Genomic DNA, 72,089 nt, shown 5'->3' with positions numbered 1-72,089 from the left:
AAAATGCTGTACTGATTTTGTTACTCCATGTAAAACTCTTCAATATCTTCCCATAACTTATACAATAAAATCTAAGTTCCTTTTAAGACTTTTTCTTCATATTCTTTTTCATTATTTTTTCATTTCATTTTTTCATATTCTATTTCATTATGTTTTTCATCTTATTACAGGATATTAAATAGAGTTCCCTATGCTCTACAGTAGGACCCTGCTGTGAGACCTTTTAAGATACAGTACTGCTCAATTTTTTTTTCTTTTGAATTTTTTATTTTGTGTTGGGGTATAGCTGATTAACAATGTTGTGATAGTTTCAGGTAAACAACAAAGGGACTCAGCCATACATACATAGATAGATATTCTTTCTCCCCCAGACCCCTCTCCCATCCAGGCTGCCACATAACATTGAGCAGAGCTCCATGTGCTATACAATAAGTCCTTGTTGGTTATCCGTTTTAAATAGAGCAGTGTGTACATGACCATCCCAAAGTCCCTAACTATCCCTTCCCCCCAGCAACCATAAGTTCATTTTCTGTCTGTGAGTCTGTTTCTAAGTTCATTTGTGTCATTTTTTAGATTCCACATATAAGGGATATCATACAATATTTCTCCTTCTCTGTCTGACTTACTTCACTCAGTGTGACACTCTCTAGATCCATGCATGTTGCTTCAAATGGCATTATTCCGTTTTGTTAATGGTTGAGTTATATTCCATTGTATATGCGTACAACATCCTCTATCCATTTCTCTGTCAATGGACAGTCAGGTTGTTCCCACTCTCGGCTATTGTACTCAGTGCTGCAATGAACGCTGGGCTGCATGGATCCTTGCAGATCATGTTGTTTCTAGATATATGCCCAGGAGTGGGATGGCAGGGTACTATGGCAGCTCTATTTTTAGTTTTTTCGGTACCTGAAGACTGTTCCCCATAGTACCATTGCCCAATTTTTAATATTAATTTGCTTTCTTTCTTCTCCATCTGCAATTTTTGCAATAGTAATCCTAAGCTACTTACTTTGTAAATTCACTGTTATGGACTGAATATTTATGTACATTTAAAATCAAGATGTTGAAGCCTTGGTCCCCCACGTGATAGTGTTTAGAAACCTGAATTTCCCCCCCCTGCTGTGACATGGCCAAAGCTCCGCACAGTCGCTGCCCTCGGTTCAGATTTCTCCTTGGTTTCTCAGCTCCTGGTCCAGCTTATTTTAAATATCAGCAAACGCCTCTGGGGAAATGCAGTGAAGGTCAGGTTCGACTTTCTCTTCTCTCGCTGGTCTCGGACCCTCAAGTCTAGCTGCCCTGGCTGCTTTCTGATGTCGCTGAACAGATTTTCTTTTGCAGAGGGGTGGGGAGGTAGGTGAGAAGTCTTGCTTTAGGTGTTGCTTTTCTAATTCTTTTCTGATTTCAGAAGATACAGAAGGTTTGCTTTGCTGGTCTGGTCCCTCGTAGCTGGAAACACAAGAACCTGCTGGAATGTGTTAGAGCAAGTCCCAATCACGTATCACTCTGTCTGCACACATTCCATCATGTATTACCGGTAGATATGATATGCTTAATTAGTTTAACACCAGTCTGTTATCATAAAAATAGCAATAATTACATAATATAATCTACTATGAAGTCTATATTCAAATGCCTAAAAAAAATGCCTCCTGAATTTAAATGTAAATGAGGCCCGAACTTTGTATTTTGTTGATGTCTGTTTTAATCTACAACAATCTCCTCTCTGTTTTTTTCTCATCTTCATTTATAATAAAAAAAAGTAATCATTTTTTTTCATGTAAAATTGCCCATAGTCTCAATTTTGCTGATTGCATTCTTGTCATGTAACTTATTCCTCCAATTCCTGTATATCCTGTAAATTGGAAGTTAGATATAGAGATCTGATTATGAACAAATTCCTGATGAAAATGCTTCTGAGTATTCTGGTAAGGTTTTATGAGCCTGCGCGCAATGTTATTCTGTATTGATCAGCAGATCCAGTGCTGGCAGCATAAATTGTTTTTAGGTGAAAAAAGGCACAGCCAGAGACATACAATACGTGTTGGTTTCGCAACTCCCATGTACACCGTGGCTCTTTTCTGGTGGTATTATCAGCGGCTTCATTTTACTTAAGAGTGTTTTAGTTATAATTACACTTTTATTTAGTTTTAAAGGACATATAAATTCATCTCAGAATATTCAAGCACTGTTAGAGGAACAGCACTTGGCCTGGAAGAACTCACATGGGTAGAAAGAAAAAAATAAATCACCATTGAACAAGATGGGATAAGAGAAGCACCCGCCAGAGGTCTCACCACAGAGTAAGCGTGAAGCAGAGGCTCTCCAAGGGTGGGTCCCCCCATGGTGCGTGTTGTGGACAGAAAGCCGCGTCCCCCACAAAATGCACATGCTGAGATCCCAGCCGCCACGGTATTAAGAGGTGGTCTTGGTGAATAGCTGGGTTCTCCTGAGTCCCGCTCAGCTTCTGACAGCCCTTCTCCAAGAGGACCATCATCCCACTCAACTCTGCTTCCAGCCTGGACACGAGCTGTGCTACACGTGGACAGACCTCTCACTCTGGGGGTGCCTTCATTTCCCTTCAAGCCTGGGAGTGAAAGAGCATACCTCCTGGCTTGGATGGGGGCCTGTAGAGCATTCCCGAGTGTGTTCATTTTGCCAACTGTGACCACCTGTCTACTCTCCTCATGGCCATATTTTGTAGCTGATTATTCTCTCTCCTGGACTTCCTTGGTGGCTCAGCGGTAAAGAACCTGCCTGACAATGCAGGAGCTTCAGGAGATGTGGGTTTGATCCCTGGATTGGGAAAATCCCCTGGAAGAGGCCATGGGAACCCACTCCAGTATTCTTGCCTGGAGAATCGCATGGACAGAGGAGCCTGGCAGGCTACAGTCTACAGGGTTGCAATGAGTTGGACACAACTGAGTGACTTAGCATGCACACACATTCTCTCTCCCAAATTAAAAGACAGAAAAGACTCTCTGCTTGATTTCAGCTCCTCGTTGACCCAGGGCTACTAAGAAATCCAGGTAAGAAGTGGTTGGGTCTAGCCAAGATAAGACAGGTTCCATACAGGCTGGACTTCACCCCAGTCCATTCTCCAAGACCACTTACCAATTCCTTCTGGGCACAAAGTCCGGAGTGAGGTTTTAGCAGATAAGGTTGAGGTAGGAGGGCCTTGAAGGTAAACAAAATGTGGCCTCACCTCTGAAAGGAATTCACCGTCCAGTTGGAGAAATCGCAGTGACACCAGATTGACGATGTCAGGAGAAGGCACTGCATCTCACTGCTTTAGAGTGAGAGCTGCTCTTCACCCCAGCCACTCTGACAAACCCCTACCTGTTTCTCCAACCCATGTGTTCTGCCTCTCCTCTGCTCAATGTTGACATTAGTGCAATAACCATTATTGAAAGGAGCCTGGGAGGTGGGGCTCCTCCAGGTTGGGGGAAACAAGATAAACGCACAAAAGGATAAAGTGAGGGATGGATTCAGAGGCTAGCCAGTACAAGATGGTTGGGTGGCATCATCGACTCAATGGACATGCATCTGAGCAAGCTGCAGGAGGCAGTGAAGGACAGTGAAGTCTGGCGAGCCACAGCCCATGGGGCCACAAAGAGCTGGACATGACTGAGCGACCGAACAATAGCAACGGCAAGAATGGGGTTCAGGGGAAGACGCCAGTAGATAGGACAGGAATGAACAAGACAGAAATATTCAACCAAAGGTCATGTGTAAATCTCCTTACTCTTCCTCATGTCACACCAAGGAAACAGTGTGGGCAAGCACACACATTCTGTCGCTCTGTCCTGTTCCCACATGCGGGGTTATATAACCTGGTTACGGCACAGATGGAGGTGACGCAGACCTCGTCCTGGAATGAGATGGGCTGGATGAAGCACAGGACACAGTAAGGATGGACTCCCTGGGCGATGCTCCAGACCCAGAGCCTTCTCCACGGCCCCGTGTTCCCTGTGACACATTCTGTGCCCACATGAATTTCTCCTCTTTCTCCTGCCCTCACATGCTACCTCTTTGCCCAACAGCAGGCTGCTCTGATTCATCCCATTAACTGCTGGCTCCTTGAAACCCGTTTTCTCTCCTGCTTGAATAACTTCTATTTTTATTCATTCATGTCTTTACTTCTTACTGTATCACTCCTTAATAACCTAGTAATTTCTCCATCTTTTAACAATGACCGTGGTACTAGTGGTAAAGAACTTGCTTGCCAATGCAGGAGACTTAAGAGATGGGGTTCCCTCCCTGGGTTGGGAAGATCCCCTGGAGGAGGAAATGGCCACCCACTCCAGTATTCTTGCCTGGAGAATCCCATGGACAGAGGATCCTGGTGGTTTATCATCCATAGGGTCGCAAAGAGTCAGACACGACTGAAGCGACTTCGGATCAGATCAGATCAGATCAGTCGCTCAGTCGTGTCCGACTCTTTGTGACCCCATGAATAGCAGCACGCCAGGCCTCCCTGTCCATCACCAACTCCCAGAGTTCACTGAGACTCATGTCCATCGAGTCAGTGATGCCATCCAGCCATCTCATCCTCTGTCATCCCCTTCTCCTCCTGCCCCCAATCCTTCCCAGCATCAGAGTCTTTTCCAATGAGTCAACTCTTCGCATGAGGTGGCCAAAGTACTGGAGTTTCAGCTTGAGCATCATTCCTTCCAAAGAAATCCCAGGGCTGATCTCCTTCAAAACGGACTGGTTGGATCTCCTTGCAGTCCAAGGGACTCTCTAGAGTCTTCTCCAACACCACAGTTCAAAAGCATCAATTCTTCGGTGCTCAGTCTTCTTCACAGTCCAACTCTCACATCCATACATGACCACAGGAAAAACCATAGCCTTGGCTACATGGACCTTTGCTGGAAAAGTAATGTCTCTGCTTTTGAATATGCTATCTAGGTTGGTCATAACTTTCCTTCCAAGGAGCAAGCGTCTTTTAATTTCATGGCTGCAGTCACCATCTGCAGTGATTTTGGAGCCCAGAAAAATAAAGTCTGACACTGTTTCCACTGTTTCCCCATCTATTTCCCATGAAGTGATGGGACCGGATGCCATGATGGTATTTTTCCTAATACTTAGAATTTTCATCAAGGATTGCAGATCCCACAATTAAACATGATAAAGTGGTTCAGAGACTGGATGTTAGAGCCAGACTGCCGGGTTAAATATCCTGCCTCCTTCGTTTAGCAGCTGTGAAAGCTTGGCCCTGCCTCAGTTTCCTGGTCTTTGAAATGGAGACACTAATAATAACCACAGGCAAACTGGTGTGAGTAATAAATAAAAGATACCTGTTACGGTCTTAGAATGGTGGGAAGCATAGATTTAGCCCTCAATGTATTTTAGCTGGGCTTCCCTGGTAGCTCAGCTGGTAAAGAATCCGCCTGCAATGCAGGAGAACCTAGTTTGATTTCTGGGTCAGTAAGATTCCCTGGAGAAGGAATAGGCTACCCACTCCAGTATTCTTGGGCTTCCCTGGTGGCTCAGATGGTAGAGAATCTGCCTGCAATGCGGGAGACCTGGGTCCAATCCAAGGGCTGGGAAGATCCCCTAGAGGAGGGTATGGCAACCCACTCCAGTATTCTTGCCTGGAGAATCCCATGGACAGAGGAGCCTGGTGAGTTACAGTCCACAGGGTAGCAAAGAGTCAGACACGTCAGACACGACTGAAGCAACTCAGCACAGCGGTCACATATTTTAGCTATTTTAATTATGATTATGTTTAGCATGATAAGTCACCTCCGTACGGAAAAGTTATTTTCCTTGTTAGCATGTCCAGGCATGTTCCTTTTGCATTAAAGGGAGGGGGCGGCTCAGTCGCAGGGAAAGGAGAAACAAGGGCATGTTGGTGCTTGGATTTTTTTTTGAGGCTGTTCCGCCCTTTTGCAATAATCTATGCTGCCACCTGCTGGAACTCTCAGGAACTGTTCCCCTCACCAGAGGAGGTGATGAACCTTGCCATGTTGTTTGAAAAAATTTCGCATTTACACAAAATAAAGTAAAACATATTACTCAAAGCATTCAGTCATCCGATATTCATCTGAGCAATTGCTCTCACTGGCTGGCTCTGTGACTAACTAAATGAGATCTTAAAATGCGCGGAAAGGCCATGTGGTCTGTGAAAAGACCAATGTGACTGTGAGGCTCTTCGTATTTATGATAAAACTGTAAGGCTCTCTTAGTTACAAAAATCCATGCTTCGGGGGATAGTTTAATGAAAAATAGAATGTGAGATAAACGTGACATTTAAAAGATTGCATTTTTAAATTAAGTGAATTTAAATTATTGATATCATAAAACTGTTTTCCTCATGTTATTTAGAAATACTTGAGTATCAAATGAGAAAAGGATTCAACAAATAGGAGACACTGAGATAAAACATCAATAATCTCCATTCAGAATGTTAGGGAAAATATATAACATATATATTTACATTTTTTTCCCATTGTTCCAGGAGTCATCAGACGTCTGCTTCACAGAGTTTAGGGATGTGTAATGAGAATCATATTTTTGTTTCGTGCTATGGCTAAACTTTGAGCCAAAGTGAGAGAGAAATTCATTTGGAAGCCTGGAAAATAATATTGGAGAATTTCACAAGTAACTTAGAAAACATAACTCCTAGTGTTTTAAATTTCAGTTCAGTTCAGTCGCTCAGTCGTGTTCGACTCTTTGCGACCCCATGAACTGCAGCACGCCAGGCTTCTCTGTCCATCACCAACTCCTGGAGCTTGCTCAAACTTACCGTCCATTGAGTCGGTGATGCCATCCAACCATTTCAACCTTCGTTGTCCCCTTCTCTTTAAATTTAGCTAACCCCAAGCAGAACCTTAGAACGTGTGACATCTCTCATAAGCACTTGAAGGGAATGTAGTACCTGTCTCTTGAAGTTGGAGGGTTGAGACACATTTCAAAGACTTGGTAATATTAGCACATTAGCCCGTATCCCTTAATAATCACTAAGTCATTGGCTACTGGACTCTGTCTAGAAGGAGCGGGGTTAGGGCCGAGCACTGCAGGGGACACCAGGTGGCGGCTCCATCCCTAGCTTTCCTGCTGAAGATGTCTGTGTATCTGGGCACACCTCTGCCCCTCCCAGGGCCCAGTGAAAGTTCAGTTCTATTAGAAGGATGGGAATTTATGTAAATAAATGTGAGAGGAATAATGAACAGCTTTGAAACAGGTAACCCTGTTTCTGGCTTCCCAGGTGGCGCTAGTGGTAAAGAATCCGCCTGCCAATGCAGGACATGCAAGAGACGTGGGTTCAGTCCCTGGGTGGAGAAGATCCCCTGGAGGAAGAAATGGCATCTCATTCCAGTATTCTTGCCTGGAGAATCCCATGGACAGAAGAGCCTGGTGGGGTGCAGTTCATGGCGTGGCAGAGTCAGACATTGAGCAGGCATGTGAAAACACTATTCCCACTCTCACTCCTTTTCATGGTGGAGTCAGAAAGACATTTTCTAGCAAGCCAGGCTGACGATCACTTCCCTTTTAAAATCTCTTCCTGACTTGCCATTGCCCTCAAGCGAAAGTGAAAGTGAAGTCGCTCGGTCGTGTCTGACTCTTTGTGACCCTATGGACTGTAGCCCACCAGGCTCCTCCGTCCATGGGATTCTCCAGGTGAGAATACTGGAGTGGGTTCCCATTTCCTTCTCCCAGGAATCTTCCCGACCCAGGGATTGAACGTGGGTCTCCCTCATTGCAGGCAGATGCTTTAACCTGAGTCACCAGGGAAGTCGCCATTGGCCTCGGGATAAAAGTAAAACCCTCAACAGTACCTGTTGATCCTGTTCTCTTTGCCTGCAACCCTCTGTCTCTGCCCACAAGTCCCACACCCAGTAATCACTCTTCCCCAACTTAGACACCACTTCCTCAAGGAAGCCTCTTTCCAACCCTTCTCTTCCCCCAACCCAAAAAATTTCATAATTTTTTGCATAATTTTGCAGAATCCCTCTGAATCTGCAAGAACCATGAAGGCAAGCCGTCTCACGGTCTTGATCACTATTTAATCCTCAGCCGCCACACCACTTCTGGTACACAACTGGTGCTTAATAAATATTTGTTAAAGGATATAGATGGCTCATCTTTAATAACCCGTGAAGAAAAATCTCCTTTTCAAAAATCTTTTCATGATTTACACTGAAACCACCTCTTCTGTGTGTTTTCTACAAACCATAATAGGGCTCAATCAATAGACCTATTCCTCAAATTAAACAATTTTAAAAGCACATAGATCTCCATTATTTTTCCTCCCTGAGTTTCTTTTCACGCATCACAGGCTTTCTGACACTGGGACCTTGCATTAGAACCATGTCTTTATACTTCTTTCTGAAAATTCTTCCCTGACCCTGGAAAGTGGATGAGATGTCTCTCCCAGGAGCTCATGTGTCCTCCGGTCTCCAGTCTTTCTGTTGAACGAAACCATGAACTCTTTAAGACAAGCACAGTGTCTTGTTGTAACACTAGTGTCTCGTGTCTAGCATAATTTATGTCTGCCCAATTATTTAAAGATAAACATACAAGTCGGTGGCTCGGTGGTAAAAAAAAATCCACCTGCCAATGCTGGAGACACAGGAACTGCAGGTTTGATCCCTGGGTTGGGAAGATCCCCTGGAGAACGACATGGCAACCCACTCCAGTATTCTTGCCTGGAAAGTTCCATGGACAGAGGAGCCTGGTGGGCTGCAGTCCATGGGGTGACAAAGAGTTGGACATAACTGAGCATGCACACAATGAACATACAAGTCAATGAATATCCAACAGCAAACTCAACAGAAGAAAATACATTCTTAAGCAATAGGTGGCAACAGTGGAAAATGTCAAAAGAATATCCCCTGGGATATGACCAGGAAGCCTTTGGTGTGAGATCTGCAATTGGGCTACCAGTTTTCCCAGAGGAAGTCACCTTATATATTGAGTTTATTAATATAAATTTAGCTACTCTTGTCTAGATGCCTTCCAAATTTGCTATACCTTTTCCCAGCTCCAGAAACCTGAACTGGTTTAATTATTCCATTTGTAATAATATTTTTGTTGGCTCTGTTTTCCCAGGAGCCTAACTTGTAAAATACTTATTTTCAAAGAACTGATAAAAGCTTTTATATAATTCCTTATCGAATTAAGCTATAACTTTAATACATGTATGATGCATGCCCCAGTTTGAAAGTATACTTTCCTATTTCTGAATATTTGTAGATTTGGTGAAATTCTGCCTTTAACAACAACCCAATATTGGAGGAAAATGAATAAGGAAGCAGAAAATGAAAGTGAACAACTTTCCTTTTAGGTTTAACCAGAGTCCAAACATTCTAGAAGAAAGAGCACTCTGCAATAAAATTAAGAAAGAATGTTCCTCTCACATTTATTTATACAAATTCCTGGCTGTCTAATAAAACTGTTTATATTAGTGCTTCTCAATATTTACAGTGCAAATGAATAGTTGGAGATCTTGTTAAAATCTTGCAGGGGGTTTAGAATGGAGCCAGAGGTCCTGTATTTCTGACAAGCTGCCATCAAGCTGATGGTCCTGGACTGTGAACCACAGTCTCAGCTGCTAGGGCATTTTGTTGCTGTTGTCCCATCAGTAAGTCAAGTTGGACTCTTTTTGACCTCACGGACAGCAGCACACTAGGCTCCCTGGTTCTTCACTATCTCTTAGAATTTGCCCAAAATCATGTCCATTGATTCAGTGATGCTATCCAACCATCTCATCCTCTGTCAACCCCTTCTCCTCTTGCCCTCAATCTTTCTCAGCATCAGGGTCTTTTCCAATGAGCAAACCCTTTGCATCAGGTGGCCAAAGTATTGGAGCTTCAGCTTCAGCATCAGTCCTTCCAATGAATATTCAGGGTTGATTTCCTTTAGGATTGACTGGTTTGATCTCCTTGCTGTCCAAGGGACTCTCAAGAGTCTTCTCCAACATCACAGTTTGGAAGCATCAATCCTTCGGCACTAGAGCACAATTGTTTCCAGCACTTTAAGGACAAGAAAACCTGTGCCTGTGTGTCAGGGGAATCTCATGGCCTCAGGATGAATCTTAAGGATATGAATATGTCTCAGTTATATTTGACTTATCACAACACCTTAAGCTATTATGTCAATTTATTTTTTTGCAAAAACAGTCATTCCCTGAAATTAATGTTAAATCTCTTCCTAAGTTAGTCCAACCAGAAATAGTCTAGTTATGCATTACAGCATAGCAAACTCTCCCCAAACTCAAAGGCTTTAAATAACAGCTATTTCATTGTATTTCACAATTCTGAGGGCCAGGAATTCAGGCCGGGCCCTCTCCTACTCCCCAGATTCAGGGCATCTCTAGATGGTACCTTCAGCAGAGCTGCTGGACACCGGACACAAAGGTTCAGGCCTCAGGGTCAAGGTGGGAACTTCCAGTCCTCTTAAAAGCAAGTCATGGACCACCAGGGCATCACTTTCACCCATGCCCTGTCAGCCAAGGCTATCACAGGCCAGCCAAGTTTCCAGAGAAGGAGAAGCAGGCCTTCCTCTGGCCGGGAGAGCTGTCAAGAAATGCGCACCCATCCGGAATCTCCCACAGCTGCCTGACCTCATAGAACAGACTGACATCATGGAACCAAAGCACGTCTGAGTATCTGTGTCCACCAGTAGGAAGAACTGGAATGTTTATATCAATTTTTCCTCCTTAAAATTGGTCATGTAGTCCAGTTGAATTTCTTTGCATCTCTCTTCATTTCACTTGACTGTTATAACCGTAAGATTGAACTCATTTAGGTTTCCAGACACGTTTGTTAGCGCTGAGATATGTACCTCTCTCCGTCTCAGTTTTCTTCTTATTAAATTGAGTAAGAACTATGTGATTGCTAAGCCTCCTTAGAAAGCCATGACTCCAAGATATTTAATCTATTTTGTCATCTCATGTATAATGTACTTGTAGTAGTTTAAAAAATTATTTAATATATTTAATGTCTCAAAAGTATGCCAATCCAAATTAAAAAAGCATATACATGTACTTACATATAATTTACATAATATATAACATGTACTAATTATATGTAACATATACTATGTATTAATTATATATAATATGTATTAATTATATGTAATATATAACATGCATATTTATACCCTCTCTGCCTCAGCTTTATTTCCAGCAAGTTATTCAAGAGCTTCTGCATAATTTAAGTACTGCTTACTTAAAGATTTACCACTTTAATTACAGACATTCTCCCTCTTTGAAAATCCTTTAGATGTTCAGGGAAATCTTACAGCTCACTCAAGCCCATATAATTTATTTATATAACAAAATTTTAAAAGTTAACTAAGACCTTCCTCAGTTTAGATTATGATCGACTGCTTTAAATTTTCCACCTTTTCTCATTTTGTACAAAACACTCTCTTGCAAGCATAATTTCCAAAAAGTTAAAGTATAAAAAAAAAATTGCACCCATCAACCTCAACCTCTATCTTCCTCTAAAACTGAGTGATAGTGAATCTTTGGATTGACACTCAAACCTATAAAAGGGAAAGAAAAAAGAAGGTTACATTATAACAAAAATGTCATGGAATTTTCTAGACATTTCTTTAAAACTACTGGTGTATATTAACTTTTAAAGAGAACAAAAAAAAACATGTTTGTATAATAACTTATGTCACAGAAAGAAAAGGTCTGGGATTAGAAGAACCAAACATCTTCAGATGCATAAGGTTCAGGCAAGGAATGAGACGCCTGATGAGAAGAGGATACGAAAGAAAGGAGGAAAGGGCGGGATGGGGAAAGCCCACGTACAGGAAGAAGGAAAGGACAGAACACAGGGTCTGAGCACTCATCAGGCTGATGCCAGCCAGACCCCGCCGGCACCCCTCAGGAAACACACTGCTCAGGAAGAGCAAGGACTCGGAGCCGATGTGCCCAAAGTATTGTTCATCCCGTCTGAGATGTAAAATGGAAATGTTTTAATGATAGTTCTTGAATATTTGTTGTTGTTCAGTCGCTAAGTCACATCTGATTCTTCATGACCCCACGGACTGTAGCCCACCAGGCTCCTCTGTCCATGGGATTCTCTAGGCAAGAATACTGGAGTGGGTTGCCATTTCTTCCTCCAGGGGATCTTCTCAGACCAGGGATTGAACCTACATCTCCTGCACTACAGGCAGATTCTTTACCACTGAGCCACCTGGGAAGGCCGGTTTTTAAAGATGCATAGTTTTTTCCTCACATTTGAAAAGTAAGCTATCATAGCTGAGTTGTGTTCCTGCCACCCCCATTCATGTGTTGAAGCTACTTTAGAATGTGCCTACTAGAGAAGGGAGATCCAACCAGTCCACTCTAAAGGAGATCAGTCCTGGTTGTTCTCTGGAAGGACTGATGCTAAAGCTGAAACTCCAGTACTTTGGCCACTTCATGCGAAGAGTTGACTCATTGGAAAAGACCCTGATGCTGGGAGGGCTTGGGGGCAGGAGGAGAACGGGACGACAGAGGATGAGATGGCTGGATGGCATCACTGACTCAATGGACATGAGTTTGGGCGGACTCGCGGAGTTGGTGATGGACAAGAAGGCCTGGCGTGCTGTGATTCATGGGGTTGCAAAGAGTGGGACACGACTGAGCGACTGAACTGAACTGAACTGAGAAGGGTATTAAGGGGGCTGATTATTCAAAATGAGGTCCTGATGGTGGGCTCTAATCCCATCACACTGGCGTTCTCATCAGCAGGGGACACACAGAGACAGGAAGGACACAGCCACCGAGGAAAGACCACTTGAGGCCCGCGATCACCCGGCTGAGGTAGAGTCTGCCCGGTGTCTCCGCCGTAACATTACGCTTCTCCTTCCGTCTACACCATACGGCGAGATTTCAACATCCTCGAGTCTCAGTTTCTTCCTATTGTAAAATATGGACAAAACTACGTCACAGTGCTCCGGAAGCAGTTCTGTGAAATGATGTCTTCAGTCTGATGGACGCGGGCAGCATCTGCTCTGTGTGAACCTTGAGCAGAACAGCGAAGGTGCAGGCGCGCACGGATTTCAGCCCCAGCTCCAGAGCCAAGGAGGGTCTCACAGAACACTCCTCCGACCCGTTCTCCAGACCCTGGAGCCCCCTCTGTCACAGTCCGTCCTTTCAGTGAAAGTGAAAGTGAAGGTGCTCAGTCGTGTCGGACACTTTGCGATCCCATGGACTGTAACCTACCGGGCTCCTCCGTCCGTGGGATTTTCCAGGCACGAATACTGGAGTAGGTTGCCATTTGCTTCTCCAGGAGATCTTCCCAACCCAGGGATTGAACCCAGGTCTCCCGCATTGTAGGCAGAAGCTTTACCATCTGAGCCACCTGGGAAGTTCAATATCTCTCCCCATTTTCTCAGTCGGAGAACACTGCTGACTTTTAAAAATGCACAAGGTGAGGGCTGTGAGTCAAGTTTTATTTGGGGCAAAATGAGTACTATAGCCCGGGAGATGGCACCCCAGATAGCTCCGAGAGACTGCTCTGAAGCGGTAGGGGGAAGGTCAGTGTATATGTGGTTTTGGTGACTGGGAAATGCACACAACAAAGCACATATTTTCTGCAGAATGTTGCTGCCAGTCATCAGGAGAAGATGTCACCAGGAAGGAATTCACTGCTTTTCTAGACATGAAGAAATGCAAGAACTGCACTCATAAAATCAGCCCCTGAGAATATTTAACTCGCTGAAGACCTGTTCCACTAGTTTTTCGGGAGCACAGAGTGCCTCATTTCTGCCCTCCACCCTGACCGCCTTTCGGGGGTGGTTGAAGGTCAGCAGCTGCAGTAGCATGGATTTCATCCTTCTAGAGGTAGATGTCGCGCACCCATGGCAAGTGCCAATTTGTCATTGACAACACCCAGCACTTAATACCGTCTTCAAGGGTACAAAAGTCTACCACACACTCCCCCAGCAAGTCCTGTGGCCACTTCCATTCAAAGGTCTGAAAAATAATAAGCAGTAAGGAATTTTTTTATCATCCCTTGTTTTCCTCTTACATGGCTATCTGTTTCATCAGTTGCTCATGAGCAACCTTATGGAATAATATTTAGTTAGCCCCTTTTGGGGAGAAGGCAATGGCACCCCACTCCAGTACTCTTGCCTGGAAAATCCCATGGACGGAGGAGACTGGTAGGCTTCAGTCCATGGGGTTGCTAAGAGTCGGACACGACTGAGCGACTTCACTTTCACTTTTCACTTTCATGCATTGGAGGAGGAAATGGTAACCCACTCCAGTGTTCTTGCCTGGAGAATCCCAGGGACGGTGGCGCCTGGTGGGCTGCTGTCTATGGGGTCGCACAGAGTCGGACACGACTGAAGCAACTTAGCAGCAGCAGCAGCAGCAGCCCCTTTTGGACACTCTCCCAGTTTTCCAGTCTAACACTACTAAGATAAAAATACAAATTTGAAGAGTGCAATGCTGCTGCTGCTAAGTCACTTCAGTCGTGTCCGACTCTGTGTGACCCCATAGACAGCAGCCCACCAGGCTCCCCCGTCCCTGGGATTCTCCAGGCAAGAACACTGGAGTGGGGTGCCATTTCCTTCTCCAATGCATGAAAGTGAAAAGTGAAAGTGAAGTCGCTCAGTTGTGCCCGACTCTTCGCGACCCCGTGGACCGCAGCCTACCAGACTCCTCCATCCATGGGATTTTCCAGGCAAGAGTACTGGAGTGGGGTGCCATTGCTTTCTCTGGAAGAGTGCAATAGTACATAATATTTAATCAATTAATGATAGGAGTTCACTATATAAAGAACAAGTGGAGTGGGAAAAATCTCCCCAAAATAGAGGTAAAGGATTACATTTCCCCCAAAGACCCATTAAGATTACTATGACTCTAGATAACATAGAGTACCTAAGTACCAATCTTTTTTTTTTTTTTATTGAGGCTAGAAACACAGTAGGAGTTCAGAGAAAAGAGAAGTTAGAGAAGGCCGCTGTGAGTGAAAATGTTGCCTGCCATTTGATGTGCTGCTGGCCAGTCGCTGAGTTGTGTCCTACCCTTTGCCACCCCATGGAGTGCAGCCCGCCAGGCTCCTCCATCCATGGGATTCCCCAGGCCTGAATGCTGGAGTGGGCTGCCACGCCCTCCTCCAGGGGACTTTCCTGACCCAGGGACTGAACCCTCTTCGCCTGTACTGGCAGGCTGGTTTTTTACCACTGAGCCACCAGGGAAAACCTTATTCTGATTCGCTGTACTACAAAATCAGGTCTTTGTTTAAAGAACTTTAAAAATGTGTATGCAGAGCTCATTCTCATAATATTCTACACTTTCTACTCTATTTCATAGTCAGTCACCCTCTCCCATCAGCAGAAGGGCTGGAGGGCAGGTCTACAGGCCCTATTTGCTATCAGCAAGACCACCAATGAATTAGAATCAGATTGTACCCAACAATTTACAATTAGAATGAAACATATCTCCTTTTTTCTATTAGTAAAAACTTGTGAAATACTGAAGGAATCATTAAAATGGAATCTTAAAAATTATATCAGCCAAAAGAAAAAAATGGGCATATCTTATGAATTTTGCCAGGAGAGAAAAATAAGACTTCAGATTTCAGTGTTCAGTTTCATTTTTCACTGTATCACTTTTTTTTTTCTCAAATTCATATGAATTTAATTTTCCTGGAACTTTCCCCTTGGTACAAAAGTACTAAAGATCCAGAAAAACACAAAGACAAGAAAGCACTCATAATTCTCTCATTTACATTGAATTCATATTCAAATTTTGTTATATGATCCACAGGTTATATTTTTTCAAAGCAAGTTTTTTTTTTTTTTATTTGCATACTGTTTATATCCTTTTGCAGGCTTCCCTTGTGGCTCAGCTGGTAAAGAATCCACCTGCCATGTGGGAGACCTGGGTTCGATCCCTGGGTTAGGAAGATCCCCTGGAGAAGGGAAAGGCTACCCACTCCAGTAGTCTGGTCTGGAGAATTCCATGGACTGTATACTCCATGGGGTCACAAAGAGTCGGACACGAATGAGCGACTTTCACTTCACTATACCATTTTGCACACATTGCGTGCTATGAAATCTTCTTACTCAAAAATTTAAGAGCTGTATTATGTCATTATATGAAGCTCTTTATTTGACTTAACCATTTAGATTCTTCCCCAATGTTTTCTATTGCAAACAGTATTGTGGTAAGCACCCTTGCATACATGTCTCTCCATACACAGAATTTCATTGTAAAGAGTGATGCTAACCATGAGGGCTTCACTGATGGCTCAAGCAGCAAAGAACCTGCCTGTAATGCAGGATACTTGGGTTTGATCCCTGGGTCAGGAGGATCCCCTGGAGAAGGGAATGGCTACCTACTCTAGCATTCTTGCCGGGAGAATTCATGAAAAATGTAACCCCCACATTCTTACTATGTTAAAATAAATGAATATGATTAAAATTATGCATATCATCTCCACCTCTCCCATCAGGTATTTGATGGCAACTGATGATTAGCAACTGCTCCTACAGTGATCTCATTTACACTAATTAACAAAATCAAATAAGGCTGAAATTTATTGTCCTGCTCAGTGAATCATGAGTCTGGCAGCTGCTCCTACCAAGGCTGGCATTGGAGCCTGGTTGTAACAGATTGTCTGAAAAAGTATTTTGCTGATTATCTTCTAATGAATTTATTCTTAGGAGACAATAGTATGAGAAATACATCAAGAGATTTCTCTACTGAAAAAAATTTAAGCTAATTTTACATGAGGATTTCCTATACAAAAGAGGAAGCTCCTTCAATCAATCAGCTTACACTGATGGAAGCCAGGAAGCTCTGGTTTTATGTTACTGTGGGCTGAGGTACCATCATTTATTTAATCAGACTTCTGTCATATTTAATTTATTCTCTCTTCTTCCATAGTATAATTTTACAGTACCTATGCTATGCTTATAAATGTATGTTTCTGTATATGTGTAACAACTTCTGAAAGATAAATCTCTGAAAATTCACTCACTTGGCCAGACTATAAATACATTTTAAATTTTGTTAGCTATTTTCAGTCAGAATGCCAATATATACATGATATAAATATTTGCATCAAAAAAAGCATGAGAATATCTATTTTCCTCACATTTTTAACAACAAAATACTTTCAAAGTTTTGGTTTGCAAATCAGATGGCAAGAAGAAAAATAATTTAGTTTGTCATTGTTATGGATAAGGAGGATATATTTTTATAAATTTAAAAACCCTGTGTTTTGTTAGAAGTATTTTTTTATGTTTTTGAACAGTTTTTCATATACTTCTATTTGTTATTTTTTTATCTAGTTGATTAGCCTTTCTTATCAGAGCTCTTTATGTAATAAAGGAAAGTCATTTTTCTGTTATTTTGTTACAAATACTTTTGTTACAAATGCTTGTGTCACCTCCTTTGACTTATGGCATTTACCACAGAGTGTTTTTACAAATTATATTCATTAAATTTAGCAATCTTTTCTTCTCTGGCTTCTATTTTTGTTTTTGTTTTCAGTACTTAAAACACCCTTCTCCTAAATTTGTATTATTTGCATGGCTTCCTTTTACTTTCATCTATCTGTTTGTTTGAGATGTATTTAAACAATGAGAGAGGCTTTGTTTCCTAGATGATTACACAGTTGTCTCCAAGCTACTTATTAAATCATTTGTGGTTTCCCTCATTGACATGAAGCATCACCTTTATAAGACACTGAAGTTCTCATATGCGTCCATCGGAATTCTGCAAAACCAAACAGCTCAGAATTCTTTACCCCAGTAGGTGAGGCTGAGTTAAAGAGAGCACTGTTATTTAAATCTAGAGGTTAGATTCTATCTCCTAACAATAAAATGGTCACATTAGGTAAAATTGAGAGCTATACTGAAATTTAAAGGCATTCATCCCATCAAAGGATAAAATTATATTTATGGGACATGATTTCCACTTCATATCTAGAGAAAAAACAATTGTATTATACTCTTTCTTGGTTTCTTTTAGGTTTTTGCAAATCATTTTATTGTGTTCTTTTTATCAGACCCAATCGAAATTACACAGTGACTCGTGGGCCAGAGAAAATCAGTTTATAAATGCAGACAGTAGAATTTTTCTATTTTCTTTATAATTATTAAAGTTGTACTGTGCATTCTTGCTAATCCCCTGCCCCCACACATACAGTGTTGTAAAACTGGGAGAAATGTACTCTGATTTAGCAAACATACCCCAGAGAAAAACCTATAGTTTTCTTGATCTTAATGAGCCAATTTATATACACTCATATCCCAGCCATCGAAAATTGGCTCAGGTCCTGATTCCTATCTTTTTCATTATACTTATCAAAAAGCAGGCAGTGTCTCTCAGGCCTCTGAGGCTTGGCTGGGGTCCTGAACACAGAGGGTCATGGGACGGTCTTCCAGACTGGTAATTAATAATAAATAGCATTTGCAGAGTACTTCACATCTTCAAAGGACTTCACAAACAGTAATTAACCCACATTCTAACACTTTTAAAGGAAGAACCAGGAATTAGCTTTTGGTTTATGAATGAGAAACTGGCTTCCAATGAAGCTGTGGTTATGCACGGTCTTTTGGAGTTACAAGGAATATCAGGGCTTCTTTCCTTACATTTCAGGTGAATAGTTCTCAGCCTCACCGTTATCGACATTTTGGTCTGGATCATTACCTCGGGAGGGGAGCTTTTCTGCTTCTTGTAAGATATTTAACAGCATCCTTGACCTCTGACCCCTTGAGGCCAGTCATACCACCCAAGTCCTGACAAATCAAAAGCTCTCCAAGTGTTGACAAACCCCTGGTGGGCAAAAGTCACTCCCAGCTTCTATGATTTGCAACTGCCACTTTGTAGGAGAAAGGGCCAAAAAAAGACTGGTAATGCCCATTACAGGGTTCCTGGTACAAACTAAGTTTTTTTCTCCAATTCACATTCTGTTGTTACGTGAATCACAGAACCTCTGCACCTATTGCTTTTCCTCCTCATTTATATACAAAAATAATAACTGACAAGATAGAGCCTTCTAAATATAGTTCTAATATGAACTCACATGTGTGTGGGCATACACACACACACACACACACACACACACTCCTCATAACAGCTGCATAAACCAGGTACCACCACTGCCCTACTTTACACAAGAGGAATCGTGGACACAGAAAGGTTGCAGAACTTGTCTAAGTCAGTGAAAAGTGTGTTAGTCGCTCAGTCACGTCTGACTCTTTGTGGCCCCATGGACTGTAGCCCACCAGGTTCCTCCGTCCACGGAGTTGTCCAGGCAAGATTCCCTTCTCCAGGGGATCTTCCTGACCCAGGGATCAAACTAGGGTGGCCTCCTGCATTGCAGATGGATTCTTCACCATCTGAGCTACCAGGGAAGCCCCTAGGTAGGTAAGCCTAGGTTCAACTCAGGCACTTTTCTTCCAGGGTCTGCGCTGTCGATGACTGAGCTATACCTGGATATATGTTGTATGTGCTTTTTTTTTTTCCCCAGCAATGAGTTTTGCAGAAGTGGAAACTGTTCAGTAAGTGTCAGCATAAAGTCTCTAAAAAACAACAGTGGTGATATGAATAAGGAAAACAAAGTCTCAAGAAAAGCAGTGGGGCAGCTGGGCCGATGTATATTTGTGAATAAGTATATGGTGAATCACTTGATAAACACAAGACACACTGAAGCATAAAAGACTCACAAAGCATGATTCATATCCTCAAGGAGCCAATCCAGAATATGATATCAGATAAAAGGATTACAAGGCAGAAAAATTATAAGGAATACCTCAAATTCTAAATTCCTGGGTGGTAGGGAGAAGATTTATTATGCTGAAGGCACTAGGATAGATCGTCTGGCAAAAACATCATGTGAGCTGTGACTCATACTTTGCCAACAAGGGTCCATCTAGTCAAGGCTATGGTTTTTCCAGTGGTCATGTATGGATGTGAGAGTTGGACTGTGAAGAAAGCTGAGCACCGAAGAATTGATGCTTTTGAACTGTGGTGCTGGAGAAGACTTTTGAGAGTCCCTTGGACTGCAAGGAGATCCAACCAGTCCATTCTAAAGGAGATCAGTCCTGGGTGTTCTTTGGAAGGACTGATGCTAAAGCTGAATCTCCAATACTTTGGCCACCTCATGTGAAGAGTTAACTCATTGGAAAAGACTCTGATGCTGGGAGGGATTGGGGGCAGGAGGAGAAGGAGATAACAGAGGATGAGATGGCTGGATGGCATCACTGACTTGATGGACATGAGTTTGGGTGAACTCCGGGAGTTGGTGATGGACAGGGAGGTCTGGCATGCTGTAATTCATGGGGCTGCAGAGTTGGACACAACTGAGTGACTCTGCTGAACTGAGGATTTGAAATTTGAAGAATGAGGCCCTCAGAGGACATTTCAGATGGAAAAGATGAGATAGTCATAAAGTTGAAAGGATGAAGTGTAATAAGTCAGTTTGGTTGGAACTGGCTAAGCAGAGAGAGATAAGATTGAAAAATTATCAGTCTGGTAATAGGTAATCACTATTGGATAATTTGGTAATAGATAATTAGGCAGGTAATAAATGAGCTTCCCAGGTGGTTCAGTGGTAAAGAATTCACCCACCAATACAGGAGATGCAGGTTCAACCCCTGGTCTGGGAAGATTCCCTAGAGAAGGGAATGTCTATCCACTCCAGTATTCTTGCTTGGGAAATCCCACGGACAGAGGAGCCTGGCGGGCTAATGTCCATGGGGTCACAAGAGTCAGACATGCCTGCACGACTGAGCATCCACGCACAATAAATGTACTACAGTCTGTCTGAACTTTTCCTACTACCAAGCAAAGGAATGCGAATGAGAAAGAATTTCTTCAGCGCTTCATGTGAACTAAGCACTGGTGAGCACTTTGACATACATTACCGTCTTTAATCACTGAAGGGTCTCAGAGAGAGAACAGGATGAGAAGAGCTATTGGTTTCAACTGCTGAGTTTTCAACTGGAGACTCAACTGGGAAAGCATCTGCTTCCCTGCGCTCATGGTTCAGTTTTTACAGCTATAGGATCCATCACAGCTTTTGTCTATGAAAGTCAGAAAGAAGAGAGAGAAGAGAGACAAAGAGGCTGGGGTGAGCCTGCTACTAAGATGGAGACTTCTACAGTGCGGGGTAGTTACGGAATACCACCCATCACCTCGTATTTTTCTACTGATGAAGAAGCAAATCACGGGTCCTGCCTTCCATCAAGTGGAAGGGATTCTGTTGCTGTTGTTACTGAGTTTCTAAATCCTATGAGACTCCTTTGTGACCCCATGGACTGTAGCCCGTGAGGCTTCTCTGTCTATGGGATTTCGAGGATGGAAACACAAAGAGGCAGAGACCACGGGGACCACCTTAAAGTCTGCCCACCATAGTCCATCCTCTGACCCTCAAAGATTTACTTCCCTCCCATATGCAAAGTAATTTGCACCCTGCCAAGCTGTGCAAGAGTCTCATCCCATTATAATATCAGCAAAGTACAAAACTCTTTGTCTACATCAGGATCAGGTGTGAATGAGGTCTCTAGTATAAAGCTCTCCATCTATGGATGGGCAAAACAGAAGACATAAATTATCTGCCCCCATACAGCCAGCACACCATGGTGGGAGTGACCAGGAACGAGAGCTGGACGCATTGCCCTTCGGCAGGGAGGAGAAATGCAAGACAGAGAGGAGCCTCTGTCCACAGCAGTTGTGAACTGCAGCCAGGCTTGGAGTTTCTGGATTTGTTTCCAAAGCTTGGGAATGATTCTCTGTGGCTCTTGGCTCCACTCTCTGGGCTCGTGGTTCTGCCCTCTGACTCATCCTTTTTTCATGAAAGAAAGCATATGTTTGCAATTGAGTAGTCTTCTGAGACTGCGTCCTGCCAGCAGAACTTGGGTGTTTTCCCTCGGTCTCTTTTCACTTTATACTCTCTCGGTCCCTTCCAGGCTAAGCTGGCAGTGTGTTTGCTGAGATAATTTTTTCAGGAACCCTGTGGATCTCCCGAGGGGGGTTCACAGTGGGGTTCACTCCTCCGGACAAAAGTCACACAACAGCGCAAGACGAGACCTTTTGTCCTTTGGCCTCCTTCTGAGATGGCTCAGAGACAAACACGACATCAAACCTACTCTGGGTTGTGGGTATATTAACAGGATGGTGGAGAGGACCTGAGAGAAGGTCTTCAAAGAACCACTTGGTGCACATCTGATCTTTACATATTTCTGAGGTCTCAGCAAAGTTTCCCCAGTCAGACCTTCAGTTTTTACTGTGTGTGATACTTTTGAAGCAATGTCTTCATTTCAATAGCTTTGCTATCTAGAGGCTGAGAATTTTCAAAATCATCAAACTACGTTTTCTTTCACAGGCAGAAAAATGTTTTTGTTTGAATCCTTTTGCATTTTCCTATGCTGCTGCTACTGCTGCTAAGTCGCTTCAGTCATGTCCGACTCTGTGCGACCCCATAGACGGCAGCCCATCAGGCTCCCCCGTCCCTGGGATTCTCCAGGCAAGAACACTGGAGCGGGTTGCCATTTCCTTCTCCAATGCATGAAAGTGAAAAGTGAAAGTGAAGTCGCTCAGTCATGTCCGACTCCTAGTGACCCCATGGACTGCAGCCTACCAAGCTCCTCCGTCCATGGGATTTTCCAGGCAAGAGTACTGGAGTGGGGTGCCATTGCCTTCTCCGCATTTTCCTATAAGCAGCAATAAACCAGGGGGCACCTCGGGCACTTTGCTTGTGAATCGCCTTTACTATGTAACCAAGGTTGTCACCTACACACTTTTCACATAATGTCAGGAGTGAAAGGGAAAGTGTTAGTCACTCAGTTCAGTCAGTCACTTGTGTCTGACTCTTTGCGACCCCATGAACCGCCACACGCCAGGCCTCCCTGTTCACCAACTCCTGGAGTTTACCCAAACTCATGTGCATTGAGTCGGTGATGCCATCCAATCATCTCATCCTCTGTCGTCCCCTTCTCCTCCCGCCTTCAATCTTTCCCAGCATCAGGGTCTTTTCCAATGAGTTAGTTCTTTGCATCAGGTGGCCAAAGCATTGGAACTTCAGCTTCAACATCAGTCCTTCCAATGAATATTCAGGACTGATTTCCTTTAGGATGGACTGGTTGGATCTCCTTGCAGTCCAAGGGACTCTCAAGAGTCTTCTCCAATACCACAGTTCAAAAGCATCAATTCTTCAGCGCTCAGCTTTCTTTATAGTCCAACTCTCATATCCATACATGACTACTGGAAAAACCATAGCCTTGACTGATGGACCTTTGTTGGCAAAGTAATGTCTCTGCTTTTTAATATGCTATCTAGGTTGGTCATAGCTTTTCTTTCAAGGAGCAAGTGTCTTTTAATTTCATGGCTTCAGTCAGCATCTGCAGTGATTTTGGAGCCCCCAAAAATAAAGTAACTTACTATTTCCACTGTTTCCCCATCTATTTGCCATGCAGTGATGGGAACAGATATCATGATCTCAGTTTTCTGAATGTTGAGTTTTAAGCCAGCTTTTTCACTCTCCTCTTTCACTTACATCAAGAGGCTCTTTAGTTCTTCTTTGCTTTCTGCCATAAGAGTGGTATCATCTGCATATCTGAGGTTATTGATATTTCTCCTGGCAATCTTGGTTCCAGCTTGTGCTTCATCCAGTCCAGCATTTCTCATGATGTACTCCGCATATAAGTTAAATAAGTAGGGTGACAATATACAGCCTTGATGTACTTCATTCCCTATTTGGAACCAGTATGATGTTCCATGTCCAGTTCTAACTGTCGCTTCTTGACCTGCACACAGGTTTCTCAAGAGGCAGGTCCGGTGGTCTGGGATTCCCATCTCCTTCAGAATTTTCCAGTTTGTCATGATCCACACAGTCAAAGGCTTTGGCATAGTCAATAAAGCAGAAGTAGATGTTTTTCCGGAACTCTTGCTTTTTAGATGACCCAACAGATGTTGGCAATTTGATCTCTGGTTCCTCTGCCTTTTCTAAATCCAGCATGAACATCTGGAAGTTCATGGTTCATGTATTGCTTAAGCTTGGCTTAGATAATTTTGAGCATTACTTTGCTAGCGTGTGAGATGAGTGCAATTGTGTGGTAGTTTGAATATTCTTTGGCATTGCCTTTCTTTGGGATTGGAATGAAAACTGACCTTTTCCACTGCTGAGTTTTCCAGATTTGCTGGCATATTGAATGCAGCACTTTCACAGCATCATCTTTTAGGATTTGAAATAGCTCAACTGGCATTCCATCACCTCCTCTAGCTTTGTTCGTAGTGATGCTTCCTAAGGCCCACTGGACTTCACATTCTAGGATGTCTGGCTCTAGGTGGGTGATCATACCATCGTAATCATCTGGGTCATGAAATTTTTTTTTGTATAGTATTTTTGTGTATTCTGGCCACCTCTTCTTAATATCTTCTGCTTCTGTTAGGTCTGTACTGTTTCTGCCCTTTCCTGAGCCCATCTTTGCCTGAAATGTTCCCTTGGTATCTCTAATTTTCTTGAAGAGATCTCTAGTCTTTCCCATTTTATTGTTTTCCTCTATTTCTTTGCACTGATCAGTGAGGAAGCCTTTCTTATCTCTCCTTGCTATTCTTTGGAACTCTACATTCAGATGCTTCTATCTTTCCTTTTCTCCTTTGCTTTTCGCTTCTCTTCTTTTCACAGCTATTTAGATTACATAAAAATTAGGGAATGCAGAGTGTTGAGTGGTATTTTTGCTCTTAAGTATTATGATACATTTTGCAAGAACTTGAAGGCCTGGATTATCCTCAGAATTCAATTTACTTTGATTTTTTGAAAGGGCACAACTTCAAGTTGGCAGTAGCTGCCTGATTCCTTAATGAACAAGTAGAAGCATCTAAGGAACAATAGTGCCATTCAGTAAGACTATCAGGAGCTTTGACAATTTTACAGTCATCAGTCGAAACTGATTAACAGGGACTTCCCTGGTTGTCCAGTGGTTAGGACTCTGCACTTCTGCAGCAGGGGGCATGAGTTCGATCCCTTGTTGGCGGATTTTGGGAACCAAGATCCCACAAGCTGCATGGCACAACAACAACAACAAACAACAACAACAACAACAAAACCAAAAAAAGGAAAAAGAACAAACAAAAAAACTGATTACCAAAATTTTAGGTACTGATATTCTCGAGATCTCATGAGCGTCAGTTCATCTGTCTTATCCCATAACAGGAAGTACACTAACTCTACAAAACAACACCTGCTATTATTTGAGCAATAAGCCTGTGCCAGACTAATGTTGGTCTTCCCTCGTGGCTCAGCTGGTAAAGAATCCACCTGCAATGTGGGAGACCTGGGTTCGATCCCTGGGTTGGGAAGATCCCCTGGAGAAGGGAAAGGCTACCCACTCCAGTATTCTGGCCTGAAGAACTCCATGGACTGTCTATAGTCCATGGGGTCGCAGAGTCGGACACGACTGAGTGACTTTCACTTTCACTTTGAGAGTAATGTTAATGCTTTGTGTCTTCAGTCTCCATACTTCCTTGTTGTCCATTTTTGGATGAGATTAATTCCCCTGAATGTTTGGAAGAACCTGTAGTCAAGAGTAACTTCTCATTTCACAGAAGTCTCACTGCTCTTTTCCAAAACACAGTGACTTGCTTCCTGAAAATGTTGGCTATTTCATTCCCCACTCTCATTTAGACCTTGGATTTATCTCTATTATCCCTAGCTTGCCTTTTTTTTTTTTTTTTCAACCCAACCCCAGTAGTTTATTTCCAGTCCTGGAAGCATTGAGGTGGCTCAGTCTTGCACATTGGTCTAGACGGTGCCTTTGGGTTCGGGTGGGGCTCCTTTTCCTCTCCTGCTACCGTCTTGGACAAAACCCCTCCCAGTTTCAGGGTGTTCCGTCTGGTCCTCTGTGCTTTTCAATAAACATCTGCTGATTATCTGTGTAGTTTCTGGGTTTCTCAGGGCCCTGAGACGCCCATATGATCCTTCTTTTTCATTCAAATATTAATCTCACTGAGACTTGTAGTTCACCTGTTTACCCTCACCTCTTGCACATTTAGATTTTTGGGGACACCTCATTACCTGGTCCTGTCATAAATGTTGTCCTTGGGTGTTTTGTTATTATCTAGCTGTTTCATCTGGTTTTTATGTGCTAATTTGTAAGAGATGCAAAAATCATTGTTAGTGCCATCATCATCCCCAAATTTCCAAAGCTACTGGTTTTTTAAAGCATTCATGTTTAAGAAGTCTGTTTTTACTTATTTTTACTTCCTTGACTAAAAATGCAGTAGAATTTCTATACCAATTTTGTATTGCTCTTTAATCAATTAACGGAGTTACACGACCTAACATATTAATACTGGCTCATCCTCATATTCATGGGCTTCCCTGGTGGCTGTTAGAAAAGAATCCACCTCAATGCAGGAGACCTGGGTTTGATCCCTGGGTTGGGAAGATCCCCTGGAGGAGGCCGTGGCAACCCACTCCAGTGTTCTTTCCTGGAGAATTCCCCCATGGAGGAGGGAGCCTCCAGAGAAGCCTGGCAGGCTACAGTCCACCACGGGGCCGCAGAGTCGGACAGGACTGAGACACTCAGAGCAACTCAGCACATATTCATGGGAACTGCCTACTACTTGGAAATATTTTACCGCTCTTCTTTTTGCAATATTTACTTTCTAAAAGAAGTGTTGTTGAACCATTTTGTCTGAATGTAACTATACAGTCAACTACGTTTTTAGTATTTAGTAACTAACTAGGATTTACAGAGTAGAATGTATAAATCTCAAGTTCAGAAGCTTTGGAGGATGTGCATGCCCATGTAGCTGCAGCACAATCACATATCATCTTTCCATCACTCTAGAAAGCTCCCTTTGCTCACCTCCAGTCAATCTCCCTACTTGGGAGGATTCTGTCTTTACAAAGTCAGGGGATGCAGAACCAACAGGCCATCTCAAGTCACTGGACATTATTAGTGATGGTGATTCAGTGCTTTTGACCAGGGAAGTAATATGAAATGACTTGCATGTTTAAAAGTAAAAATTCTGTTTGGGAGAAGAGATTGTAGTGAAGTGTACAAGGAAAAAGGCCAATTAAGAGGTCATTCTTAAGTCCAGTAGGTCAAACAGGGTCGACTACAGTAATCATTATGCAGTGAAGAGATGTAGACTACAGTTACTGTAAGTAGTTAAGGGGTGAGGTGTAGGCTATGGTTACCCTAAGTGGTGAATCTGTTTGGAGGCTGGATCCAACAAGATATGCTATGCACTGAAGCTATGAGAGCAGATGGGGAGTCAGGGATGAAGCTACTTGAGCAGCCTGGTGAGTAGACATACAATTTAGTGAAGTGGGGAACTGTGTGGATGAGGTCTAGTTTGCTTATTTTATAAAGCAGAATCAGACCCACAGACTTGGAGAATGATTTTAAGATTGCCACAGGGAAGACTTAGGGTAAGGGGCAGACTGGGAGTTTGGGATGTACACACTTGGACATGTACATACTGCTTTACTTAAAACAGATAACCAACAAAGATCTGCTGTATAGCACAGGAAATTCTGCCCAATACTTTATAATAACCTAAATGGGAAAAGAATCTGAAAAAGAATGGACAAATATATATGTGCAACTGAGTCACTTTGCTGTACACCCAAAACTGACACAACATTGTTAATCAGCTATGCTTCAATATAAAATTTTTTTAAAAAGATGTTTGAGAAATCAAGAAGTCTACTATGAAATATCATTAGATGAAATTATGTGATCTAAGGTTGCTTCAAAATAATTCAGAGGTCTGTAAATATGAAAAAGATTGATAATTGCTAATTGTTGAGAATGGGTCCTATGCACATACAGGTTCATTATGTCAGCCTCCTTGTTGCATTTACCATTTTCTTCTATGAGTAAAAAAAGAATCGTTATGGTTGGACAGGTTGAGAGGGCCAAATGACTTCATGTGATGCTATGTAAATGGTCAGATACGTGAACTCAAGCAAAGAAACTGGGACTAAAGAAATGTGGGAGTCATTAGTGCATTTAAAGCCACTGGGCAGGATTCAAACACTTGTGGACTGAAAAGAGGGAGAACAGGTCTAGAAACTGAACTCTTCAGCATTTAAAGATGAGGAGACTCTAAAAAGGCATTCTTGCCAGAGTTTCACAGTGTGTCTCAAATCACGGAAAAATACGTAACTTGCAATCAGCAATTCCATTCCTAATAATGTAAACAATTTACTGCAATGTACAAGAAAGAAGTTCAGGTGACACAGTGAAGTAACCTGGAAACCAATGAGGGCCAGCAAATGGTACAGCTTAGTGACCATAAATATTCTCATCATTTATTGAGAAAAGCTAATCATATAAAGCATGATAGCTTATTTTATACTGTTGACACTGAAAATATGTATTTTGTACTTTCCTTATCATCAAACACCTAAAATAGTAGATGTTATTATCTTTGGTGGTAAAATTGTGTCCTTTTCTCTTCACTACACATTTTTTGCAATTTTTCTCAATAGACATTGGGTACAACTACACAAATTTAAAATTTTTAATAAAGCTCATTTAGTAATATGAAACACAAAGGCTCTTCAACAGGAACTGACTTAAATCAAAATGACATTGATGCCTTAACGTCTACTTGACTGAAATAACAATTATGAATTTTTTTAAATAAACAAATTATTTTAATAGCGTATTAAATATTTTATTTAAATTAAGAAATACAACAAAATAACATACATTTGTTCCTCTGTTTGAATAAAATAACTATTTACAAACAATCTACACACAGCTTCTCAGGTACCAAATTCCAAGTATTTAACTGATGTCATGAAACATATTTTTCAAAATGTATAGGCTGCATTCCAAAATCTGGTATATTTTGGTTTTACATATTTGGTATATAAATCCAGATGTAATATATTTATATTTACTATACACTTTAAATAATCTAAGAAAAAATAAGTCATTTTAAAAAAATCAAAGCAATTTACTTCTTTGTAGAGAAAGTTACAACACATACACCATTCTGATACCTTTTCAATGGGCCATACGTAGGAAAACCACTCTTTGCCGAATACTATTTATACTGAAGTACAAATTCATATAAAAATATTTTCTTTAAAATATGTTCTATTTTAGAAAAAAATTAAGTGTAGGCCAAGTACATTTAAAATTGCAAGAGATTTAAAAAATCAAACTGATCTAAGTTTTTAGACCATTACTCAATCTCCCCTGATTTAGCTAATAACATCATTAACAAGGTGCTTTTAAAGTGGTGCAATGCTAAAGAATCTGCCTGCCAATGCAGGGGATGCAGAAGACATGGGTTCAATCCCCTGGTTGGGAAGACTCCTTGGAGGAAATGGCAACCCACTCCACTATTCTTGCCTGGAAAATCCCATGGACAGAGAAGCCTGGCAGGCTACAGTCCATGGGGTTGTTAAGACTCAAACATGACTGAGCACACACACTCCCCCTGATCATTAACAAGTCATTTTATTCATGAGCCTGACCTTAACCTTAAAAAATAAATTTGTTCACATTTCACACTTAAAAGTGGAATTTTAGCCTTCAACTCAAAAAGACGCATTTACAAATCCAAATGTGCCAACAATATTTTTCTTGCAATGCTTTTATTAGACAAAAGCCATTATTAAAAATTTTATTCGACTTCAGAAAATCCTGTTTAGGTCACTACTTTTAATGAGTCTAAAAGCTTCTAAATCTATTTTATTAATATGAGTTAAAATTTTATATTTGTATAAGGAGATTGTAATGGTAAACTTTTTATTTCATCTTGGTCATAAAAATAATGAAATACTTACTATACTGCTAAAAATTTTTCTTTCTTGACATTGGGCCACAGGGTGTCTTTTCACCCTTTGTATTTCTTGTTAAACAATCCACTTTTTTCTTTTAAGTGTTTTCCTTGTATACATGAGTATCTTTTTTCTTATCATTAAAAGCTCTATAAAGATACAGGAAAAAAATAAAGTTATGATGACTGTCTGTATCTAGTAATACTTTTTAAGCACAGATTTCTAAAAGATAAAGATAAAACAGTTTAACATTTTATCATGATAATCTATTGCAATGAGTCGGTCAGATCTGAGGCTTGCCTCACTATAAAGCTAGCTTCAAACCAAATACCGATTTTCCTCCTGTAATTCACACTTGTCTATTGAAACAGTGACCCAACGTTCTTGTAAGATTTTAAATTTCCTCTTAAGAGTCCTTCGAATAGCTTTCAAGTCTGCAACCCGACTCTGATCCTCCCCAACAATCACGTGAGACACTCCCTCAGCTAAACAGGAAACTACTTGCGCTCCATGAAATCGAAGCTCCAAGGCTGTGATGGCTAACCTAGCTCCCTTGATTCTGGTACTTAAGTCATTGATGACAGCGTACAAGTCCAAATAAACGGTGTGGTGTCTAAACATGCTAAGAGGCGCGCTGGCCCAGGAATACCTGTGTTCCAAATCAGCAATCACAGGACTCATCTCCCCAGGAGTCTGCTCACCAGCATTTTTAATTCCCGAAAACACTTCCTTCAGTTGGTGCAAATCTGTGTCAACAAAGTAACTATCCCCGTATTGGTCGTATTCCTGGGCGAAGTGCTGCTTTGTCGACGGGCACATGTGGATCATGAAGCGGGGTTGCCAGGGCACACAGCTTCTGGTCCTAAAACACTCTAGCAGCCACTCTGGCTTGACGACATCATGTTTATCTGAAGAGATGATATTCTTCACTCGAATGTTCTCAGACCCTGCGATCACACAGTACGTGTCTGGGCCTGGGTTCTGTACTATGTAACCACCCAATTCGGCGATTCTGTTCTCCAGGTCAGGCTTGGGATGGCTGCTGGTTCCACTCATGACACAAAACTCCACATCTTCAAACACAGTAGAAACCCTGTTTATGTTAGAAAGGTTGGGAGCTTTTAGGTGCTCAATAATTCCAATGACTTTCTTCATCTTTGGGGCAGCTTTCCTCTTTTTCTCTTGTGGTTCATCATCGCCACCCATGTAAAGGTGTCTGGACGCGAGCTTTCCACAGGCTTTCCCTCGAAGTTGCTCTAAGTCCTCCAGGGATGTACATTCGTACCATTCTTTGTCTTCTCTTATCTTCTCGATCCGTGGAAAACGCAACGTGCAGCCGGTTTTATACATGTCACTGGGGACGATCTCTGTGGCCTTAACCTGAACAATGACTGAATTGCAAGGCTCGATGTAGACCTCTGGCTTCTCTGTTCCACATAGAATGTTGCTTGGTGGGGCTTTCCTATGAAAAGGCTTCCAGTGTTTGGCCAACTTCAAACCCAGGTCATACAGTTCTTTCATGGTGTAACCCGAGCCCACACGGCACAGAGTATGAAACACTGAGGGTTTTTCACCAGAAAGGGGCTTCTCTGCCACAGCGCACAAAAAATGAGACATCATCCCGCCCCGGGCACCCTTCCCCCAGTAGCCCCCGATGATTAAGATGTCCAGCTCATCCATCAGTCCATTGACATACTCTGGTTTAATTTTTAACCATCCTTCACCTCTTTTATCGGGCTTGTAAATGGACAGCGGGTGTTTTACCATGATCCCCTCTTCTCTTTTATCTATCGCTTCATTCAAAGCATCAATTACTTCTTTCTTAGTATGAGCTTGTGTTTTCTGCACTATTTCTATTCTACCTGGTACAGGTGTGAAAACACTATTAAGAATTTCATACCTCTTTCTCAGGGTCTCATGTCCTAGCTTTTTATCATTAACCATCAACACATCAAAAACACAGTAACAAGTCTGCAGCTCAGAATCTTCTACCATTCTTTTAATATCAAACTTATTCCCCTTTTGCATAAAAGTCTGTGTGTTAGGGTTGTAGGCCATCATCTCACCGTCGAGGATACAGTTCAGCACTTCTGTTTTGAATGCATTATGAATGAATGGTGTGAGGGACCCTTCCTGTGGGGAAGCACCAAACTGGTCTACATAGTTATACCCATTGCGAGAGAAGTACCGGTACACATCCCCATCCTTGTGCATCTGCATCCGCTCGCCATCCAGCTTGGTTTCGATGTAGAAACTCTGATGTTTCATGTCCTTCTCAATCCGCTCGATATCTGCTATAGCGGCCAGCATAGGTTTAAAGGCAGAGAATAAGGTGATGGAAATGTCACTGAGTCCCACTGAAGGATCGTGCAGTTGCCTACAGACCTTCTCCAGATCTGTGGTGACATTATGCAACTCGGCAGCATCACTGTGAAAAACAGAAAATATAGTTTGCTGACTAAAGCCAAGCTTTAGGTCCTTAACAATCATCCGTATCAGCCACTTTTGTTCAAGTGCTGAACTCTGAGTTATAAGCTGAAGAACACTCTTCTTCATTAGGTCTTTCCTTTTGGCAGAATTATTGCTGGCAATGGAGTCTAAAATGTCATTTACTTGCTGAATGCTTAGGCTTCCTTTCTGTAGACACCTGGGTTTCAGTACAAAGTACGCAATCATTGCAAAGTCTCCAGCATCTCCACGGGTTCCGGTCGGTGTTCTGTAGTTCAAAAGTTTAAGGGCATCTTTTCCATCTCGAGGCAGGTTAAGCAATTCAATATAAAGCTTAGCCAGCATAGTTTCTTTGATTCCATAGGCCATTCTCTCTCTTTCCAGCTGAGGAAGAATAAGTCTCATGGCTGGATAAAAAGAATCTGTGACATCTTTTTGGTTCCTATGAAGGGCATCATGAAATTTTCTCCAAGAATCTAAAAATGCTTTGAAGTGTCTGATTTTTTCTGCACGCCCTTTACTTTTCTGTATTCGTTCTAAAGTCGAACATAAATCTGCAAAAGGAACATGAGATGCAACAGTTTGTGAGGTTTGTGAGGCAGCCATAGAAGCGATGGTGAATCTTCTGGTTTATCTGGTAAAGCAAAAAGAGAGTAACTTTAAAAGATAAAATTCAACTAAATATTTAATATAAAGACCTTATAGAGAGTGTGTGGTTTATAATAAATGTTCAGGAACATTCATTACATGAAAACAGATAATACTATAAATGATGTCTCTTTGCAACCTCTACACTGAATGATAATCAACTATTTTGCTTCAATCCCAGTTCATTTCTGGGCTCCTGAGGTCTTTTCTTGTATTGCTCTTCTTTTTCTTTCAGACCACCATCACACAGCATCAGAAACAAACTTTTTTTCTTTATTTACAAACAATTTTTCACATTTTATCTTATTTTTTTTATTATAGTTGATTTATAATGCTGTGTACATTTCTGCTGTAGAGCAAAGTGATTCAATTATACATATATATGTGTGTGTGCGTGTGATTTTTTCCTATTTTTATTATGGCTTATCACAGGATATTGAATATAGTTCCCTGTGCTATACAGGAGGCCCTTGTTGTTTATCCATTATATATAGGAAAAAAACTTCTTAAAATCATGTTTTTACCAAATCACTGGTTCACTGAATTGAAATTTGGCTGAACTGAACTTGTGCATAGATAATCCAGACCCCTCCCCTCCACATAAGCACCCTCTCCTTCCTGACAAAGTCTATGACTGTTCACTATCACTTCTTCCCTGCTCTGACAAGTCACTCTGGCAGCCAAAGCCCAAATCAAAATACTCTCCCCATAAAATTCTCACTTTACCTAGCTCTCAACTCTAGCATCACAGTTTGTACAGTTTCACAAATTTGAACTCATCAGCACAGGTTTTTGGCTCATGTTCTCATGCCAGTAATCCTCCAACCACCTGCTGACCACACATGGGCTAGACACTGTGCTGCGGGCAAATACAGTGTGCTTCTGCCTTAGGTGCACGTTCTATAGTGAAAAGAGGATGTTATGGGAATGGTTATAAAGTGCTAACTGCTTTAATAAAAATATAATAGAAGTAAAATGCCATGAGACAGAGCTCCCCACTGAAGACTCTTCTAAAATCACTGAGGGAAAAATGCGGACCTTGCTGGACTAGGGTCTAGATTATTTGTTAAAGTGGTTACCACAATAAAATTACTTTGAAGCTTTAAATATTCGTGCATGTTCTATTAAAATGTATAACAGAACTATTTTAATATGGTTTAAACTATATAACACTAAAATATACTAACTTTTGCCAAAAAAGATTTAAGTAAAATGTGTACTCTAAGAATCTGAAGAATGCCTTATATTGTAGTTTCAGACACCTCAAGTAGTTCTCAAGTAGCCCAGAGAGCAGGGAGCCAAAGCTGCCTCCAGGAGCGGGGAGATCTCTTGTGGTACAGAGTCCAGGAGATTCCCCACCCTAGGAAACAAAAGGGAATCTCACAATGTCAGCACAAGGCCACGTAACCTAGCAGTTGGCACAAGGAGTCAGTCACCATGCCACATTTACTAAACTGTCAGTCTCTGGAAGTTAGAAATCGGTATAATTTGTACCACATAAATTGGCACATAGGAGTTCATCGGTTTGTTGAATGAATTACTGAAACATGGAGCTGAGTTCCTGGAAAAGCACACCAGGGAAAGCCAGGAGCTGATCACTCACCCACACAAACACAAGTGGTGGAGTGTTTGCTTAAAACATTCAGCAGTCATGACCATTTTGGGGAAGGTGAACAACATCCATTTGGGGGCCTATAGGGAAAAACAGCCTCCCTTCTCAAATTCCTGGCAAAGGAAACCCAACTTCTTCTACCCAGTCAGACAGGCCAGGAGAAGACCACAATGCTGAGTGTTTTATCTTTGAATATGGGAGCTGGCTTCCCCTTGCTGTCTCATTTGCATAACTGACTGCAGCACCTGTTTAGATCCATTTACTGTCTCATCTCTCAAGACCTGCTCCCTCAACCCAGCACATTATGACACACAATGCCCTGCTTACAATTCATATACAATATGTATAAAATGAAGTATGTTGAGAAACACTTTTTTGAATGCTCAAGTCTGGTGTACAGTTTCTGATCTATCTGTAGATTCTACTATGAACTCAAAGTCAGTTTCCCTGAGGAAGTCCCAGGCCAGGACTCATATTATAGGAGCAGTGAGAACCGCATAGTGACACAGAGCTGTACATGCATCCTAAGGCTGCCACACAGATAACAGAGATTCCAAAATTAGCATAAAATGAATATACTTCGAAAATTTTTACTTATGAAAACCGTACAAGAAGTCAAATATTAGTATTTCCACTGCTTTTTTACACACTCTTATTTTTTGGAATCTGAGCATTTTAGCTGATGTTTCTGATTTATGAAAAAGCAAAACAAACAAGTTTGTGCTTAGGGCTCAGAAGTCCAATAAATCCGAGCTAAGTGTGAAGTCTAACACTTATTAGCTGTGTGATATGACGCACTGTTTAATTTCTCTACTATTTAACTTCTCTAAGTTTCCTTAAGTGTGAAGTGAGGTTGATAACTACATATAAATTAGGATGACATCTGACAATTTACATAAGACGCTTAACGTAGTACTTGACATTTAATAAGCCCCTAACCAACTTCAGTACTAAAATGCTTGTTGGCTCAAAAAAAAAAAAAAACACACACACACACACTGAAAACATAAATATTACAAAGTACCAAGCAAAGCTCTTAAGAGAATGAATACAGGAATTAGTATTAATAATGACTCATCATCCATTCAACTGCTGCCTAGATGGCCGCCCTGAAGTGAAAACAAAACGAACTACCGAGGTTTTATTCCGTGAATAAGGGAGTCAACGCTATTTTATTGCAGAGAAAGTGACTGTACAACCCTCGACAAGACAAAAGGGATTACACTTTCCACAGCACTTTGTGATATTGTGGAAGAACCTCAGGAGAAAGAAATTAGTCGTGAGAAAAAAACCAGTGTAAGAAGAGAAACAAGCATTCCCTCCAAGCCCACACTCGCTCGTATCCCTCAGGCCAGACTCCCGTGCAAAATCACTGAAGGACCCATACTACCATCGACTGCGTCCGAGGGTCCCCAGTTGGCAGGGTGGGCGCCAGAATTTTGGCAATTCAAGCAGCCAACACGGTTCTTGAGAAAGTCAAAGGCACCACACTCCCTCGCCCCACGTCCCAATTGTGGGGTCCTGAGCAAGCACCTTGAAGCCGAGACGCGGCTTCTAACGCAGCGCGTCGTCAGGGCATCGACGCCCCCTCAGCTGGGGACGCCGGCGGATGAACCGAAGGACCAAGAAGAAACCTGAACTCTTAAGACCACAGCGTTTGCTGGACTGAGAAGACGAGCCACGGCCCCCGCCTCCTCGGCAACACTTGTCCAGCCTTCGCCTCACCTCTGGGCCCTCCCCGGAATGCGAGGCCCCTCCCCCGCCTCCGCCGCCGCACTAACCCCCTACCTGACCTGAAATCACAGGTGCGGCCACCAAACCGGAAGCAGGAGTGCGGACGGCCGCTTCCGGCAGCTGCTCCCTGCGCAGGCGCAGTCGCTTACCTGCGGACGGGGCGGTCCCGACTTAATAGGGATGCTGTGCGCATGCGCCGTCTGCACCTGCGGAGTCCAGAGGCTGTGATGTCAGGGAGACGATGTGCGCAGGCGCAGTAACCTTCCGGAGGGCTCTGGGAGGACCGCCCGCCTGGCTGTGCTGCGGAGGACCGGAGGCAGCGGGGGTTACAGTGTGGTTACAAACACATATCCGGTTGGCCTCAGCAGCAGATCCTATTTGCAAACGGTTGACCCGCGAGAGTGGATTTCGTCGCGAAGTAAGACCGCAAAACACTTTGTCCACTGGCTCGTTATTGGCACTTTGAGCCTGTGCCTCTCTTGAGGCTGCTCTTGGCAGGTGACAACCTCTCGAGTTCTGCTCCCTATGTGTAAAGAGTGGTACCAACGTTCATTTCCGTGGTTGAGAAACCGCCCAGGGGGGAAGAGGGTGTCTTCCTTCCCCAAACGTCTGCTGTTTCATTTAGGTGAAAAAATATGCTTTTGCAAAATTGTCTAAGCCTGTGCTTTCCTATGTGTTTTTCATGATGATGCAACTGTGATGCGTTCTCGTCTAATTCATAAGAATAAAAAATATCATTCATAATATAAACAGTTGCATACTCGGAAATCAACTGTGGAGTTCTAGTTTATATTCAAGGATTCAAAATAAAATCATGCCACAAATCTTTATTGAGCAGCTACTATGATATTGTAATTGTACTACATATGCAAAATTGAGAAATGAAAACAAACCGAATCCTTATGTTCTAGGAGCTGTAGATTTCTACCAGTATGCTCTTATGGTTTGTCCTCTTCCACCATGGAGAACTGAGAATTTATTCATAAAGTGTAGGAGGAAACAACTTTTAGAATTAGACATTTCATTTTAGCATAAAATACTATTGCTTTAAAATGAAATTTTGCTGCAACAGGCTTGAAGAATACATCTTGAAGCCGTTAAGTGCCCTTGCTATGCTATGCTATGCTAAGTCACTTCAGTCGTGTCCGACTCTGTGTGACCCCAGACGGCAGCCCACCAGGTTCCCCGTCCCTGGGATTCTCCAGGCAAGAACACTGGAGTGGGTTGCCATTTCTTTCTCCAATGCATGATTGTCTAATGTACAAAAGCCTCTTTTTACAAACTAACACACATTTAATTCACAGTACTAATATGTAGTAAAGCTAGACTGAGGTCTAGCTCCTTCTAGCCCAACAGTTAATTTCTTTATATGTCTAATTCACCTATATTGACTGAATATTTCTCTGAAATCACTTGACTTGTAAAGTCACATGGTACTGTTTTGTGGGTAATTCTCCCACCTACTAGTCAACCTATCCATGTACTTGGGAGGAGTATCCAACAGTGTTAAGTTAAAGGATCCCCTACATGCCCATCTTCTGCAAAGGCATTCGTATACATTTTCGTACCCTGTTCAGCATCTATTGAGTTGCTATAATGTTGGGGACTGTGCTCTGTACTAGTGATGTAACAGGGGACCCATGAATCACGAAACCAAACTCTTAAGTTGATTCAAATCCCACTCTACAATTTACCATGTTACTGTAGCTTTTCTAATGCTTGGTTTAAAGAGAATCAACAGTTTTTCATTAAGTATCTACTAGAGTTGCTTTGATTATTAGTTTATGTTCGTAAGCGGTCGTCTGTCTTGGTGGGTGGTGCTTATCAGGTAATAACAGGAATTATTATCAAGAGCCTCTGTGAACTGGAGCTCTCAATCTGGTAGCGATTTCACGTTTTAAGAAAACATTATGAAATATCCTCTGTAGATATAAAACAGAGTCCAGAGAATAGGGACTGACAGGAGACAAACACCTATAAACAAACAATTCGGTACAACTTGGTGCGCATGGGGTTGACCGTGAAAGTCACGACGTTCCAGCTTCAGGCTCCCATTTGTGTGGTCACTTCAAAGGCCTTCTTAGGGGGCCCTAGAGATGTTGCCACGGTCTTGGGTTTTTGTTAAAAGTTGCAAAAGGTAGTTTTGAATTTTTCTTTCTTTCTTTCTTTTTTTTTTTTTTTAATAAAAGGGCCGTCTAAGTGGTACAGGTCTCGGGCCTAATAAAACACGCGTCCGCTCGTGACGGTGCACCCTGACGAAGGTAGGAGCGGGCTGGGCTGGAAGAAGACAAGAAGTTAAGTGCCCTTATGGGAGCCCTTATGGAAGTGCCGGAACTCACTGCCATACCTCTAACAACCTTGTGGGGCAGACACTCTCTTTGGGAAGAAAAGCGTCCCGCAGCAGATCCTGAGGCGTCAGAGGCAGGGCGGGAGGCCTACTGGTGCTCGGAGGATGCCTGACACCCACGGCGGGGGTACCCAGCCCACCGCGATCGCACGCGGTATCCGGCCTCGCGGTATCTTGTCCGTCCCGGGCCTCCGTCGCCGGGGACTCTCCCCCACCCCCTCCCCCGCCCCTACCGGGCCGCCGTCTCTGCGCATGCCCAGGAGGGCGGGGGCCGCCTTCCCCGCTCCCGGGAGGAAGGGCCAGAGCAGGTGATGTGGGAGCCGGCGGGGGCATTTGCCGGCGACACCGAGCGTGAGCCGGAAGTGGGGGAGCCGAGCGCGGCGCCGCTGGAGCTCGGGGCCGGACCGTGGCGACGGCGGCGGCGGTCCGGCGGCGGGAGGCGGAGGAGGACGATGAGGAGCGACGGAAGCGGCGCCGGCGGACGCTGCTGCGCGGCGCCGGCTCCCGAGTGCGCGGCCTGCCCGCGGGTCTGAGTGAGTGCGGGGCGGCCGGCGGGGGGCCTCCGGGGAGCTGCTCGCCGCGGGGCCGTGCGGGGGTGCCTTCGCCGGCTGAGGGGGCCGGAGAAGCCCTGACAGACACCGCTGTGGGCGCCCGGGGCGCGCCTGTACTCCGCGGGCCGGGAGGGGGCCCGGGGCGCGTCCGAGAGCCGCTGTCCGCGGCGTCTGCAGGGACGCGCGTGAACCCCAGCAGCCCCCGGCCCGGCCCGGCCCTCCCACCCTCGGGACGGGTGCGGCCGGAGCCCCGCTCCCAGGGCTCAGGGGGCTGGGGGCGGCCTGGGCCGCTCACGTCAGGGACAGGCCGTGAGAGCCGCGGCTGTCGGGGCAGGAACTTCGGGGCGCTGACGGAGCCGCCCCGGAGCACCCCCGCGGAGTTGAGAGTCAGTCTGGCTGCAGACGCCCGTGTCAGCAACGTGTGTGGATATTTTTCTACAAAATGCATCACGAGACTTGACTGCCGAAGGCGTCACAACCGCACCCCCCCCCCCCAACAAGTTTTATTATTCAACGGCCCTTTGAGTTACCTTTATCCCGTAGTACGGACTCAGTGGAAAGACAAAAGGAGATGCGGGCTCTTAAGTGTCAAGCTCGCTTTTCGTGGCATCTTATTCCTGGTATCATTCGGTGGGGTGGTTAATTCTTCTTCGTGGGCAGGCTTAGATTGCTCGCATGTCTTTTTTGCTAAAAGGTTAAGTTTTGTTCTAAGTAAGAAGTAAATAAGTCACGGTTGACCGTCTAGTGTTCTTGTTCTAATAACTGTCCTGCTGAAGACCTAGACCGCTCAACCCAGTCATTGTTAATACTTACTGGGTGCCCAGCTTTGCTCAATCTCCTGAAAGTCTTTAGGCGGATTTCCATAAGGTGATGTCACTGTCGTCAAGGAATCCGCAGCCCTTGTAAAGCAGGTGAGTTAGGCTACACTAGTGAGTGCCACCGCGTGAGTTTGTGCCAACTGCAGGATGTGGCGTGGTTGGCAGTAGGGAGCAGAGGTCCAGGGAAGGCTTTCTGAAGGAACTGCCACCCGCGCTGAGTTTTAACAGAAAAGAAGGCGTCGCCCTCGTTACTTCCTGCGGGCCACGGCTCGGGTGTTCTCCAGCGAGTCCTGCCATTGTTTAAAATCCAAGTCGAGCTGACCTGCTAGCTGTACTTTAACCCAGTCTGCTCTCGTAGGTAAACAGAATGCTTTAAATTCTGTCTCCTGCAAGGAGCTGTGTTTATCAACCCACTGTATTACATTTGGTCTCAGCCGAGTTGTAATTAGGTGTTTGATCTCCTTTTTACCTATGAGGAGACATATATTTAGACAGGGTAAGTGGGTTGGCAAAAGCCATCTAGCTATTAACATACCGAGCTTGGAAACAGGCTCCTTCCCATCGCACAGACACTGCCTGCCGCTGATAGTTTCCTTTGGAATGAGGAATTTCCTTTGGAATGAGGACAGGAAGCCAGATTGTGAATATCTGAACATACGCAACTTGGCGTATGTTCAGACACACCTCAGGCCTGGATGAGAGCATTTGCTCACCACGCTGTCCTGGGTTAACAGTTTGACTTCAGTAGTGGGTAGGGAAACCATCCACCCTCACGTTTTGCCATGATCTTTCCTCTCTCGTCTCTTGGAATCTATTTCTATTTCTCTGTTTTTTTCTTTAATTTAGAACTCAGTTGTTACAGATTCTAAAATCTTTCTAATTCTTGTTTAGTCGCCTCCACAACATTTGAGGTCCTTGTATACTCTTTTTACAACAGACCTTTAAAAAAGGATTCCAGTTTTTTCTAATTAAGATTTTTCTTTCCGTGAAGTGATAGGCTGCATAATAAATGACTACATTTTATGTTCCTGTTTCTTGTAAGTCTTAACTCCTACAGCAGTGCATTGTACTGGAATTGCAAAGCGGTAGCATTTTCAGGACATGAACTGTGTGTATTTATGAGTTAGCCTGGGAATCTTGCCTCTCCTGTAACATTGATTTTATAAGAAAATGAATTCTAAGTTTGATCCATTTGGTTAATAGTATTTAGAACACTATCCCTTCACAAGTTGGAAACTTCCTGAATTACATTATCATTTTTTATTTTGACATCACTGTTTACATTTTTAGCCTTGTAGATCTTTTTTCTTTTTTTAAATTTTCTTTCTTTGATATTTATACTCTTAGAACAAATTGTGATTGACTTCCATAGTGACAAGAATCTGTCGTTTTTGTTCTCTCAGAGTTGACTCTTATGTGCCAAGTCTTCTGTGTTTCAAGTGAAAGGGAAACCCAGAAATGCTACCGAGTTGCTGTCTGGTATAGTGTTCCAGATGTCTGCTCAAGCTGATTGAAATCCCAGTTCAAAATGCTCTCTGAACTCTTCAGTTGCTATCCAGCATATCCATAGGCAGTTATTGTTCATTTGTCCCATAGGACTATTAATACTCGCTTTTTCATTATTGATGACATGTGGGTAACCATTAGGGAAATAGATAATTCATTCTGTGGTGTCTCCAGCACGCTGATAGCGGCTATTTGTGTTTCCATTTCAGCTGTGCAGCTGGCATGGTTTCCTAACTCCCCAGTGCTTTGCAGAAAAGGAGATACACTAAGGCGGGAAGGCTGAATCTGCTTTTCTGTTACTTGAAATGTGACTGGAAGCTGTGAATTCCCCCAGAGGATACCATTCTCCCCTTGTGATGTAGGGGTCAGGAGTGACATGTGAATTTTCTTCCCACTTTTTAAGTGTTCCCTTGAACCTATGCATGGTTTTGTCACTTGTTGGTATGGTTTTTTTTAATGTATGAGCAGTTTTTTGTTTTTTTTTTTTTAAGCAGGATGTTCCTAAAATCATCAGTTGAGATAGATATAAAGACCTTTAAAATAATAGTACATTTACGACTTTTTAAAATGGTGTTTTGTTTAAAATTGTATTTATTATTGATTACTCTTCAATCAGTTTGTTTTTGAGGAATTCCTATTTAATTCATGTACAGGTAAAACGTCTTTTATAGTTTTCAAAGACCTTTTCCTGTTGGCAGAATCAGTAAATGAACATATACCGTGCAATTCGATATAAACTTTTGCAGTTTAAAAATAATGACGATAATTAGCATTTACTTTCTTTTTGTGAGTCAGTTCCAACCTTCATTAAAATAAAATTTTATCTGTGATTGAAAGAATAACATACTTGTCCAGTTTACTCTGCTGGGAAAGATTGAAGGCAAAAAGAGAAGAGGCGGCAGAGAATGAGATGGTTTGACAGCATCACCAGCTCAATGGACATTAATTTGAACAAACTTCGGGAGATGGTGAAGGACAGGGAAGCCTGGCATGCAGCAGTCCATGGGGTCGCAAAGAGTTGGACACGATTGAGCGACTGAACAAAAACAAATCATTGGGACAATCATAATTAAATGTATTCATTCCCATAGTTTGAGTTTTAGTTCTTAATGCAAGTTGTTAATCTTTATTTTAAATTTTTAGATAAAATACTGCAGCAAAAAGGATACGAAGAGACTGCCAGCTTCACAGGGAAAGCAGTAGTATTCTTTGGTGAGGAGGAGGTTGAGGGTCATTGTTACTGTACACTTGGAATTAATCTGGAAGGTGACATTTGCATCACTGACATTGCTTTTTATTAGAGAGAATAACCTGAGTTCCCTGTGCAAAGCAAAGGAAAAAACCCGTCGAGTTCATGGAAACTCATGATGGTCTTTGAATACCAGCTTTTCTTCTTCCCCTCCCATTAATTACAAACTCCTAAAACATAACAATGTCGTTTATTCTGTGAAGATTGTTTAGCCAAAGTTATTTTCTACAGCTTTGACTGTGCGTTGTTTAGAAATATTACTTTGATAGTGGTGGTCTGGGAAAGAGACTGAACATGTTTGATGAGTAAAATATTTTACAGACCTCAGTTGAAATATAAAATCACCACGTCTCCACACATCTGTGATTTCTGGAGTCCTGTATCGCTCAGTAACTTTTCAGGTACTCTTAAATTAAAAGTCCCATACCAGGGCCTCCAAATTTCCACTGTACCAGTTAGTGAAAACAGTATTATTTATAATTCAATACCTACTTTCCAATTCCAGCCTTTAGCTTTTCTCTATCATCTGTAAAGTAGAATTTGTGAGACCTTAGGTATTATTCAGGTAACTGCTTCCTTTTACAAATGTAGAAACTCAGAAAGTGACGTACAAGGATGCTCATTCAGAGTGGTTCCCCACATTTAGACGTGGGCGTGACTAGTCACCCGAGGTGTGCAAAGCAGCAGTGACTGGGGCAGAGCCGCACTCAGGGCGATAGATGGCCCAGGCTGAAAGGTCAGCTCCCCATGTTTGTCATCTGTCTTATGGCCATAGTCCTTGGGACCCAAAGAAATTGTGTGTCTTTACCGAAGATATTTCTCTTCTAGGACCTATAAAGCTTTAGAAACCAGTAAATATTATAATGCACAAAAGATTTAAATTAATGTAGTACCTCATTCTTAATTTAAAGGTGTTAAGTCTTTGCAGAAAAAGGCAATAAAATTATGTAGTTAGGCAGTGTAGAACAGTGGTGCTCAAACTTTTTTTGTTTCAGAGCACCTTCACATTTTAAAAAATTATTGAGGTCTCTAAAGAGTTTTCATATATGTAGACTATGTAGAAAGATATTTATTATTTTAGAAATTAAGAGTGGGAGCTTATAAAATGCATAATTTTATCACTTAAAAATAACAGTAAGAAAAATCCATCATGTTTTAGCATAATAACATTTTTATGCAAAAGAGCCATCTTTGCCAAAAAATTAGCAAGGAACTTAGCGCTGTTTTACATTTTTGTAAATATCTTTAATGTCTGTTTAATAGAAGACAGGCATATTATCATGTTTCTGCATTCATTGTTATATGGTAGGTTGTTTTCCGTGAAGTTTAAAAAGAAAGTCAGGCTCACACAGATTTATAGTTGTAAAGGGGTTATTTTAATAGTCTTTTCAGATAATTGTGGATATACTCAACAGATGGTAGTTTCTTAAAGATCAGTTACATTGTGGAATCTGAAATCCATATCAAAGAACTTTTGTCTCCGTTATGGTAAAATCCATTGGTTTATCTTTCAATGAATTTTTTTTTATCTGTGCTTGATTTTGGTGACACCAGTCATTGGTCATTGAAAATACTAGTTTACTGTGCTGGGCAGATTCTTCCAAATATTCGCCCATTTAATGTGTTGTCACAAATCGCACTTGTTTGTGTCATTACCATCACAGTGCCCTCAGAAGAGCCTCTTAAGTCGAGGAAGCTATTAGCACCTTCACTCATCTTTCAGAAAAATGTCTGCCAAACACAGAAGTCTGAACAACCACAGTTTATCAGTTGTCTTTTTAGGTAAAAATGGTGTCACTTAAATAAAGCAGCTAGTTCCTCTCACACCTCAGATGTATTTTCAGTACAGTCCATAGGAACTGTACTGAAAAGCTTCAGACGGGACTGAGTGCAGCCACGCTCAGCAGTAGTGCCTCACGCGCCCCCCCTTGCTTGGTCACTCGTCGTCACAAAATGTTGCAAAGTGGCCTCACTGATAAGAGATATGATAAAGAGGACAGCGGCGCCTACGTTCGGTGCCTGTCTTGAACCTTGCTAAGGCACCGGCGCTTCACCCATCTTTGGTTCTGTACCACTAGTGCACACGTCGGACAGCGAAACGGCAGCAGCGTTCTAGTCTGCTTACGTTGATCCTGTTGATCTGAAACACCCTTTGAACGGACCTTGGGGACCCCAGGAGTCTGCAGCCACACTTTGAGAACCACGGGCATAGAGAGGTCTCAGGTTTCATCGGGACCTTATAGTTCACCCAGTTCAACTGCTCTACTTCACACTGCCCTCGCCAAGTATTTAGATTTTGTTTGAATGCTTCCAGTTCCTGTGAATAACTGTGCTAAATGAATAAAAATAAGAGACATAGACAGCTGCTTGATGGAAAGTAAGATTCTTAACCCTGGAATTGTGCTTTGTCCTGTTATTTTAAAAAAGTGCGTACTTATAAATTTTGAATCGCTTGTAGTGTCTGTGATTGAGATAGCAGATGGGTGCAGGTGTTGATGGCATTGCCTTTCATCTTTAAATCGGATGATAGCCTACATTGGAATCGGACAAGGCTTGGAAAGCAGCCGTGGGGCTGTTCTGTGGTCTAGGCTGGGCTTGAGAATGCCCTTGAGAACTCATATAATATCATTGAGGGTGGGCACACACTTGCTATTGATCTCATTTTTAAGCCTCAGCTTATAGAACAGTTATTTAAATATTTCCCCTTAGGAATGGAACCATTTCCCGTCTTCTGAGTCCACGTGTGAGAGCACGTGATAGAGGTCAAGTGAGCATGTCCGTCATCGCTCCCTCAGTTGACTGGACCCTCAGCTAACCCTGTACCCAGCATGGTGGTTCTGACAGCTCCAAGCTATCCATTCTTTGTATCTTTAGCCTTAAATCGCTTATTGTACTGATATTTAAAGATAGGAAGCATACGGAGTGGTCACGGTGAACCAAACTACTTAATGTTGACCATAAAATTCTCACAGTGATCATCAGCAGATCCATATGTTTCATTCCTATGATCCAAGTGCTAATAGAGTATAAAAAGATACTACTAATTGTTTCAAAACTGTTCTTTTTAAGAAGAAAACAATCATGATTAGATTTACTTTGGCTATGAATAATAAAAAATTAATCATGTTTTTAATAGGTTATTTTTTGAGAAATGTTCACTAATATCAGTGTGATACTTCTAACCACTTTATCTAAATAAAAAGCACAAAAATTACTTTTCCAAGATTGATATTTTTTATTTAGCTATAAAACATGCTATAATAATGTGCTAATTTTTGATACTGTAATGTAGATTTAGTCTGCATGTTATTTTATATTAAGCCCTAGAATCAGCTGGTTTTCAAAAAAATAACATTCATTCACATATCATGCTTTTTTGTTCATAATTTACATAAACCATGGAAAACATTAGCTAAGGAGGATTTGTTTAGTTTGAGATAAGTTTGCGTTGCTTATGAAGCATCAGGTACTCAACAAACAGATAAATTGAGATTATGGATGAAGTAGACATGAAGAATTCATAAACAGGTATGATGGAGGCATGAGAAAGAATGAAATCCCCGAGGGAAAGAAGGGTCAGTATACAGGTCCTTGGAAAACACCCCTGTTCAGGGATGGGTCAGAGGGGAGACACATGAGAATTTTATTCTACTAGAAGCCAAAGAAGATTCAAGATTTAGTGCCACTTAGCGGTACACTCGGAGAGGGCAATGGCACCCCACTCCAGTACACTTGCCTGGGAAATCCCATGGATGGAGGGACCTGGTAGGCCACAGTCCATAGGGTTGTCCAGAGTCGGACACAACTGAGCGACTTCACTTTCACTTTTCACTTTCATGCATTGGAGAAGGAAATGGCAACCCACTCCAGTGTTCTTGCCTGGAGAATCCCAGGGATGGGGTAGCCTGGTGGGCTGCCGTCTCTGGGGTCACACAGAGTCGGACACGACTGATGTGACTTAGCAGCAGCAGTAGCAGCAGTACACTGTTGCAGTGTGGACGAGAAAATCCATTGGATTCATTAGCAAGTGGGGTTTGCTTTTTATGAGAGAGCCTCATGATAGCTCATGCTTTTCATTGAATTCTCTTAGTGGTTAAGCAGGTGCTGGAATGGTTAAAGACACAGACAGATGGACTTGAGAGTCAGTTAATGTGTGATAACTTGGCAAAGGCATGATTGAGAAATGGGAATAAGTTATATATTTATTTAAGATGTGGGACTTTCCTTGTAGCTCATTCGATAAAAAATCTGCCTGCCATGCAGGAGACCCGGGTTTGATCCCTGGGTCGGGAAGATTCCCTGGAGAAGGAAATGGCAACCCACTCCAGTATTCTTGCCTGGAAAATCCCATGGACAGGGGAGCCTGGAGGGCTGGCTACAGTCCACGGGGTCGCAAGAGTTGGGCACGACTTAGCAACTCAACAACCACCACCACCAGGCGTAAGGTTAAAAACATGGTAATAATGTAAAAGAAGCGTGGAAGATGAGGGATACTGGGCACCAGGCTTCTGTGCTCAACAGGTCTAACATCCTGTCCCTCTAAACAACTTTTCTAATCAGCGTAAACTTTGGTTTCACTTCAGGTATGTTAAACTCACCGTTTATCTTGATTGCTTATGGTTCTAAGATGTTATCAGCAAATGCATTGCAGCATGCAAAAGAGCCTGGCAAAAACCCATCTCTTCTGGCAATACCTTTCATAAATGTTTGCCTCCTAAGATGTACTTTCTAAGGGGTAACTAATTGCCTTGCTTATTCTGCATGACCAGCAGCAGTGGTCTTGGGTTCAGCTGGACATTCTCAAAAGACGCAGTAGACCATAACCTGACGCCAGCCTCCCACTGCCTTGTTGAGAGATGCGGATAGAAGACCCGACTTGGCAGAGTCGTGTGCGTCATTCCAAGTGACGACTCAGGCCTGCGGGAAGAGGATGCAGGGCTGAGAGCAGGCGGTGCTGTGACCCAACTGCTTCATGCCCCACAGGAAATGGGGTCTTTTGTTGTGAGACAGAGGCATAGTGTCCAGGACTCAGCAGAGAACATGCCAGGCACACACCTTACCCCGCTCAGCCCAGACTCAGCTCTGCAGTGGTGTCAGGCCCACCACACAGAGAGTTCCTCAGAAACATTTCTGATCGCCTACCTGTAGGAGGTTCCCACGGAAACAGTGCTTGAGGGTTAACCAGACGTCATTACTTTTTCATGGGGGAGAAGAGGTTTTGTTAACCCTTTATTCACACTAATTTTTTTGGCAAAACAGATGGGAAACTTACTGCTAGCTTTAGGATCTGTTGACTGTTTTCAAGGAAGTGTTGCATTTTTTACTGACCATCATAGCATCTGGGTTTATGCGAAGTTATTTTTACATCTCAACAGATGGCTCAAGTTATGCCTTGAATAATTGTACTTCGTTGATAGTTTCATCAAATTTGTTAAACTGAAGTCCTTCCTGGATTGTTTGCTAGATGCAGTCCCTTTAAGAGCATGGAGGTATGGTACAGAATCGGGAGCGGAAGTCACTGGCAAATTGGGTTAGGAAACATAAGGCAGTCTGTGAGCAGAGGTCTCTTTCTAAACCACCGGTATGCTGCAGTGTATTAAAGAGAAGACACGCACACTCTCTAGAACATTTTTTATTAACCAGTCCTTAAAATTGACTTCCATTTGCTATTCCTCAAAGTGAATTGACTTTTATTGACTTGCACAGTGTAACAATCCATTGCAAGATTGCATTTGTGTATCACAAAGTCATTTAATGTAGGTGACTTTTCAGGAAAGCTTTGTGGAAAACTGCAAGGTTAATCCTATTATTCCTAAGCAATAATGGACTCAAATATGCCACTTTCCTGATGTCCACTCTTAAATATACATGTCCAGTGTTCAGAATGCAGTTACGTGAGCATTTTAAAAATTCTCATTCTACCGAAAAGAAAATTCAAACTGAAAATAAGTGATACACCCAAGATTACTTAACAAACATATGGTAGAACGGACTTTAAGGTGATGGAATTTTACTGTGTTTTTTTCCTATGTCACAAAACAAATGATATTTGAGTTACACATCTCTCTGATACTTCTCTCATAAATGATTGACTTGACTGTGAAAAAAAAAGTACCTTTTTTCACTGAAGAAATATCTTAAATGATACATTTTTCCCAAATGGTACAGTGCTCTAGTGTATTTGTATGTTATATCCCAGGCCTTATTAATCCTAATCGTTATACAAACATTGTTTTGTTTTGATGTATCAAATAAATGCCAGTCTATTTCCAAATTTTCCTATACAACTCCTAGGTATAAATGAAAGTCATTCTCTTAGACTTACAGAAATAAGGATTAAATTAAGTAAATGTTAGCATTCGATGAAAAAGGAAAGTGGTCAGATGTGGCTCTGAGACCTGGCCCTACAGTGACGGTCATAGAGCAGCCCTGTGTAGTGGCTGTTGGTGGATAGTCGTCCCGGACCGTGAACCGCGTTGGCTGTCCACCTGGACCCCAGGGCTGGGATTCAGGGCTCTGTGCCTCGGCTTGTTCAGCTGCTGTAGTGCAGCCTCTTTCTCTCAGCCTGGTTCTTCCCAGGTCTGACCCCTAATGCTCAGGTCCTGCTGCCCTGTCTTCTAAGCTTGGATTTTTGTCTTCACCTCCCATACCTGCTGTTCTGTTACCGTCGAGCTTGTTGTAATAAAACTTGCCACAGCTGGGTGGCAGCATTGATCTCAGAGCAGCTTCAGAGAAACGCTAGGCTGTCGGCTTGTGTTCAACGAGAGTCATTTGAAAACTCAAAGTTGAAAATCCATGTTTAGTGAAATAGTTAACAGTTTTTGGTGAGATGATGGTGAAAAATTAAATCTGTTAAATCATCTAACTCATCTTTATAGCCAGCATAATTTAACTTGCTCTTCAGTATTTAATTTGATGAACTAAAATGCTACATTTAAAAGTTTATGGCATACAGTAAAACTTTAAAGAAAAGTCATTAACAGTTATTTATTAAATTTAAGACTAACTTTATGGGTAGTTTTGTTAGTGAGTAAAAGAGAATTTTTTTTAACGGTAAATACTTAAGTAGATGACTACAAAACATTGAGCATCTCAGCTTTTTTGCCTTTTAAGACGGTATGTGTAAATTTTATTTGATTATAAAAGCATTGACTTCTGAAAGCTTTTCTTCTGTATTTTCTTTACATCAGTTATATTTTTCAGCAAAGTTTTAAAAGATTTTTTCTCCAGTGAGTAATTTTCTTCACTTACCTTTGGTTCTCAGATAGGAATTTTCTGTGTCTTTGTTTCACACCTGTCCCCCAAGTGTCTACAGCCGTATCAGTATGCCGCAGCAGTCTTTGCTGACTCCCTGGTGTGAAGTTGCAGTCAGGGCTGTGTAAAGATTGAACATGTTGCACAGTGCTAGCAGTCTGAAGTTTCTTTTAAATCAGTTGTGAAACACAAATTATTAGACCGTTTCTTAAAAATAATAGAGTCGGACACGACTAAGCGACTTCACTTTCACTTTTCACTTTCACACATTGGAGAAGGAAATGGCAACCTGCTCCAGTGTTCTTGCCTAGAGAATCCCAGGGACAGGGGAGCCTGGTGGGCTGCCGTCTCTGGGGTCGCACAGAGACGGACACGACTGAAGCGACTTAGCAGCAGCAGCCGCAGAAATGGCTTCCCAGATGGCGCTAGTGGTAAAGAATCTGCCTGCCGATGCAGGAGATGCAAGGGACGAGGGTTCTATCCTTGGGTTGAGAAGATCCCCTTGAGAAGGAAATGGCAACACACTCCAAGATTCCTGCCTGGAAAATTCCATAGACAGAAGAGCCTGGTGGGCTACGGTCCATGGGGCCTCAAAAAGTCAGACACAACTGAGTGATTGAGCACCGTTTTAAATTGTTTTTTTAATTTAGCTATGCGAGAACCTCCAAATGGGGAAGGGATACTTTATTTTTTTATCCTAGTTTAATTATAATTTTTTTTCTATAATGTGGAAAATTGACAATAAAGTATATTGGATTGATCTTGACAGGTTAGACTCTGTTAACTCCCTCTTTAATAAAATTTGCCCTCAACCTACTTAGCCTAATAATTGTGTAGGATACAAAATCAATATACAAAAATATGTTGTGTTTCTATAAGCTAATAATGACCTATTAGAGAAATTACGACAATCTCGTATACGGTTTCATTGAGAAGAATAAATAGGTAGGCAGAACACTCTTTGACTTAAATTGCAACAATGTTTTTTGGATCTGTCTTCTCCAGTCATGGAAACAAAAGCAAAAAATAAACAAATGGGACCTAATTAAACTTAAAAGCTTTTGCACAGTGAAGGAAACCACAGACAAAATGAAAAGACAACCTATGGACTGGGAAACAATATTCGCAAATCATGAGACCAACAAGGGCTTATTTTCCAGAATAGACAAACAGCTTATACAGCTCAATATCAAAAACACAGCAAAACACCACAACCCAATCAAAAAATGTGCAGAAGACCTAAATAGACATTCCTCGGAAGAAGATGTGCACAGGGCCAGTGGCACGTGAAGAGGTGCTCAGCGCCTCCAGTTGGAGAAATGCAGATCAGAGCTGCAGCGAGGCCCCACCGCAGGTGTTCTCATCTGCGCCTACATGTGCTGATGGCCTTTAACTAGACTTGCTGTGGTGATCATCGTACAGCATGTACAGTAGACCTGAAGCTAATGTAATGTTATGTGTCAGCTTCACCTCCATTTGGAAAACTGCCCTCACCCTCCTCAGCTGAGCAGTGGGTGCACCAGGAGCCTTGGCGCCAGGCTCTTCTGCCTGCAAAGCTGGGACGTGGCCAATCCACTTAGGCTCCTGAGCCTCTGTTCCCTCCTGGAAAAAATGGGGAACATGGCATCAGTTTATTTTTCTCTTAAATCAAGGAAAATACGTGAATGAAAGTATTTTTAATGCATTTTTTTTAAAAACCTGCATTTTTTTTCTTTTTAGAAAATGAATATATTTAATGCGTATTTGTTTTTCATCAGTACAGCAGTGGAGGGTGAAAACAGCTTGGGAACTGAAGGGACCAAGAGAATTAGGACAGTCGGTTTTGTGGATGGCCTGGTGTGGTTTCCAAGGATTCTCCTAGTGATGGGATTGGTTACATCATGGATCTAACTTTTAAGCTAATAGATACATGTCGCCTCACTGACTCTCTCTCTCTTTCTCTCTCTAGGACACTTGCAGAGAGCCACGATGGAAAAGTCCTGGATGCTGTGGAACTTTGTTGAAAGATGGCTGGTGGCTCTGGCTTCCTGGTCTTGGGCTCTCTGCCGCATTTCTCTTTTATCTTTAATAGTGACTTTTCATCTGTATGGAGGCATTGTCTTACTTCTGTTAATATTCATATCAATAGCAGGTATTCTGTATAAATTCCAGGATGTATTGCTTTACTTTCCAGAACAGCCATCTTCTTCGCGCCTTTATGTTCCCATGCCCACTGGTATTCCACATGAAAACATTTTCATCAGAACCAAAGATGGAGTGCGTCTGAATCTTATTTTGATAAGATACACTGGAGACAGCTCACCCTATTCCCCGACTATAATTTATTTTCACGGGAATGCAGGCAACATAGGCCACAGGTTGCCGAATGCCTTGCTTATGTTGGTTAACCTCAAAGTTAATCTTCTGCTGGTCGACTATCGAGGCTATGGAAAAAGTGAAGGAGAAGCAAGTGAAGAAGGACTCTACCTTGATTCTGAGGCTGTGCTGGACTATGTGATGACCAGACCCGACCTTGACAAAACAAAAATTTTCCTTTTTGGCCGTTCCTTGGGAGGAGCGGTAGCTATTCATTTGGCTTCTGAGAATTCACATAGGATTTCAGCCATTATGGTTGAGAACACATTTTTAAGCATACCACACATGGCCAGCACTTTATTTTCATTCTTTCCAATGCGTTACCTTCCTTTATGGTGCTACAAAAATAAGTTCTTGTCCTACAGAAAAATCTCTCAGTGCAGAATGCCTTCTCTCTTCATCTCCGGACTCTCCGACCAGTTAATCCCACCAGTAATGATGAAGCAGCTCTATGAGCTCTCCCCGTCTCGGACTAAGAGATTAGCCATTTTTCCCGATGGAACTCATAATGATACGTGGCAGTGCCAGGGTTACTTCACGGCCCTCGAACAGTTCATCAAAGAAGTAATAAAGAGTCCTTCTCCTGAAGAGATGGCCAAAACTTCATCTAATGTAACAATTATATGATGTTTTCTTTTTCATTAATGCACTGTATTTTAATTTGTGCAGAATGATAAAAAAAAATACTCCTTTCTAGAAGTGTGTTATGTCTGTACTTGTCTGAAGAGTGACATTAAACTTTGAAAGGACTTCAGTGCTCCTTTAAAATGATCCAAATAGTTTTTTACATTTGAAAAACTATAATTATTGGGATTATTTCATACGTTGTCATCAGACTTTTCAGTGTGGTTGCATATCCATATCTTTAGTTTAATATGCTATTATAGCATATTCGAAAGTTCCTTGTTGCCCAAGATGTACGTGTAATCCGTGTGACACTTAGATTAATGACTAAGTGTGGAAGGAGACATGTAAACGAGAAACCTTTGGGTATTATTCCTTTAGTAAATATTGGGACAATCATGGTAAGCAAACTTAGTTCTGTAATTGCATTTTTCACCTTAAAAAGTAAAATGAAATGCATGGTGGTATTTTATTCCTTGACTTATGCAATGCACTGTTTTTAATGTAAATAGTACTGATCATATACCAGTGTATATGGTAACCTGGGTTATATCTATTTTTATGTAAACTCTATTTTGTTTTTAGCCAGAAATGAAATTGAGGCCTGTGTGCAGGTCGCCGTTGACTTTTGCTCTGCTGAATCCTGAGATCCAGCCTTTTCTTCAAAATAAATGGGACCCCCTTTTCCAGTGTAAATGTACCATGTTTTGTTAGGTACAGTCTGGATCATGGCATGTAAAAACAGAAATTGAGACTTTTACTGCAGCTTTGATGTGCATATTTGAACTTTTTAACATTTGTATCAATGATTTTGGTGGCAAAAAGAATTTTAGCTTCTGTCATTTTGTAAGTCTACAGCTGAACCACTAATAGCGGTCATAATGAAGATCAGAACCTATTTAAGAATCAATTAGGAAGTCTTATTACATTATTGTACATACTGTTTTACAAAAATTCCTACATTTGCTTTTTTAAATCCAAATATCTAGGTGGATCTATCCCACTGAAGCCAAGGTAACATTTATTGGACTTTCTGAAAATAGAAGTGACAAAAACAAAAGTAAATGAAAATTATCTTCTTCAGCTTAATGTTTCAGTTATGAAATAGAGGAGCTGCATCAAAGGACAGCTTTAGGAAGTCTTATTTATTCATTTTCTACCTGTGAGAATGTGTGAGTGAAAGAACTCTAGAGCTTTTTATCACAGAACCTATTACCACGTTTAACCATTAAATGGCTGTAAGTGAGAAGTAGTATTTAGATATATAGAAGAGTAAGAAAAATCTTACATAAAAAAAGAGCCCCTTAAACTTACAAGATTTACCTGAAAAAACATAAGCAGTCCTCAAAAATTAGAGGTAATCGAGATGTGTACATTATTACATCAGCTCTAACGTACACTGTTTTGAATATTTTAGCTGTATTTATTGGCTTTGTGCAAGTAGCTCGGGCAGAGAAAGAATGGATCAGTAATCTTGACCTCAGTCAAAAACTCTGTGAAGACAGGGCAGAGACACTTTTGCCAAATCACATTCTTGTCTCTCACTTTCTGTCAGTGTTTAAGAAAAAATAAAATACAGCAAGTGTGAGTTCTCAAGGATAAATGTTTTATATAAATTGTAAAAACATCATGCATTTAAAAACAAAATTGGAAACGCATATCATGGAAGGTGTATTTTGTATGCATAAATTCATGACAATTAAAGGCTGCTTTCATTCTGTCAATCATTGCTGTGTAGAATGACTATCCCAGATAGTAATACGTTAAAAAGGAAGAAGACCCGAAAATGTAGTGTATCTAGACATGAGCTTACCCAGACTTGTGTCACTTTTTAGCGTTTACAAAATACATTATGTTTTCTTGTGATCATTTAGTACACTGGAGCAATTTATCAACTTTAGTTATAAATATACTGATGAAGCATAAAAAGCTTTTTCTTCATCGGTGTTTTGTTTAATGCTGCTGTTTTTCTTAGTACTTCAGGTTTATTTTTTGTTTGTTTTTAGCAACCTCCCCACCCTTTTTTTTTCCACCAGGACTTCAGAAGTCGTGTGTATCCCATTCCTACCTTTGTTCTTCTCTTTGGGTTGAGGAGCCTTCCTTTCTGCAGCAAAGGGGAGAGGTTGTGTCTAGGGCTGTAGTATTTAAATCTCTTTCCTAACTTCTTTCTGTATTTGAGGCTATTTCCTTAAATGGGAAACAGGTAGAAGACAAACTCCTATTATCAGGAGTTCATGAAGCCCATGGCATCATTTTTTTTTTTTTATATCTAATTTTGTGGCCAAAGCAACTGGTCAAGAAAACATGAATTCATGAGTCACACCTTCATTTTGGACTCATCTCTTAGTGGGTATAGGCTTGTGTCCGTCTTATTAATTTCTGTTTCATTTATGCAAGAGCAGCTGTAGGCATTTCTGGAGGAGGTTTTAAATGTAATTTGGAAATCCTAGAGTGATTTTTAAAAATAGAATAAAATTCATTGAGATCAAAATCCATTATTCTAAAAGGGATTATTGGAAGTAAAATGGTGAAGAGTATCCTAAAGAAAGACACTGCAAAATACAGGAGGAAACCGTTCCTAACAGATACAAGAATACTAACAAGATAGAGACAACTGGAAAGGTGAATGAGACATGTGGTCCCTAAGGGTGGCTCTAGGATGTAATTAGCTGCTGAGGTTGGTGACAAGGAAGCAGAACATGGAACGCAGAGCATGGGAACCACGGCGTTTCTAACAGAGAAGGCGACTGGAGCACCTGTTAATTGTATCTACCCTACATCTTTGCAAATACTTTGACTGTAAAACGTATTTTCATTAAAATGGTATTCTGAATTTTGTTATGGGGCAGCTTAAATTTATTTTTTTCTTGAATGTAGACAGTTAATAATAACCCTTGTTCTACCTTTGTGTCACCAGATTAATTAATGACACTGTAATACTTGCTGAGGATTCATGCCACCTGATGCTTTCATACTCATTTCTTACGAGTAGTTTATACCATTTGGTTTGAGATGGGTCTGGGCTTGTTTGGTGGACTTAATGAAGGCCATATTCAATTTTATATAAACTATCATGCAAGCCCGGCCAAAGTGTAGTTTTTGATTGAGTCCCTTCCTTGAGGTTAGGAGTAAAGACGGTAAGTCTTAAAAAGGGATGTCACGGACATCCCTTTTTAAATTAGGTCGTGATTGAGAGAGAGCCGAAAACCCACTGACCTTTCCCCTCTCCGTTTTTCTTAATATGTTTGACTGCAGTTACGGAGAAACGTGAAAAGAGTACTTTTGGATTATCTGCTTAAATTTATGTATTTTCATATCACTCAGGTAAAGTTGTGAATGACAGAGCACAGACATCTATTTTTTAAATCAGAGTAGAAAATAAAAAGCACTTCTGTTAACTTATATTGCCATATATGCACATCCTTAGCTAATCAGAAATAGTGTGTTCATTTGTGTGGCAAAATAAATGCATTCATTCTTAACAGTAGTCAACACATTTTTGCCAGATGGCGCAAATATACCTCCATTTATATTTTGTTTCTCAAAAATGTAGTTTAACAACAGGACTGTGTATTAAGAGACACTTTTATGAAAAGTGTCATATATACATACGTAACAGGGATGAGTGTATGTTGAACAATTTCTGTCAGTACACCATATGCTGAAAATTCCAAGTTGTTTTCAACCCATTCAGATACATTCAGGATAAAATAAGTTAATCCAATTTCATAATGTAAATCATATTTTGTTATTTGCCATAGTTTATTTGAAGCCGTAATAAACTTTTATAACTCAGATTTGAATGTTATAGTGCATTATGTGGTAATCATGGCAAGCAAACATTGACATTTGTTTTTTTACAATAAATTTCTTTTAAAATATACTTTCTATTTTTCTGTACTGACATATGCAATAAATTGATACATTAAAAGTTTGATTAATGTCTTAAGATAGTTTGTTTTCAGTCTTTTCTATTAACCTAAATTATATGAAAGGACATTAAATCTTCCTCAGTGGTCAAATAAACTCATGCATTTGTACTGAAATTAATGAATTTTTATTGGTGTGAATAAAAAGTAGAAGTTAGATCTACTTTCTCTTCCCTTTCTCTTGCCTTCCCTATATATATATATAAAAAATATATATTAATGGGAATATAGTCCCATTAGTATATATATTAATGTATAATAATTATACATTATTATAATGTATAATGTAATATTATTATACATTATAATAATGTATTATTCTCCCACATACATTTCATTTAGGCTAATATTAAATATTTCCTGTATGTAAACTGCTGGTGGATGAGACCCAAAGCATTTGATTAGTTACATTAATATAGGAATGAATGGATTTTAACTTCTTAGCTAATGTTGCCTTGAGAGTTCATAAAGTGCCTTTTTGTGAAATTCTGCTTTTCTTCTCATTAGTATTGAGTTAATGATTCGGGGTTAATTATAAAGATGCCCCAGTAGTCACTCGACCTTTAGGGGTCCGTAGCTTGCTTTACGTAACCAGAAATCTGTTTGCTTAGATAGTGTCAGAACCAGCTAGATGTCGGGAAAGTGGCCCCCTGCAAGCAGAGGTGAAGATGTCACCTGGAAGAGACTGCTGTTGCATGGGTTGATCTGGGGCAAAGTAGGATCCCCAGTGTGCTTCCTGTGGGATCACCAACCTGGATTCCCGGGGGAGCAGTTTTCAGATCTCTAGTTCTTAACTTTCAAAGGGTAATTTTTTCCACATTCCTGTTTCACTCTCCAACTCTTGCTTTACACCCTAAAGATGATGAGTAGTTGGGTCTGGTTAGAGAATGTAACTCCTGTCTTATTAAGGGGAGTGAGTGATAGTTGCTCAGTCATGCCTGACTCTTTGCAACCCCATGGACTATAGCCTGCCAGGCTCCTCTGTCCATGGGATTCTCCAGGCAAGAACATTGGAGTGGGTTGCCATGCCCTCCTCCAGGGGATCTCCTCGACCTGGGGATCTCCCCGACCCAGGGATCAAAACCACCTCTCTGACTGTTTTCTTGCTTTGGCAATCGGGTTCTTTTTCGCTCCTGGGAAGTCCATATATATATGTATCTGTGTGTGTATATATATATATATGTGTGTGTGTATACATACCCATGCTCCAAACATGATGAAGCATGATTCTCTAATTCTTCCCAAAGATTCTTGAAGTTCCCCTGCCTCCCTTCATTAGAATCCTTTTCTACCTGATTAGCTGGAGATAGTTTATGTTGTTTGCACCTAAGAGACATCTGAGGGGTAGAACATCCAAAAGAAGATGCTGAAAAGGCCTCTTGGTTTGAGGAAGGAGCTCTGGGCTAAAGATGGGTGTCTGAGTTACCATCAGAGGCACGACAAGAACGGGTGGTGGACAGCGGTGTGACTGTACCGAACTGCTCATCCAAAAATGGATAAAATGGTCAGTCTTGTGTTACGCGTATTTGTCCACAGTTTTAAAAACAGGAAAGAGTGGATGAGAATGTTTAGGGCAAGAGTCTAAAAGGAAAGAACGTAGGACCTAGGCTGAGGAGTAGGAGAGGAGAGAAGTCTCAGAGGAGACAGAATGAGCTGTTGTATTCCGCTCTGGGCAGCCGGTGGCCCTGTGCGCATGCCAAGTCACTTCAGTCGTGTCTGACTGCGACCTGTGGTGTGTTGCACCAGGCTCCGTGAGATTCTCCAGGCAAGAATACTGGAGTGGGTCCCCATTTCCTCCTCCAGGGGATCTTCCTGACTCAGGGATCAGACCCAAGTCTCCTGCGTTGGCAGGTGGGCTCCTTACCGCTAGCGCCACCTGGGAGTAGCTGGCACTTGTTGCTCAGAACGAGGTTTGTAGCCTTGTTCACGGTCTGAATGAATGAATGAGTTTACTCCTCAACTGGGGTGCTTCTGAGCTTGCTGAGTGTTAAGCACAGGTGTAATTACATATGGGTGATAAAATTTGGTATAAAGTATCATGGTGAACAAGATGAGCAAATTGAGGTCATAGCTTAGAATGGCTCCTTTTATCAAAGAGCAGAGTCCACAGGAACTGGATGGCGAAGGGGAGACACAGACCAGTGCCATTGACTGCACGTCATCAGAAGCAAGGTGCTGGCAGGGTTGTGAACTGTTACATTTCAGAGACCAGATTGTATATAACTATTAAACAGTAAGTTTTGTTTTATCACTTTTTAACCCAGTTTTCACATTGAGAAGTCTGTCCTGAAAATACAATTAGATGAGAGCCTGTGTAGAGTTATACTGTAATATGACTTTTGTAGTAGTAGTCGTAGTCAAAACAATGAAACAACAAAAGAGCTTGACACTCCCTCAGTGGGAAATAATAAATTATCAAGGGAATTAAAATTTAAAAGTTTGATCCAGAAAAATACCCATGATATATTTTACTGAAGAAAAGCTATTGCAGTGCATTGCTAGCAGTATTAGTCCATTGGAAAGCATATGTATAAATAGAATAATGTGTAGGTGGGTATATATATGTATATGAATAAAGAGAAAGGTGTTGGTATAAAATCTGTTTATACCAACACCTGTTTATACCAACGCCATCTGACTTTATATAATTACACAGTATATACATTAACCTGTTGATATTAATTACAGATCAGAGAAAGATTGCTTTCGGGGAAGAAGGAAGGAAGAGATCATTAGTAGGTACAGAACTCAACATTGTTCGATTTTTAATTAACATGCAATGTGTTGACCAAGTATAAGCAAAATAATTCTCAATAAAAAGAAAACTTGGACAAAAATGTGGCTTTTCTTGTGCTTAATATTGAAAAGACAATAGACAATTTTTTGGTTATGATTGCTTCAATAACTTTCCCCTCCCCTAGTTCACAGAAGTAGTCTTTTTTAGTGGTACGTCTGGTATTAAAAGTCAGAGTACTGTGGGAATTCCCTGGTGGTCCAGTGGTTAGGACGCTGCAGTTTCCCTGTTGAAGGCGGGGGATCAATCCCTGGTCTGGGAACTGTTAATAGGGTCCCACAAGCCCCAGGGCACAGCCAAATAATAATAATTTTAAAAACAAAAGGGCTAGTTTTAAAAGTCAGGGTGTTGTGGATCAGCTTGTAAATTACCTCAAATAAAGAAATGTTATTTAAAACATTTCAGTTGTAAATTGACAACAGTCATTAAAAATTCACATATATATTTATGTATAAAATATTCCATATATCTGCCATCCATCTGTATCAATCTATCGACCTATTGATCAATCATCTCAATCTACCATTTATGTCAACTAATTCTTAGGGATGTAGTAGCATTAGATACAACATACATTTTCCACCTAATATGTTTATAGGTATTTTAAAAATAGAAGTATTTTCATAATGTTGAAATGTGAAGGATCTAAACTTAATTGGAAAACACAAGAGCGTATAGTGAACTTCAGATTTCAGGTCCCTATAACAGATGAGGTCTATTTGTTAGATCGTCAGCTGTAGCAAATATGCTTGTACTTGTGAATATCTGGATTCTCTACATGTTAGAGGCAGAAGTCTATGAGACCTGCCCCCTCCACCTGGCACCCAGACTTGTTATGTGAGAACGAGAAGGAGGAGGGGAGGAGGAACACAGAGAAAGCCTGGACCTGCGATCAGCGTCGGAAGTGGGGTGGAGGCCGTCTTGTGGGGCTGAGCCCTCAACCTGCGGAATCTGACATAACCCCAGACAGACACATATAAGAATTGAAGTATGCAGCTGATACCCATTTCAGTATCAAATTCTGATATCCATTTCAATATCAGAATTGAAATGGGCAGCCAGCTGGCTTCACAGAAATTACTGATGGGGGAAAATTTCCGCACATCTGTTGTCAGAAGAGTTGAGATTATGACCGTGGTGTGAGACTAAACAGATACCCAGAAAGATCAAACAGAAAACTAAATGAAAAAATGATACACAGGAGGAATACTGAGGTTTTCTTTATTAAGCCTATTTGAGAAGACTTGCGGATCAATGAACAGGAACTCTGCTTCATTTCACATGGTAAATAAGTTAGTGTTTGTACTGCTTTTTTAAAGTAAATTTTTACAGAGCTTTAAAAAGGAATGATGCTGGACTGGCAACTCGTTTCATACATGATATTTTACATGTTTCAATGCCAGAGGGTTCAGGATGGGGAACACATGTATACCTGTGGTGGATTCATTTTGATATTTGACAAAACTAATACAATTATGTAAAGTTTAAAAATAAAATTAAAAAAAAAAAAAAAGGAATGATGCTAAAGCTGTAACTCCAGTACTTTGGCCACCTCATGCGAAGAGTTGACTCATTGGAAAAGACTCTGATGCTGGGAGGGATTGGGGGCAGGAGGAGAAGGGGACGACAGAGGATGAGATGGCTGGATGGCATCACTGACTCGATGGACATGAGTCTGAGTGAACTCCGGGAGTTGGTGATGGACAGGGAGGCCTGGCGTGCTGCGATTCATGGGGTCACAAAGAGTCGGACATGACTGAGCGACTGAACTGAACTGAAAAATGTCCGTTGTTCATCACTAATCAGGAAAATCTAAATCAAAGCCACAATGACATATCACTTCACTTCTGTTGGATGGCTACTGTCAAAAAACAGAAAATAACAAGCATTGGCAGGAATATGGAGAAACGAGCCCGTAAGCGCTTTGATGGACGTGTAAAATGGTGCAGCTGCTACAGAAAACAGTATGGAGTTTCCTCAAAAAATTTAAAATAGAATTATATGATTCAGCAACTCCACTTCTGTGTACGTATCCAAAAATGTTGAAAGCAGGATCTCAAAGAGATATTTGCACACTCACATTCATAGCTGTGTTATTCACAGTAGCTAAAATGTGGAAACAACCCAAGGTTCTCACTATCCATCATCGGATGAATGAAGGGATAAACAAAATGTGGCATTGCATTAATAAATATTCTCCTGAACAGATGTGTAAATACACACACACACACACACACACATTCCAGTACAAGTCTGAATTCCTGAGAACCAGGGGATCTGATGGTCTAAGTTTTCTTATGAACATTAACAGGCTCAAGACACAAGAAGAGCCCATATTTCACTTCAAGTCTGGAGGCAGGAAAAGGCCTATGTCTCCACTTAATTGGCAGGAGGAGTTCATTCTTACTCAAGGGAAAGTCTGCCTTTTTGTTTTATTCAGGCTTTCAGTCGATTGGGTAAAGGCTACCCACATTACTTGGGCTTCCCTGGTGACTCAGATGGTTAGGAATCCACCTGCAATGCAGGAGATGCCGGTTTGATCTCTGGGTTGGGAAGATCCCCCTGGAGGAGGAAATGGCAACTCACTCTAGTACTCTTGCTGGAGAATTTCAGAGACAGAGGAGCCTGACATCTATGGAGTTGCAAAGAGCCAGACACGACTCAGCGACTAACTAGGGCCATAGGAGGCATTGTGAGCAAAGGCCAGTCCTGGGAATCAAAATGCTTTTCTCTGTACTGATTGGAGTAGAAGAGACATGAAAGGGGAGTGAAAGGAAACCCAAAGACCAGGGACCAACCCTGGCCACACAGCTCTCATCAGAACCCTGATTTTCTGAGCCCCGCCCAGGGCTTTGTCCCCTCACACTGCCGCCTGAGAGGTTGTGTACAATGCCCCTAAGTATTCCTCTCCTTGCTGCGAATCCATGACACACAGGAGTTTCCCAAAACAGAACACCTGTCCTTATCTGGGATGGGGTGAGAATTACAAATTCAAAAGTCAACCATACTAAAGAGAAACTGAAAAGTGACTTCAAAAAGGTAAGGTCAACACAAACTACTATATATAAAATAAACATTAAGGACCCACTGTATAGTGTGGGGGACTATATTCAATATCCAGTAATAAGGACCATGGCAGAGAGTGGAAAAGAATATGTTCACATGTACACCTGCACCACCTTGCTGTACAAAGGAAACTAACAGAACATTGTAAACTGACTATAGTTCAATTTTTTTTAAAGGGTAGGGTGGTAACTTTAATGTTACGTGTATTTTAATGCAACTTTTAAGTAAAATATGTATATATATGTGTATATATACCTTGCTGTACATAGGAAACTAACAGAACATTGTAAACTGACTATAGTTCAATTTTTTTTAAAGGGTAGGGTGGTAACTTTAATGTTACGTGTATTTTAATGCAACTTTTAAGTAAAAAATGTATATATGTGTGTATATATACACATGTAGTAGAATAATACTTGCCCATGAAAAAGTAGGGGATCTTACCATTTGTGACAATGTGGATGGACCTTGACAGTATTATGCCAAGTGAAATAAATCATACTGAGAGAGAAATGCTATATGATTTCATCTGCACATGCTGGCAGATATAAAACAGACAAAACAATACTTGTAGATACAGAGAACAGACTGGTGGTTATCAGAGGGGAAGGAAAGGATTTGTAGGGGTGAATGAAGTGGGGGAAGGATCCATTGCACAGCAACAATTGGTAACTAGACTCACTGTGGTGATCACTTTGTAGTGTACACAAAGATGGAATTATGTTGTATACCTAAGACTAATCTAATGTCATATGCCAACTTTTTATACCTCAATTTTAAAAAGCCTCAAAAAATGTCTACAGTTAATGGTTTAAGACCAGTGTTCTAAAATGCTGAAGGATTTTAATAGTCACCAGCGGAGTACGGTTTATTTTATCTGACTTGTCCTTAGTTGATTGGGCTTCCCTGGTAGCTCAGATGGTAAAGAAACCGCCTGCACTGCTAGAGAGCTGGGTTTGATCCTGGGTTGGGAAGATCCCCTGCAGGAGGGATAGGCTACACACTCCAGTATTCTTGCCTGCAGAATGCCCATGGGCGGAGGAGCCTGGTGGGCCACAGTTCATGGGATCGCACAGAGTCAGACACGACTGAGCAGCTAAGCACAGAACAGCCTTGGTTAACTATTCCTGGTACTGCTGGTTGATGAGTGATCAGGATCGCTTCTCTTGAGTGTGGAAGTACTGCCGTGGTCTGGATTGTGTTTCATTTTGAAACTATTAGAAAAATATTACTCAGTTTAAAGTATGTAAACAGCTGTAGCTGTGAGATAATTGATTATGCTTTTGGTTAAAATTCTGGAAATCACCCTCTTTTCTCATGCTAGTGGTAGAACAAAGCAGCTTACATTTAAAAGGAACAGACAAAAAATCAAATTCAAGTGCAATACATTCAGATATAATTAACAATAAATGCAATTTATGAGTTCTGACATACTAAACACATTTTATGACTCTCCACGATTATTCAATACAGCTTTTTAAAAATTTCTTATAAAATTGTATTTCTGTTGAGCAATCAGACTTGGTAATAAAACAATTTGAGATTCAGAGAGTGTTTATATTTTGAGTAGCAGGAAAGCACAAGAAGAGAAGCTGCAGATTTCCAATAGAGGACTAACATAATGGAATTTAATTTTTCTTGAGACTTTATACAAATGCAGTTTTCTAATGCTTTCCCCTCTTATGGATAGATTCTCAGCAGTAAGATTGTTGAGTTGAAGTGTCTGTGTTTTCACCATTACTAGATACTGCCAGATCAGTTTCCAAAAAATTTTTACTAATTTACATTTTTGAAAGAGTACCCTTTCCTCACATTCTAACTAGCAGTACATGTGTTGATGTTCAGTCGCCAAGTTGTGTCTGACTCTTGGCGACCCCATGGACTGTAGCACCTCAGGCTTCCCCGTCCTTCATAATTTTGGTCATAGTTAACAATTAATCATCAGTGGTTATTATCCTTACTAGTTTTCCTTTCCTGGATTATTTTGCCTGGTTTTATTCCTTCTCCAGTTTCTTTAGATGAGCACTTGATTCCTTTGAATATTGTATGTTTTGGCCATAGCCTTGTTTTCAGTGCTATAGTTTTACTAATGAGCGTTGCCTTGACTGTTTAGTATTTAAGTAGTTTTCCTTCCGTTTTCGGGGTGGTTTCTAACTTCAGTTTTGCATACCTCCTTGCGTCAGAGTTTATCTGTGGATGTGTCTTTACATTTTCAAGGAAACAACACATTGGCTGTTAGTAATGCTTTCTGTTTATATTAACTACAACCAATGAGTGTGATGTTTCAGTTATCTGTTGCTAAGTGATGACCCACGCTGACTTGGTGGCTTACAGAAGTGACGATGTGTTACTTGTGTGATTCTCTGGGCTTCCCTGGGGATTCTTCTGCCAGCCACATCCTCTTCTCTCCTGTGGACACAGGTCCCTGCAGCCAGGCTGGGCTGGAAGGCTCGGGATGGCCTCACTCACACATTTGGCAGCAGGTGCTGGCTCTTGGCTGTGACGCTCCATGTGTCATCCTGTCCGGCAGCGAGGTCAGACTGACATTCTTACGCGGTGGTCTCAGGAAAGTAGTCCAAGAGCCTGGAAACTGGAACTCGGTCATGTCTGCCATATCCTACTGGTCAAAGCATCTCACAAGGTCAGCTCAGATTCAGAGGCAAGAAACCAGAGGGCCTTTTCACAGGACACAGAGTCTTGTTGCAAATGGGCTTCCTCTAGAGGCTCTGATCTCACAACCTTTGCAAACTATCACAGCAGCCTGTAAAACACTCCTTTTTTGAGTTGTTCATGTTGATTAAACTTTGTCAGTGTCCCTTGTACATCTGGGGAAAAAGAATCTCTTTTCTTAGACATGAGTAACTGTCTTCCTCTTTTTTGAATATCCTTGTACTAAATCATATAATAAATAACATAACTTCAGTAAGTGTAAAACTAAATCCAAAGGAGAAACAAAGGGAAATACACAGAAAAAAGCACTAGTTGTCCGAGACTTGAGTTGATCTCCATTAGTCTGTGACAGACCATGTTAAAAAATAAGGATATTGAAGACTTAAATAATAAAATGAATAAGGTTGTACCTTCTTTTCAAGTACCTGTGACTGCAAGATCCAACCAGTCCATCCTAAAGGAGATCAGTCCTGGGTGTTCATTGGAAGGACGGATGTTGAAGATGAAACTCCAGTACTTTGGCAACCTCATGCAAAGAGCTGACTCACTGGAAAAGACCCTGATTCTGGGAAAGATTGAGGGCAGGAGGAGAAGGGGACACGGAGGATGAGATGGTTGGATGGCATCACCGACTCAATGGACATGGGTTTGGGTGGACTCTGGGAGTTGGTGATGGACAGGGAAGCCTGGCGTGCTGTGATTCATGGGGTCGAGAAGAGTCGGACACAACTGAGCGACTGAACTGAACTGAACTGAACTGTGTTATATTCAGACAAATAACAGTATTATTAATCCACAAAGAGACTAACTAAATTTTATAAATGGAAATAGTAAAAGAAAATTATAGTGCTTTGAGTAAAAATTAGTAATACAATGGAAAAAATGCTTGAAAACTTAAAAAGAATAAATATGTCATAAAATGATTTTTGAGTCAAAGTAGAAGTTCAAATCAAATTGTCAGATTTTCTTTAAAATGTTAATGATAAAGCATTGTTTATCAAAATAGGATTGAATTCACTAAGCAATACCTGTAAGAAATTTAATAGCCTATATATTGAGATCAAGTAAGAAAGGAATGCTTCAGCATTCAACTGAAGTCAGAGCAAAGAACAGCAAAATAAACTTGAATAGAATGAGGCAAATCATAAAGATAATAAGTAAAACCATCTGCTGATTACTTCAACAACAATAACAAAACAAGTAAGTTTTGGCTATCCTCCCAAAGTAGACAATATTTTTGGACAGCTAGAGAAAAGAGACAGCCACATATTAAAACTGAAATTGAGAACCAGGTTAGAAACTATTTTGCATAAACCTATCCAGTCAAATTTGAAATTGTTCAAAATGGTTGATCTTATACAGTAGAATGTGAGCTCTGTGAAGCCGGCGTTTTCAATTTTTGTTTCCTTCCAGCACGGAGAACACGAATGAAGAACTAAATGGGGACTGCCCCTCATTTGGAGACCTCCTTCCCTTCTTTCTTAAATCGTTTTCCTTGCACACAATATAAATGTACGTCAACTCCTATTTCCCCTGATTATTACTGCAAAATTTGTTCTTTTGTTATCTTTTTAGCATCTGTAATAGCTCCAGAAACATTCCCTTTTTCATTTGTTAATGCAGCTTTCTACTTGCTTTTTCTCTTCAATTTGTCTCCCCTCAAATTATTAGTTCTATTTGCTCTTTCAAATAACCACTTTTCTTTATCCTCTCTATTGTGTGGTTGCTTGCTATTTTATTAATTCCTTTTCTATTTTTTGCATTTCTTTATCTTTAAGCTTACTTGCTTTTACTTCTTTAATTTTTTCAGACTGTGTAAACAGTTTACCATTCTTCTTTTCTAAGATTTGCAATTGAAGCTGTCATTTTCCTCATAAAAATAGATTTAGAAGCATCTCACAAATTTTGATAGCCTACACATTTTGCTACATTCAAGAATTTCATTAGGTCTTGCTTAGGTCTATTTTTCTGAGTTTCTACTTGGCGAGCACTTTCAAATGTGCTTTGAGGTCCTTCATAGATAAAGAAAGGTGTTTTCTTTCTACAAGCTTTGAAATTGTTGTCTTTTAATCTATCCGCCCCCCTCCCCCTCCCCAACCTGTACCATCTCCTGTGTTGTAGTGTTAACATGAAGTCTCTCTGTGTTTTGAGGTTTTACTTACAGTTAAGCCAGCTGGCCGGAGAAGGCAATGGCACCCCAATCCAGTACTCTTGCCTGGAAAATCCCATGGATGGAGGAGACTGGTAGGCTGCAGTCCATGGGGTCGCTAAGAGTCGGACACGACTGAGCGACTTCACTTTCACTTTCCACTTTCATGCATTGGAGAAGGAAATGGCAACCCACTCCAGTGTTCTTGCCTGGAGAATCCCAGGGACAGAGGAGCCTGGTGGGCTTCTGTCTATGGGGTCGCACAGAGTCGGACACGACTGAAGTGACTTAGTATAGCATAGCATAGCATAAACCAGCTGGCCAGTAATTCAGAGCTCATAAGTGACCATCCTTTCCTTTGTAATTCATCTACCCAACTGTTTCACTGGGAAATTATGGGAATCTTTTATAGTTAATAAGATAGTCTCCTACAGTTGAATTTTCCGTTAACTTTTAAAACTCCGGTTGTCCCCGTCACCTCTGTTTTCTGTGTGTGCAGGAGGATCACTGTGTTCTTTCTGTCACACCTTCTCACCTCTCCTAAGCATCTCGGCCCTTTCCTCTACTGATTCAGCTGGTGGGAAACCAAGTCTTCTCCATCCGGATAAGCCGGCCTGGTGCCCACAGGGAAGCTTGCAGTCTACCCATGAGGGATTGGCATTCGGGGAGACACTCGCTTCCTCTCCCTCCTTACCTCCTCCCAGCCCCAGGGACGGGAGGACTAGCTCCACTCTACCTGGTTCTTCTGGGCCCTCTCCAGGTTGGGGATGCCTGGCATACTCATGGGGGGTTTGTGCCCCCAATGCCTGGGCCCACAGATTTCTGCTCTGCCATTTATTCCAAGACCTACTGAGATCTCAGTCCCAGATTCAGTACTGCCAAAGCTGGCTTTGGGAGAAGAAGGTCACATCTTTTTTCTCTATCTGAGACCTGTTAGAGCCCAGGGTCTCACTAACATCCAGCAGCCTCTAGCCTCCTCTAGTTTGTCTCAAGAAAGAGGGATAAGTCAGAGCCTGTAGGAATGATAAGAAAGATGAATTCAGGCTGCATTCTTCTCAGAATGCCCTGGGCTTCCCTTGATTTTTTTTCTTTCATTTGAAGTGATTCCCTCCTTACATGCTGTGCTGTGCTTAGTCGCTCAGTCGTGTCAGACTCTTGCGACCCCATGGACTGTAACCCACCAGGCTCCTCTGTCCATGGGGATTTTTCTAGGCAAGAATACTGGGGTGGGTTGCCATGCCCTCCTCCAGGGGATCTTCCCAACTTAGGAATCAAACCCTGGTCTCCCACACTGCAGGCATATTCTTTACCATCTGAGCCACCAGGGAAGTCCCCCTTCTTACATGGTGACCCACAATTCTGATTTTCTATATTCATTTCTGAAAGAGGCAACTGAATTTATTCCCGGACCACATAGAGAACACAGGTATATTCGGTACATCTGCACATAGCATCACCTTTAAAGATGTGAAGTTCCCTGATAGTGAAAGTTGCTCAGTCGTGTCCAACTCTTTGTGACCCCATGGCCTATAACAGTCCAAGGAATTCTCCAGGCCAGAATACTGGGGTGGGTGGCCTTTCCCTCCTCCAGGAATCTTCCCAACCCAGGTCTCCCACATTTCAGGTGAATTCTTTACCAGCTGAGCCACAAGGCAAGCCAAAGAATACTGAAGTGGGTAGCCTATCTCTTCTCCAGTGGATCCTCCCGACCCAGGAATTGAACCAGTGTCCACTGCATTGCAGGCAGATTTTTTACCAACTGACTCTGCTAAATAACTGAAGTTGTGAAAAAGTAGCTCTGTACTAGAAATGGAAATAAGACTCTTCTTAATGAATGACCTCATTTTTCTATTGATATATATTGACCTTTCCTCTTGACATTGTAGTTTTTTCAATGTAGACTTTTGGAAACTTTTCAAAAGAACATTTGAAACTGTTATGTAAAAAGTTCTTTGGTTGTAGGAATATGAATAGCCTCAAGCCAGCAGAATTAGTTAGGATGCTTTGGGATGCATTAACATCTACTCTTGTCCCAAATTGGCTTAAAGAATAAGGAAAAAGTATAACTTGATATGGGCTTCCCTGATGGCTCAGTGGTAAAGAATCTGCCTGCCAATGTAGGAGACCTGGGTTCGATCCCTGGGTTGGGAAGATCCCCTGGAGAAGGAAATGGCAACCCACTCCAGTATTCTTGCCTGGAAAACTCCATGGACAGAGGAGCCTGCTGCTGCTAAGTCATTTCAGTCGTGTCCAACTCTGTGTGACCCCATAGATGGCAGCCCACCAGGCTCCCCCATCCCTGGGATTCTCAAGGCAAGAACACTAGAGTGGGGTGCCATTGCCCTCTCTGAGAGGAGCCTGGTGGGCTACAATCCACTGGGTCGCAAGAGTCGGACACGACTTAGCAACTAAACAACAGCAGCAATTACTTGGTGTAAGAAGTCCCCAGCAGGGAACACGTAGAGTTGGGTGATTGCGCAGCACGGCAGGGCAGTCAGAGACCCAGGCTTTCTTCCTACCCTTCACCTGTCACCTGGGCAGTACAGCAGCTGTGAATGACCAGCCTGGCTCTACGTTGTCACGTGGAGACCTGTGGCAGCACAGGAAGGCTGTCTTTTTCTTGGGCTTCTCTCTAAAGATGACAGACACTTTCTCAGGAGCCCCCTGCCCCCAGCTGATTGTTAGGACCTCTTCTATCAGTACAGTCTCAGCAGTCAATGCTGCTGTGGATGGAATCACCAGGATTGTGTTGCAATGACGAGGATTACAGTGTGCAGTTATTATCCTACCAAGATGGCTGTCTGGACAAGATCAGTTTCTCGATTTGGGCCAGGAAAGTGTTTGTTAAGATGGTAAAACAAAACCCAGCATCCAGATGTGTCTGACTTCCGAGGCTGTACTCCTAACACCCATCATTCTATTTCTCACATTTAATAAGCAAAATTTCAAGTAAATCTTTAAAAACGTTTGCAAACTCTGCTTTATTCATCTTTAAAGACAGACAGAATTTCATAGGTAATGTTTCCTACATGGGTATAATTCTTTATTTCTCTCAACATTTTTGAGGTGATCAAATCTGACCAGGTATTGTTTGAGTGTGCCTGCGTGTCAGCGTAGGGCTTCCCAGTATGAGGCTCAGTGGTAAAGAACCCGCCTGCCGATGCAGGAGACGTAAGAGGCATGGGTTGGATCCCTGGGTCCGGAAGATCCCCTGGAAGAGGACATGGCAATCCACTCCAGAATTCTTGCCTGGAGAACCCCATGGACAGAGGAGGCTGGGGGGCTACAGTCCATGGGGTCGCAAAGAGTCGGACGCAACTGAAGTGACTTAGCACACGTGTGTGACAATGTGTATTCTCTGTGTCATGTGTGTAAAATAGAAAAATTAGTCTATATATATGAAATAGATGATCACATGGACTGATAACTATTCATTGTAATACAAATGAAAATATTATAGAAGTAAAGGATAACAAACTAAATTGTATGCGAATTGAAAATAGTATTAAACAGAAATTTCTTAAAAACACACACTTAAATAAACACATACTCAAGAGAATTAAACCTGAAAGCAGTTACATTACAAATTGAGGGCAATTCACAAATGCAACTGAAGTCTTACAGAAGAAGATTTTTTCCCAACGGTAACAGAAATTACTTTTGGTGCTAGAGGTTAAGCACCCGCCTGCCAATGTAGGAGACGTAAGAGACGCAGGTTCGATCCCTGGATTGGGAAGATCCCCTAGAGGAGGACATGGCAACCCACTCCAGTATTCTTGCCTGGAGAACCCCATGGACAGAGGAGCCTGGCGGGCTACAATCCATAGCATCACACAGAGTTGGACATGACTGAAGCGACTTAACACTACAAAAATTAAGCTCCAGTAAATACACACACACTCCTCTTTTGAATATAACCATTAAGAAATAGAAATCACTGGCATCATTTTTTGTATAAGAAGTAACCAAAGTTGTCTATGTTTAAAAACATACCATTACTTCCTGGTGCAATTAGAGCGGTTCGCGCTTGGCCTTCCAAATCAAGTTTCAGTGTAATGGCAATAGCACCTGACTGAATCTATATATTTCCACCAGAAAGCAAAATGATTCTTTTCTGAACTGTAGTAATTATTTGTATCCAACCATTGGCCATATTCTAAGTACTTGAAGAAGCCGGTTTTACCTGGATCTATTTTTCCGTACATCTGCCTTTCTGGAAGGACTGTTGCTTCCATTCTTGGATCATCCAGATCTTTATGAAAGACACTTTTTTCCCTTAAAGAAATGGGTATGGAAGAGAGTTCCCAAACCAGCTAATTCCTCATAGGATTGTTAAGCCAGAAGTTAGTTAAGCTCTCTGAATATCTTTGAGGTTGTCAATATAAGAAGCAAGTGGTCATAGAGCAGATGTCTGTTTTATGCTGTGATTCATCAGTGAGATAAACTCCTGACTTTAGTTCTGTTCAAATATCCTCTCTCCTGTTCCTCTCTGCCCTCTGCTGAGTAGATGGGTCAGGGGACAGAGGACTTATTTTATTTATTCAGTGTGTCTTAGCTCTGTTGCACGAGAATGCTGGACACTCCAGTTGAGAAAAAGAAGTGGGTGAGAAGGAAC

At 41.7% G+C, this 72,089-nt stretch overlaps 2 protein-coding genes across 10 annotated transcripts; one reads left to right on the top strand and one right to left on the bottom strand.

Moving 5' to 3' along the window:
* Positions 1-28,581: 28,581 nt before the first annotated feature.
* On the bottom strand, positions 28,582-36,445 carry LIG4 (DNA ligase 4). Of its 7 annotated transcripts, none has more exons than XM_025262591.3 (2): positions 36,312-36,445; positions 28,582-32,802 (listed from the first exon to the last, which is right to left on the bottom strand). In XM_025262591.3, the coding sequence occupies exon 2, from the start codon at positions 32,772-32,774 to the stop codon at positions 30,039-30,041; it is 2,736 nt and encodes a 911-aa protein (XP_025118376.2). In that variant the 5' UTR covers positions 32,775-32,802; positions 36,312-36,445; the 3' UTR covers positions 28,582-30,038. The 7 variants fall into 7 exon arrangements, with proteins under 7 accessions (XP_025118376.2, XP_006056294.2, XP_025118378.2 ...); XM_006056232.4 differs by having other exon boundaries at positions 36,222-36,348; XM_025262593.3 differs by lacking the exon at positions 36,312-36,445 and adding an exon at positions 36,222-36,309 and having other exon boundaries at positions 28,582-32,722.
* Positions 36,446-36,448: 3 nt separating this feature from the next.
* ABHD13 (abhydrolase domain containing 13) lies at positions 36,449-56,815 on the top strand. Of its 3 annotated transcripts, none has more exons than XM_006056231.4 (2): positions 36,449-36,580; positions 51,836-56,815. In XM_006056231.4, exon 2 carries the CDS (start codon positions 51,856-51,858, stop codon positions 52,867-52,869), a length of 1,014 nt encoding a protein of 337 aa, XP_006056293.1. In that variant the 5' UTR covers positions 36,449-36,580; positions 51,836-51,855; the 3' UTR covers positions 52,870-56,815. The 3 variants fall into 3 exon arrangements, 2 of the variants coding, with proteins under 2 accessions (XP_006056293.1, XP_006056292.1); XR_006543969.2 differs by lacking the exons at positions 36,449-36,580; positions 51,836-56,815 and adding exons at positions 38,436-39,042; positions 41,594-45,847; XM_006056230.4 differs by lacking the exon at positions 36,449-36,580 and adding an exon at positions 38,761-39,042.
* The last annotated feature ends 15,274 nt before the right edge of the window (positions 56,816-72,089 follow it).

Source organism: Bubalus bubalis, chromosome 13 (assembly GCF_019923935.1).
Source record: "Bubalus bubalis isolate 160015118507 breed Murrah chromosome 13, NDDB_SH_1, whole genome shotgun sequence".
NCBI lineage: Eukaryota > Metazoa > Chordata > Mammalia > Artiodactyla > Bovidae > Bubalus > Bubalus bubalis.
Note: the sequence above shows the minus strand (reverse complement) of the source record. Positions and strands in the feature narration are given on the sequence as shown.

What these genes read in the sequence shown, in the direction of transcription:
- LIG4 (XM_025262591.3), bottom strand. Translation starts at nt 32,774, where the DNA reads ATGGCTGCCTCACAAACCTCACAAACTGTTGCATCTCATGTTCCTTTT.
- ABHD13 (XM_006056231.4), top strand. Translation starts at nt 51,856, where the DNA reads ATGGAAAAGTCCTGGATGCTGTGGAACTTTGTTGAAAGATGGCTGGTG.